This window comes from Mesitornis unicolor, unplaced genomic scaffold (assembly GCF_000695765.1).
Source record: "Mesitornis unicolor isolate BGI_N332 unplaced genomic scaffold, ASM69576v1 scaffold26593, whole genome shotgun sequence".
Lineage (NCBI taxonomy): Eukaryota > Metazoa > Chordata > Aves > Mesitornithiformes > Mesitornithidae > Mesitornis > Mesitornis unicolor.
This window is the reverse complement of record NW_010177072.1, coordinates 9,546-72,221: the sequence shown is the minus strand read 5'-3', so window position 1 is coordinate 72,221 and position 62,676 is coordinate 9,546. Positions and strand designations below refer to the sequence as shown.

Sequence of the window (62,676 nt, the reverse complement as noted above, 5' to 3'; positions counted from 1 at the left end):
CAGCGGGGCGTCGGTGGCCGACCCGAGTGCCTGATGTGCCCCGCAAGCCTACCTCTACCCTCACCGTAGCTCCCTGTCATTCGTTTCACCGTTTGCACTTGATGTAAAACCACTCAGATTAATTATAAACTTAGGTTCTCACATCTCTGGAGGCGAGATGGGACAGGACATAGTGGGACAGACACAGGACACACTGATGTTCCAGCAAGAAGCACTTAGAATTTTGGATGCTCACCCAGTCCTTTGCACTGGTGTCCAAATATACTGGGCCTTAGCCTTCATCCAGGTATGCCTCTTTCCTTCAGTTGCCACCTGATACAAGCAAAGAAGGTTTAAAGTCCACACAGTGCAAGAATTCGAGAGATGTACTTCAAGAAAGAAATGCTGTTGGGGAAAGACCCTTACTGCCCCCTGTGATTGGATGTCTGGAGTGCATTGTGAAGGGATGTTGTTATTTTCTTCTGTATTTAGATAACATTGATGTGTTTGTATCAGGGAATCAAGATAGCACTGGGATGCCGGTAGACCAATAAATTAGGCTGATTTTAAACTTTACAGTAAAATTTACTAGACTGATATTCATTAACTGAATTGTGCTAGGAGTTTGTTCTTCCCAACCATTACCACTCTGTATTACTTTTTACATGTTATCAACTGTTAGCACAGGTTCAGAGCAGTCAGTAACAGCTATACCTTATCTTAACTGAGATTACACACTACCTCAGAGCTGATGCCTCCTCATTTGTGCTGATAGCTCCAGTTCTCAGTAGTCTCCGGAGCCAGGTGCAGGAACTCTTGAGTGCAAGGAGCCAGAGGTGAAGCAGGTGTCTGCTTTCTGCCCTCTCCCACAACTCTGGGATCCTACCCTTTTATAAGGCTGTGCAATTTCTAGACAATTCCCAGGCCTCCACCTCCACCCTGGGACAGCGTTACTATACAAAGAAGGGCAGAAGTGTTGTTTTTGCAGGCCACTGCAGGTGACTTATTCAGTTGTTGGGCTGTTTTATTTTGCTTCACTGCTGCATCCTTTCTTAAAGCAAAAGCAGTCTGTTCCCGGTTCTCAAGGTTGTGTTTTGTCAAAGACCAGTCACTGACGCTGAGTTGTTTTTGCTGCTGTGGCCTCTGCTTTCCACTTGCACCTGTGTTTTCAAGGCCATCCAGTGCTTAAGCTGCATTTCATAACAAATGGTAGCAAATACTGAGCTCTGGTTCACACAGCAAGTTCTCATAACAAGTCGATAACAAGCCCAACAGGCTTTCTACAGCTAGCCCAAGGCCAGGACCTTTTTCTAGCACTAGTGCTTTTACTGGGCTGCTGGGCACAGAAATGCATATACAGTTATACTGTATTGGAGTGCTTATGCCTGGGTTCTGACCAAGCTGATGGTAAAATCGACTTAGTGGCTTCTGTCATCCCTGGAGCAACAGTGCTCTGCTTTAGCTACTGCAAGGTGGGAAGAAATAGCTCCACCTGGTGTAAAAACACATACCTGATTTTATTACTTACTATTTTAGTTACTTCAGCATTAAACTCTCCAGAGTATGGTGTAGTACAAAGACAGTTTAGGATCTTCTAAGAAAAAGCAAATGAAATAAGAGCACAGAGTACAGCGGAGCTGGTGAAGTCTCCATTATGAAAGAAATACAACAAACATTAACATAAGTCTCTCTCTCCATACACACACACATATACACACACACACACACACACACACACATTATGTTTTTACCCATTTTGAAAAAAACAGAAAGGACTAAGGGTTAGAAATAACTATTTATTATGAAAATATTTTACAAATATTTATGTCTGATTCCTGAAGCATCAAAATATATCATAAAGAATTTATTCTCTAGAAAACAAGGAAAAAAGTGCATTGTAGTATATGCATTTGCTTAAGTTTGTGTAATACATTTTTGTAGTATATATATATTAATAATCTTCAAAGATCTTGTTGAATATCATTCAGTGCATGTGTAAGTCGTCTTATTTTATTTTCCATGGCTTTTTTATAGTCTGCCATTTCCTGCAGAAGCTGCCGCATTTCTTCTTCAACATGGTAAACCTGAAAAAGCAGACAAGGATCAAATAGAATTCTGGCTTTTCCTTAATATACCTACACCCATGTAATATGCTTATGTTTAAATAAGCAGTGCACTACTTCTGCCACTGGATGCAGTAGCAGGATTTGGCTTTAAAGTAAGTATTAATTTGCTAAGAGATAGTAATGTATTGAAACCAAAGTATGTACTACACAGAAAAAGCATCAGTTGTCACACTAAGGAAGAATGCAATATATGACAGGAATAGTAACTGTTAATGCTGACATAAGTGAGTTAAATGGATTATCTGGCATAATCATCATTAATCTTGCCTGCATAGGTAAGGAGTGTTCAGCTATTGACTCATAACACCTACACAGCATGCATGTATTCGAGCATACACACTTTGCTTGAACAGAGAACCTCATGATGGTGCAGTTCTGGAGATTTTCTTGCTGTGCAAAGACCAAGTACTAAACCAGGGTTGTTTTCATCCAGAGATTAACCAGATAGTTACAACAGGTGACTTCAAGAACTGCTGTTGTAGCAGCTGTAGTGTAAAAATGCAAATAAAGTAAACATATACATTTATTATTACAATTACTTTTTCATTTGCTGCTTCGATTTGTTTTTCCTTTTCATTTGCCAGCTGCAACAACTCTTCCTGATGAGCTGCCGACATTGACTCAAGTTGTTTTCTAAAGGCATCATCCATTTCATGAAGCTTTTCCATAGCAATCCTAAAAAATGATTAAAAAATACACACTTGTACAAACAACTGAAATATTTTGATTTGCCTTATTTTGCCTTTGACAAGGTTTTAATAACATAGGCACGAAGACAATTATTTGAATATCTAGCATCAGAAGACGTTCTGTTTTCTCAAATACATATGCTAGTTTTATGCACCGTGTTTAAGGCATCTAGCATTCCTCTTAGCAGAAGCATTTAATCACCAGCAAAGAATAAGAAGATACGGGCTTGCTACTGTGTACATGGACAAGAACTCCATGTGTTTTCAAACATCCACTTATGCTCTTGCTTCCTGAGAAGTCAATGACTGAACTATGCAGTCCTGTAAACAGACTGTAAGCCTGTAAGATAGAACAGTGACTGCTTCACAGCAGTGAAGCATTTCCTTGGCTCCAAGTAAATTTTGCTTTAGAGGATAATTCTAAAATATGTAGCAACAGAACGCAAGGCAAATTATTCCACTATACAATTTACACCAGAACTGAATTATTTGAGACAAAATTTCAGTTTCACTACTGCTGATTTTCCAACCATTCCAAAACCTGGTGCTACTGACTGTTTGAGGTGGTTAGGTTTTTGTTTATTTGTTTGGTTTTTAAATCAAACTTTACCATCAAGGTGTTTTTTTCCTTTATTAATCAGATGACCTTCCTTAAAATAATAGCAAATGTGCAATTAATCAAAGTGTTTAATTTAAAAATGTAAAGCAAAAAAACCCTTAGTCATACTAGCTTATTCCTTCAGTGTGGTTATCACTGCTAGATATAGATGCAGTCTTATTAACTAGCTAATCTTTTCTTAAGAATAATTGTGAGGAAGGCAGGAAAAAATAAGAGAAAGGGGCCAAAGAATAAAGTAAAAATCATACTAACAATCTAAGCTCATCACAGGCAGCAGTCTGTGCTGCCAGCAGCATATGAAATAACTGAGCATCATTTAATCCCTGACCATTTTCTGGGTTATGAGTATTTGTTTCTGTATCATCTCCTGTTTACTATTAACTGCTCAAAAAATTTTGAGAGTACAAGAGGAATAATAAATTAAAAACCTGTTGCGATTTGTATGGGAAGAGAATGACAGGTAACTTAAAAACAGACTGAAATACTTATTATTATTAACGGTTACGCTAGGTTGTGATAAGTACTGAAGATGGGTCCTCAATTTCCTACACAGTGCACAAGAAGCTTCCATCATCCTGCACACCACTGTGGCCTCTATTGTAATCCCAAATGCCAGCCACAGTTGCTTGTCTTAACCTGTGATTTGCAACCAATTTGTGCCATGCCACGCATCCTGGTCATGAGCAAGAAGGCTGGCAGGCTCATGCTCAAATAAACCCTGCTACGGACTGAAGGACTCTGCCTCACGTGCACAAGCATCTTCACTGCGTGACTCCAGGAGTGTGTGTGCGATGACTGTGGAGTCCCTCTCATGTAATCATGACGTGGAGTTTCCACACAGGCAACCAAAAGCAATATGGTGAAATGGGTGTACTAGGGAGGAGTGAGTGTAGGCTCCAATTATTTTCAAACAAAATGGGAACACAGTTAAGAAGTTTAAAAGGACAACTGGTGTAACTGAATACTAGTTCCACAAAGTCAGCTACCTGTATAGCAAGAATTACTTGTACATACACAGGGCTTGCAGCAAATGGGCTCACCAAGTTCTTAGGCGCATTTTTTCACCATATAATGAAACATTTTTGTATACTTATTAACAGTGCAACTCTACAGTAACTGAGCAATCACAAAATAAGCTATTAAGGTTTTCACCTCTGAGTTTGAAGACTTCTATTTCTCTCTTCAATCAGCTTCTTCTCTTTGATATCATAGCTCTCCTTCATTCGTTTAACTTGCACCTCCAGCTGGCTTAACAGCTCCCCTTTACCTTGCCACTTCTTTTTCAGTGCACTGAAAATAAAATGGACATATTTACAATGAATGTAAATCCTACTTCTTTGGAGGGTGGAAAAAATTTTCCATGCTTCCTCTTTTCCACATTTTTGTTGTTTTTAACAGCAAGCAAGTGTTCTCTGAACATAAAATAATTTCATAGCAGTGTTGCATACTATTTTGATTCCAAAGAATTACCATCACTTGTATGTATCACCTGTGTGCATTCTTAATGTCATCAAGTTCTACTTCTTTTTCTTGTAGCAGTTGCTTTAATTCCTCTTTTCTTTCACTTTGCCGTTCTAATTTTTCCAGTAGGTCTTCAAATTCAGCAGCTTTTTCATCCAACTGTAATTGAATTTTTTTCTGAGCCTTCAGATTTTCTTCATGCTGTTTTCTGATTTGTTTATCTTTTTCTTGTAAGCCCTTTAGAAGAGAAATATTTTAGAATACAGAAACTCCATTTTAACTTTACTGTTACTCTTAAAGGGTATCTGTTTAGTCAATGCTGGAATAAAGCAGAGACAAGCATGTAAAAGTTTACTCTTCTAAACATATTTTATAAAAAATTCTTAGTAAAGTGATAGCCATTTAAATAATCCTTATCTGAAAGAAGTCAGAATTAAAATAAACCTGAGCAATCAAACATAAAAACATACATCTGAAACTGAAAATAAGTGAATAAAAAAGTTATTTAACTTATCTAATACTACAAGTTGTTCTACATACACAAATCACTGAGCTGACATTCTCTTATGAGGCTATATGGATTAATGAGCAATGCATCTAACGTTGACTGACACAACATGCTATAAAACTTTGATTAATAAGTTAACATCTTTAGAGACCTAAATGAGATTAATGGAATTAACAGAACAAAATATAGTAGCTCAGATGTTAAAATACTGATTTACAAGAACAAAAAAAATATTACATTATAAGATAAACCTGAAGCAAACTTTTTTTCTTTTAAACACACGGGGAGAATTATGCTATTCTAGTTCTTCCTCTCAAAATCATTACCAAGAATAACTTGAAGCGAGGCAAAGAGAAGAAAGTCTTTACATAGACATGTAAATGAGATATTCTAAGTAGCATCTCTGTATATCAAGTTAATAAAAGACCCTCTTCTGCTCTCAGTGAGATCAATTAACACCGACAGCCTGACTGTCCTTTCTGACTCGGTAAAACTAGGAGTGCAGAGCCAGCTTTCATTACAGCCTCTACAATAACTTTCACTGCAAATCTTAACTTTAGCCAAGCACACAAACTGTCAGACATGGCACTTACTTCTTTTAATCTCCTAATTGTTTCTGTCTGATCATCCACTATTTTGTTTTTAATTCTGATAGTATCACTGTCCTGTTCCTTTTGCTTTTTCAGCATCTCAATCTCATTCGTTAAAACTTCAATTTTTGCCTCCAGTTTCCCCCGATCTTGAGCAAGATGAGCTCCTAGATAAAACAGGAAATCCACACTACAGCACTCATTTTACAGATGACTTCAAGATGTCAGGATGGGAGTGGGGAGGGAGGAACTACCTTAAAAACCAAACATGACCATTTCACCCACTGGAAACACTGCAAGGCTTTAATCTGGTAGGTAGGTAACACATAAGAGGAAATGTAGAACTGAAGGTCTCTATTTTATCCTTTCCAAACTTCTCCAGCAAAAGTCAATGGTAATTCTTACAGACCCAGCCAATCTCAAAGAGCCCACAAGGTGGTGCTGACTCACATGAATCAGGAAAAAATGAAAAAAGTCCAAGCTTCTTTATAACCAATATTTAACTTTTTTTTTAAAACTATACCAACTGAAATTTTCACAGTAGATTTATCTGACAGACAGGTAGCATTACATAACACTGTTAAAAAGCCTTGTTTTCCTAGTTTCATATTTAAAAGTTCTTCATATAAGACATTATGGTATTTTGAATTTTTGGGACATACATAAACTGTATTTGCAACTAACTCCTCCAGCTGCTGTTACAGCTCCTATAGTGGCCTGCGTACTACAAAAGATCTGGTTTTGCACATCATCTTTACAACTGAGTATGATCAACAAGGCATCAAACGACCCTGTCATGATTACAACTCTATTGAAGTGTTTATTTGAAATGTATGACATTGATCAGCACCACTTTTTCATCAAAATAAAATAAAAAAACCAAACCAAACCAAACCAAAATATTTTACCCTGTTGTGCCAACTCCTGTCCCCATATTTTTCTTTCCATTTTTAACCCATCAATCACGGATTCCTGGGCTGTCAGCTGAGAAATAAGTTTTCCATTTTCCTTTTTCAGAAGTTCAACTTGAACAGCCTTCTGTTTGTCCTCCTCAGTCACAGTTTCAAGTTCTCCAGTTCGACACTGTATGAATGAATATTTTAAAAGAGACAGTAAGATTCTTTAAAACAGTATTGATGTGAAATTTTGAATACTTAAGCGGCTAGGAAAGTAATACTGACAAAAAGCAAGTTAAGTTAATTAAGGAATATTCTGCTTGCATACAGGGTTCTATCTGCATCTCTTCCCAGTAATGAAACACAAATATTCACTTCAACTAGGCCTACTTAAATCCCAGAAAACTGTAAAGCTGATTTCTAAATAGCTACCTTAAATTATCAATGCCATTATAAAAACCTGTTTAGAATTACAAATGTACAAGTCAAAAAAGAGAAATGGCAAGGCAAGTTATTAAAAACCAATTCAAAAGAAAACAGACAGAAGCTGGGATAAACTTCCCATGATGAAGATTTATCTTCAGTTATGCAGGCTACTTTTTGTTTTACAGATTACAGCTCTTTAATATCGCTATTTTAAAATTTTGGTTTTAGCACATCACTAACTGGCAGAAACCTATTCTGTGTAGCAACACAATGTTTGGACACCCCAACAGCAACATGTCGGGAGGAGATGAGAAACAGCTGTGCAGGGGCTGTACTGCACAGGAGTTTTAACATAAAGATGGACTGGATACATACACAGACTGGATCACACAACAGTTTAAAAGTTATGTTCCTAAGATTTTAAAGAATTATTTAAGGATGATGTAGTAATGTCATATGTTACCATATGGTGATCAGTAGGGTAAGATAAAGCAGCTATGCCCACAGTATTTAACATTAAAATTAGACAATTAATAGATAATGACTGATACTGCTAATTTTATGCAACTTAGAGATATTAAGCTGCTAATAACTAGACTTGATTAGTTGTGCAATTTCATTTTTACTTCACATACAGTGACCACTACAGAATCATATTCCATTACTTTGAATTTACAGAGGGTCAAGGTTTATGAATCTCTAAATCTCAGTTTACAGTGACTGCTGGATTACATCCAAACTCCTCACAGGGCAGCACACTCCTGAAGACATGAATTACTCCAGACTTTGCTGTATGGGGGGCAAGTGTTTGTGAGAACCAGAAATCCAAGATGCAAGAATAAAGGTTGATGGGGAGTTCTAGGTTTTAGTGCAAGAGGAAACATGCAACTTTAGCTAACCCACCTTGTATGAAATTCTTACTTTTACAGATAAAATACTACCAAAAAAATCATATATGTATTTGAAATGTTTTGAAACAAGTACCTTTAGGTTTGCTGTAGCCTCTTCATTTGATTTTGTTAATTCTGCAATCTTTGCTTTCTGTTCTTTCACTATACTTGTCAGGTCTTGGATCACACTTCCCATCTCTTTTTCCTTTTGTTCCAACTCAAAGAGGGCTTGTTTATGCTCAACTAGATCAGCAGCAACATTGTCAAAACCCTCTTTTACCTGAAGTTTTATAAGATAAGATGACTTGAAAAATGCTAACATTTGGAAAAACTGTGTATACATACACACAAATCACATTTGAATTTCAAATGAAAGAAGAAATGGAAGTTCATCAACAGTAAGCGAAATTAGTGAATATCTGAAACTGGTTTTCTACCAGTTCATTGGTGATACTTCAACTCAAAAAAACTGGTTCTGCTCAGCTACAAGTCTGTGGAACCTCCCCCCCTCAAAAAAAACCAACCAACCAAAACCAAAAATTCACAGGTGGATGGGAAGCAGTGCAGAAAAACGCATAGCTTGGGAAACAACAATGATACTAAAACAATACATTGTTTTCAAGATTAACATTAAAATTTGGAAAGAAGAACTTAAAATAAAGTCTATTTTTGTTCCTTGCTAGAGAAAGATTTGAAAGGTGAAAAAAAAGTCTTTTTTCCCCCTTCTTCTCCCATGTATCCAACTGATCTAAAATGAATAAAAACAAGTTTAAGGGAAGATGAAGCATTCAAAATTTTATTTCATTTAACTTACTTCTGTGGCTAGCGTTAACATTATTTGGGTTATCTAAGCAATTTAGAAAGCAAGTTTTGAATCTGAATTTCAAAATGCATATCTAAAATTAACTTTTGAAAAGTTAAACAATAGAGAATTTATTGTTAAATACATTTGTATATAAGTAACCATAACCTTATCAAAATACCACAAAAGTTATTATAATAACTGAATATATTCTAATAAAACATCAACAACTTTTAAAAGAAATGAATACCATCAGATAGAAGTTGCTCTAATTTCTTTTGATTGATTTTTACTTAGGAACAAAAATGCTTGGGTTTTTTTGAGTGCTGACTTGGCATTTAGTGTTTACGTTCTAATCACTGATATTTCGAATCTTACCACCAGTATTTTTAGAGGAATCCTTGGAGCAGAGACCTTAAGGATAACAACAACAAAAAAACCCCAAACCACACAAACCACCACCACCAAAAAAAAAAAACCAACACAAAAACCCAAAACCCAACAAAACCAAACACCCAACACTTTTAAGAGAACTATAGCTCCACCTGGTTTGATATGAAATGTTCTCTCTGTCTTACCTCTTTAAACCTTTTTGCTTCAATAGTTAAAGCTAAACGAAATTCATCTTCTAACTCATTGTACTTCTGGTTTAACATGCGAATTTTCTCCTGAAATTCTTTAACACGCTGTTCATGCCTCTGCTCCTCTTTAGCCACTTCTTTTGACAAAGCATCTCGAAATTCTGGTCCACTTAAAGCAACCCGGTTCTCAAGTTCTTTCCTGAAGTTACCAAACATATACTTAAGACAAGAACAGCAATATCTCACAATGCTGTTTCAATTAATTTCCTTAGTATTTCTTTAAAAGGATAATAAATTACTTAATAAATAGGATAAATTCCTTAGTTTCACAAACAGATTTCAGTCTTCTATAACAATGGCCCTGCAATGAGGGAAAGTGTGTTGACTGCTGTTCAAACACTCAAAGGAACAACTTTACTTTTTAACTCAAACTTTAAAAAAAATGATTCAATTGCTCATTTGCTGTTAGTCAGCATTTGTCTGCTTTGCTAAAGGTCTGGAAGACACACTGGAATTGGGAAAAGCACCGGCTAACTAGATAGCCTTTCTTGCAGTCATTCTCTTCACCCTCACCCAACAACTGTTGCTACTCACTCGGAAAAGCAGCAGCGACAGGGACCTAAAGGGCTCCAGGTTAAGCATCCCCATAGGGATGTCTGGTGGTATCCCCATAAGAAAGTGTTGAAGCAAAATTACCCTACACTATTCTGTTCATCTGCTTTAAACACAAACACAAAACATATCCAGTGTCCTTCACATTACATCTTTTGGGGCTTTATAAGGTAATAACTGAAAGTTCTCAAAACGCAGCTATCAGATTCTTCCCATCTAAACCTGCTGTTACCTTGGTGTTTGAATACATTTATGCTTGTAAAATTTAGCAAATGCAACCAGCTTATTATATTAATAACTTTCCTCCCATAATAGTATACCACAGAAACTGTTGTTTATTTTTTATTTTTATTTGATTGTATTAGGTTAAACAGTACTGAACTTATGCTCAAGTACTCTCAAAAAGAGGAAGTTTTGAGAGGAAAGAGGAGGAAAACAGTCAGACAAGCTACCCACCCACCCTAAAGCATGATACTCTAGAGGTTGACTTTTTTTTTTTTGAGCACTTTGTGTTATTATAACATATGCAGAACTTCAGACCAATTCAAATGTGTTTTTATTTTTATCTGTTTATTTGCTGCATTAAATATCAAGTATTTAAAATAAAAAGTTCAGCCATATAATAAGACAAGAACCTATCAAATGAAAGGCCAGAGCAATGCAGTTGCCTACACGGACTTATCAGTCCAGAATCTACAAGACATGAAGATATTCTTAAATGGGTGGGAAGACATCTACATTTTTAAAAGGACCATCTCTCCCATTAAAAAAACGAACTAAACAAAGCCCCAAAAAACCACACCCATACTTCACAGAAGACATTTAAAACAAAACATGTTTGCAACACTAGCATCTCTATTAACCTGTAAAAATAGAAGATCCCATACCTCTGCTCCTGCTCTCTTAATATAAGAAGTTCATGCAGTTGTTTTACCTTCTCCTTCTGTTGTCGAAAGGATATTCGAAGTAACTGTACCTCTCTTTCATTTGCTGATGCTTTAAGCTCTGCTTCTTGAACTTGTTTCATCTGTGTAGAATTCACAGAGAGAGGAACAAGATTTTCTTGAAACTGTAACCTGTTCTTCAGGTCTTATACTAGAATACCAAGGAATGGGTGCTTTATTGAAGTTTTACTTGCCTGTCTGGGCCATTATGTTTACAGCATGCTCCACAACTGTCACTATTTTTCACAAAATTTTATGGAATTTTGCTATGTTACCAAGTCCAAGAGAAAGGAAGCTTTGGTTTTTGGTGGGTTTTTTTTTTGTTTGTTTCGTTTTTATTTTTATTTTTAACATAATATATTTTGTCTTAGATTTCTGCAACTGTAACAAGATGTTTAAAATTACGCCCTAGCTTAACTTACACAAAAAACCGCAAAAACTTTCATGAAGAAATAAGGACATTGACTTAATTTATAAGGAACTTGAAAGCGTCTTGCAGAAGTAGAACAAGCGTATTGGCAGAATGATTTCCTCAATTACAAACTGTTGTACTGTAATACTTACATTAGTTTAAAGCAAAACATTTATACACATCCTTACAGTTTAAAATTACCGAACAGAGCTGCTTGCTAATGATTTTATGAAAAACAGAGAATCAATATATTAACACCAGGTGGCATACTTCACTTTTCCCATTTGATGCAAGCTTTTTATGAAAAATTCAATTTTATAATTTTAAGCTTTTTACACACAAAGCTATCTTTTCTTACTCAACAAGTAGGAAAAAATATGAAAAAAAAATTATAAAAAAGGTTGTAATCATCCAAGAAATGGTATTTCAGAATCAAGACACTTCAGAAGGCTGCAAGTTAGGACACGCAGAGGTTAGAAACAGCAGAGGTGATGTTAATGGAGATCTTCTTAATCCTCATCATTACTTGGAGCATTTATCTCAATCCTTTTGTGCTCAAGTGGTGAGCAGTAACAATTTAACTATCTTGTCAACCTCTCCTCCTCAGGAATTCAAAGGGTCTCCTAATTCTGTACTTACACAATTCTAATCTCTTTGCTTTCCAGAGTATCAAATCTGTGAATGGTAAATGGACTATTCAAGAGTACTCTAAGTGTCAGTTATCTAACAGAAGAGCTAGAATGCAAAAGGCAACACAGTTTACTTTCCAGCTCTCACAAAAAAACCAAACCAAAACAAAAACCCAACCTTGACAAAACAAAAAAGAAACAGAATTCCAATTCCATTCCTCTTAATGAGCAACATTTAGACACACCTCACTGTATTCCTGTTGTTTTGTGGATGGACTGAAGTAATTATCTCCTAAACATGCAAACTTAAAGACGGCCAGAAAATAAGGTACACATTTACATGCATAGTAACTTCTTTACATTGAATCCTTTAAAAAGTAATCTAGTAGCATCAACTGAAATCCTTAAACAGTGACTACCTAGAATAACCATAATTTACCACTGAAGCTGACTGCCAATGTATACTATGAAAATAATATATGAGAGTTGATAAAATAGGCCAAACGTATATTAAATTTAAACATTCTAAAAGAGAATTTAGTTTCTAGATCATCATGGCTATTCTTTGAAACATAATTACTAATGAGTGTTTGCTACAGGATCTTAAAGACAGAAACAAAGACCTTCCCTTAATTAAGTTTTGCAGTAAATAAAAATGATACTACTACTTTCAAGAGATAACTTATTTCCCCAAACTCAAAGGAAAAATAAAAACCTTATACACCAATAAGTTATTTCCTTTCTTACAGGAAAAGGGAAAAAAAGGAAACACTCTCCAACCTTCTAAATCACTAAATTTAGCACTTTTCAAAGTGACAAGCAGATACGTGATCTAAACTAAAGGTGACTTCTAGATCCATAATAGCTCCAGCTAAGGAAAAAAAATGGAAGTCACTCAAGTGCCTAAACAAGAGCCTAAAGTGTAGAGTGGCTAATCCATAACTTGAACAGCACTTGCAGTTTGGCTGTCAGCCACTCCCTGATTCTGCTTTCTTTCACGGTATCTGAGTGACAAAATGTCCTAGAGCACCATACTAGCACTTCAGAGATTTTTCAGGATGGATATATTAGGATTCAATTTCTGTAAATGGATGCATTCAGTGACACAGGAATGGGCTGATACAGGAATATAATCAAACTATAGGAATAAATACTGGAGGACAGAGCACATTTGGCCACTGAAAATTCATCAATTAATTCTTCAGTCAGAAATAGTGGCAGTATCTGGTCTAGCATCTTGATCTTTATGTATTTGTATATTTAAAGTGCCTCTGACAACAAAAGCATTGTTTTCCTCTCCAGTTGTAAAAACAAAATTAAAAAATCCCAAACAAACAAAAAGCCCCAAAACAATCAGAATCCTAAAAACAAGTTTCAGCAATTACTGTTTCTTTCTGGTTGCAATTAGAAACATCTAATTATTTAGATCAGGGAAACAAACAGAACCACCAGATTTCCATCCCACTAATAAGGTTTTTATTGAATTCAGCAAAAATTTAAAAAACTTGTCTTTGTTACTATCTTCAGAAAGTAACAACTCTCAGTGTTTAGTCCATAGGACTTATTCTTCTTTATCTTGTGACCACATCACATGACATATTTTTGTTTATCAAATACATTAATTGATAATTAAAATCAATATTTCTTATTAGCTACTATTATGTAGAAAAAATCAGCTTTTATTGTAGAAAACATAAGGCTTGGGAAAAAATCTAGTGTTTCCTAGTATCTAAGTCTAAAGTAACCATCCTGTTGATATCGCATTACTCACAAAAAATATTTACCTCTGTCCTTCGTTGCTGCAGTCTCTGTGCCTCCATCTTGGATAGCGTTTCTTCTAAAGCTTGCATGGTCTTCTGATGTTCTGCTTCTTTATTTCTTGCCTGATTTAACTCATTAGTAAGTCTTTCAGTTTCATCTTTCAATTGTTGGACCTCTGCTTGCAGTCTTGTTTTAACATCTCTTTCTTTCAGTATCAATTCCTTTAACCTGAGAATAAATGCAAGAAAGTTGTATTACAAACATTTTAGTATTTAGTTTGATGCCAAATACATTAAGAAAGACATTAGTAAGTGTTGTAGCACTGTATCTTTCCCTTATGTCAAGTTTTACTATTTACAGCACTGTCATGTAAAACTGTCTAAAAATATGTAAAATGTTACTAAGGTGATGTGTAGCATTACTATATGGAGCTTAATTTTAAAAGAAAGTAAGTCTTTAAAGGAAGTTACATTCCAGTATCATTTTACTTTATACAGAAGTTGAACATAGAGTATAAATTTGTAATTTGATAATTTTCTTCAGAAAACTTTGAAATATCATTAAATATTCTCATAGCCTTTGATATAAGATCTACCTCAAAAGACATTATCTCTTATCCAAGGTGATAACAAGTAAAAGTGAGAAGTGAACATAAAACAAAAAGAGGGGAAATAATCACAGTCAGTTGTGGATGGTAATTCAGGAAGCACTTGGCTTGTTTCTTCCTTACAAGAAAGAAAATAACTGCATTGTATTTATTGAAGACAAGAAAAACAGAGCAGACATCATCATAGTTGACAACAAACAACGCTTTGTTATAAGGGAGAACTTTGGAAGGAAAAAAAAATTACTGCTCAGAACTTAGAAGGCTGATGACAGCAGTCTGTACACAGATATGCTACACCTGATCTGCACAACACATTGGCAGGCCAGAGTTGGCCAATACGCAGAAATATCTTTGTTCAAGTGTGCTGCGCAGGAGAAAGAGACATACATATAGGTGGAAAGGGAGAGAGGGAATTGGAAGCTGAAAGTAGAATATGAGAGTTACTAAAGCTTGAGCTGGAAGTACAATTATGATACAGATTGCTCAGAAACTAATGGTTAGAAATGAAGGTAAGTGACATGCTGATACTGTTCTGACACAAGAACAGCAAGAAAGTTGCAGAGCTGTAGAAAGGAATTTCATTAGGTAAAACAGAGCAATTCTAGTACTACTTCTTGATTAATTATTTTCCAACTATGTTGTTTAAAGCTGTTCTCATTTCTTAAGCCTATAAATGGAGTTGTCTTTAATAAGAATACCACAAAAATAAAAAAAACCCCTCTTATACGACAGCATTCTGTTTATCTACCTGTCTGCAGTGTATACAGCCATACTCTGAATATTCTTTTCTTCTTTTGCATGTTTCTGTAGCTCTCTGACATGCTCAGTTAATTTCTTCTCTGCTTGCTCTGCTTTCCACCTCTTTTCTTTCTCCTGATCCAGTTCTTGAATCAGCGCCTTAACAAGAATGTGATAAGCATCAACTTACTAGGAAACGTTCAAATGTAGCCAAAAATGACAAACAATACTCATAACTGTAGAAAAAGATTATTTTGTTTTTCTGGAATTCATGGACGACAGAGGAAAGTAGAAGCAACCAGGGCAAAAAAAAAAACCCCATAGAAGTGGAATAAAATGAATTCCTTCCTGCTGTTCACTACAAGAACTCCACTATTTTTTGGTGCTGTTTACAGGCAATTTTTTTTGTAACCTCCAATTTTAAAGTTTTGCCAGGCAACATATACTTGGCTTCAGGTGAAGACATACATTTAACTTGAAACTATGCAAAACGTACTCGGTATGTTGACTCCTCTGTGCCATTTGAATGAATTTCTTCTACTTTTTCTATATTGCTCTGTCTTCCAGATAGTATTTCAGTTTTTTTTCCCACTACTTCCAAGTCTCGAGTATCCGATGATGAATTGAGATGAGAGTCTCTCTGCCTGGAGCGTGGACACTTTGAGGAACTCTTCTCTTCTCTATAATAACAGGACATCAAGGTATATTTAGGAATATGCAAAGTTTGAACAGTAACAGGGAATTCAGACACTTTTACAGGAAAGAATTCTACAGTTCTGTGTAGAAGCTGAATTGTAGAGTTCAAAACCACCCAGAAAATAATTTGCAAACAGATGATAAAACAGCTAAATTTAAGTCTTCAGCTGTCAAAAAATACGTAGCACTACTACAAACTATCTGAAAAACATCTTGTGATTACATAGATATGAAACAATTACAGAGAAGCAGAGCAGCTGTAGAGCTGCAGTCACTGACTAAATTAATATATTCCAATTTATATCATCTTCTATTAACCACTTCTAAAGCTTTAGTATATAAAACCAATTAGTATTACATCCTCAGTTTCACCACAAAATATGGACAGTTATATTCTTGACCACCATTCTGACACCATGAATCTTTTATTATTCATTTTTAAATTGACTCAATTCTTCTGTCTGTGAAGACTTCTTCTGTTTCCACAATTTAAAAGAAATATGAAAATATAAGCTGTTAGAATTCTCTAAGTGTTTATTTTGGAATGTTCTGTTCATTTTCCTTTTCACCTAAAGACAGAAAAAGCTTATATAGGGAAATGACTGAGTGAAGTGTGAACTTCAAAAAGTTTCAAATAATACATAAAGGACTAATATAGAAAAACAAGGATTCAGGAGGTTATATATAAATAGATTAAGAAAAAAGGGGCTTGTATATTAAACATTTGTGAGAGGGGCCAGCTGACATCTCATTTTCCTTGGGGCAGGTAGAACACTTCAAAAATTTAACACAATTGTTTTCCTAACCAACAGTTGTTACAAAGCCTCAGCAGCTAATAATTTTTTAAAGCATTATTAACAGAGCTAATTTACCCAACCTACCACTTTCTGCAAAATGTTTCAAGTCAAATTACGGTCACTCTGGCAATATTCAGCTTGCTTAATTTTGGCTTTATATGATAAACGTTGGGATACCTGTCAGTAACTTTGCTCTTAAGATGATCTGCATGACACTTAGTAGATAAGGCAGTTTTACGGTAAGTAGGGATCTTGCTTCTTTTCACCACCTTTCTGTTGTTCTCTTTCCCACTCTCATTTTCGCTCTCCGAAGTTGGATCTGTGTCTCTCTTAGCTTTGAGAACATTTGGAGAAGCTTCCCTTCTTGAGGTATTAGATACCTAAGAAAAGATAGATGTTTTATCAATACATTTTCCAATTGACTAATTTCTAACACTTATTCAAGTATAACTTAAAAAGTTACCAGTTACAAAATAATTTTCACAGAGAAGTAAATAATTGCTTTCAAACTATCCCTTCCCTCCTTGCTAAAATGTTCTGTTGTTTTAAAGATAAAATAAACCCAACAGAACAGTCTGCCTGAGAACGTGTAGTTGTATCTTTCCCAAATACCTGAAGTTTGTTTAAAATCCTTAGGCATAGAAGCTTGATGCAAAATGTAAGATAATTACAGCACTTAAAAAAAGCCCTGCAGAAATGTAAGGTACCCCACAAACTGTCACAAGAACATACCCAACAAACATCAGACCAATTTGATCACTTAAAATTAATTTTCACCAACTCTATAATTCAGATATTTTACTACATATTTTACTCAGGGCCAGCTACCTATACTGATGGCTTCAGGGTAAAAATCCAGAAAACAATTTTCTACCTAATGTAACATGATCAAATAGTCTATGGGACTAGGAAAACTATGGTTTTTATTCAGTATGAAAGTTTTCGTAATTCAAAATGCAATCTTCAGTTTTAAAGGCTTGACTTTATTTTATTCCTACTTTCTTAAAATTATTAAATATATATTAACAAGAAGACTGCACATACGTACCAGCAGAAATGCTTCAGTCTGTCCCAGCAAACCGTTGCATTATCATCAGTGCATCTCATTTTACAAACAAAACTTTCTGTGCAATCACAGGAAAAGAAATAAAAATTACCTTTTGCAGTATCTGTGAAATTTGATCTTCTATTTTTTTAATTCTTATCTCACTGTATATTTTATCAAGTTCAGTCTTCTCTGGTTCTGAAGATGAGACAAGCTCTGTTGAGGAGCTGATGGCACTTTGTACTGGTATCCTTGTACGCTGACGAAAATAAGCTAATGCCTGGTCAATGTGCGGTGTCACCACTGGTAAAGTAACATAGTTCTATTAAAAAGAAGACAACCCTTGTAATGTTAACGAGTTGCATGAAATGCAAAAATAAAACGTATCAATTTTAAAATCAGTACACATATGGTACCTGATCTCCGGACGAGGAGCACCCAGACGAAACACAACAGCCCAGAATATCTTCTAAACATTGCAAATCTGAGTAATTTTCTTCTCCTGGGTTCACTAGTTCACCAGAAACACTTCTTCCATCTAGAGTTGTTAGCTGAGGCAACATCTGAAGAACAGTTTCTCTATAACCTTGAGGAAAAGACCACATTTAAATTGATGTTGATTCCCAAAAGAGATGTCTAGTGTGTTTTAGGTACACTGTCATCTTAGATTATTCACTGCATTTTTATTTGATTAAAAAAGGTAGCGAGTTATCTAAAAGTGTCTCACCTTTCCCCACCCATAAGGCTTTCAACAGACAACATTACAAAACAAATGAACTTGGAACCTGCCTGCTGAGTCCTGGTGTAAAAAGGGATTTGCTCACCACCATCAGCACACTGCAGTTGCACAACCTTTTCATATTGGCCTACTGCACCAGAACAATTTTATCGTGCAAGAATACACAAACATAATGGAAAGGCAAGCTCTGAAAGGGCACAGATAACTTATTTCATTCTCTGAAAAAGGATTAAGGTGTTACAAACTGTAAGGCATTACATTTCTTTAAATCACTAGAATTTGGGCTCCTAAATATTGCAGTTACTTTTGAAAGTGACGCCAAAGAGGTACATTTGAAGAGGTATATAAACCCTTACAGAAGAAAGCTAGTGGAAGTTATCCAGATAGCTTTACTAGCCCTGTTCCTGCTTCCATGGTGCCTGAATGCATTTGTAAAACTTGTTAATGGGTGCTTTTGAAAATGTTACTTATGGCCTTATTCAGCTTTCCTCAATTATCTCTGAGGTTTCTTTCTAAGAACTGTACACATATTACACCTGCTCGTGACATCATTATTTTATATTACTTTAATTCCTACTGTTCTACTCTTTGTAGTTGGCAGTGAAATTTTCAGACTTTTAAGTATTTTAGGAAGCATTAAAAAGTTAGGGACTGACATTTAAGTACTTCCAAAATTGTCTTTGAGCTGTCTCAAAAGTCTAAATCCTTCACTTCTACACTTCTGTAGATTTTCCCCTCTTATACAAAACCAAAGAAAACAAACAAAACCTACGGCCAAACAGAATGCTACAGTTTAATTTGTTTGAACACAGGGTGTAACATTTAAATGGCACAAAAACATACCCCCAAACCAGCAGCTCTAGGCAATGCAACTGAAAGTGATGTACCCACACACATTCCTCCAACTTGTCTACATGCTCCCTAGTGAAACCCCTGCCTATTATTTTGGTGGAAATGCTAATTACTTATAGTCTATATCTTACAGTCTGTCACTGCTTACTGAAGCTGTGGGAAAAGGAGGAAAGGCCAGCAGTGCTTATTATTTATCTTCCTCTTCTGGTCTCTATCAGTAGAGGACCATCTACTCCCATGCCTGCCCTCTTTCTATATAGCACATCTTTATGTAGCCTTCAAATTCTCCACCCTCCAACCTTATAATATTAATACTTCCTTCCTCCCATTTCTGCAATGCTTTCTCTTCCCATCACTGTTTGTCCATCTCCTGTCTTAACCTAAAATAATATGTTGAAAATTGAGCCTTATCAAAGCATACAAGAAGTTACAACTTTAAGCATATGCCTGGGGTGGCAGAGGGGGAGATTTCTCTATGGAAAATAAATTCATTTTGACAGAATTTAGATTTCTGCAGGCTGACCAGTTTATGAATGAACCTGCAAGCTTCAACTTAAGGGAAATCACTGGCCTAAAGATCACAAAGTATCCACCTAATGTGAGATCCATACCTGCTGCATGACAAACTGGATTGGCCTTTCCATCTTTTTCCAGCGTCAGATTTGTCAAACAGAGCAGCCCCTTTGTGCACTGAAGTAAGTGACCAATGTTGTTTACACAGTTGCTGTGAAGGTCAATATGGCTAAGCTTATGATTGGTTCCATGAAGGCACTGAAATCCTGAAAATTTGAGAAAAAATATAAAGTAATGATTTCTGCTATGATTCTAGGCTACAGAGTTTAGAACAAATGGCATATTTAAAAAGAAATATTCAGTAAATAATGCATCATAGCTGGAAAGGATGTAACAACATTTGCTTCATATCCTTGTTTATGTATATTAATTATCTGTGGTACACTACCACACAGTGCATCACTTAAACTTGTTATGAGAGCTAATTTCAAAGAAACAGATTAGTTTCTGTTATGAAGCATATAAACATTTTAAACATATAAAAAAACACTAAAAATTAAACATATTAAAAGCTCTTCTTTATAACTCAGTTCAGTAACAAAATTGTTATCAATGTTCTTTTTAATTTTCAATGACAAACTCCCTTCATTCTGTAGCTTGAAATGTTACAAGAAACAATTGACCATTTCAACAAATATACATAGACATATACATAGAAGAGAACTTCCATATCATATTCAAAGTTCCATCTTTCAAGACCATTGCATTTTTCACTCTGGAAGTAAGTTTGAAGTCTTTACTGTGAACTTGTGTTTACTTGTGAATAAGCTCAGCCTGGCCAAATACAGAAGAATAAATTCCAGTTCAGAACAACCCATTATGTTAGAAACTTGAAAGCTGAGAGTAGCAGTAGTTGCCACCTTTAGGAGCATCACTCAGTCAACTGGCTGAACTACTAGAAACTTCTAAAAATACATTTGGTCAAGTTTTTCAAAATTTAAGTGAAGCAAAGGCTTTCTACAGCAGTGCATGTGACAAAGTCACTTACCAGAGAGATCGTGTATGCGATTATATGACAAATCCAGTATAGTTAAATTAAAGAGTTTTTCCAGTCCTGAACAAAATTAGCAAAGAGAAACAGTTAAGATTTTCAGAAGAATGCTCTGCTTTCATCAAATCAAAATGTAAAAATTTTTTATTTTTTAAATTTAAAATTTAAAAATCATCCCTACAAGTTATAATAAACTAAAATCATAAACTAAAAATCAGTTTTTTGTTCTAAATTAAAGTATTCTTCTATGAGAAAGCTTACAGCTTATGTGCTCTTTTAAAAATTTACATATTATTATGTAAACACATAATAATACATAATAATAACAAATTTACATAATATAAACAGCTTGTATTAACTTCGCATAACCTTAATTACATGCAACCTTTCCAGAAGCAAGCTTTAACACAACTCTTAGAAAAGCTTTGTAAATTGCAAAAGGGACAGAAATAAACACTGCTGACCCTCCACTTTCGTTATCAGGTTGCAGGACAAGCTGAGGGTGCGCAGATTAACCAGGGAGCTCAGCCCCTCCATCCGGCGGATTTGGTTGGACGACAGATCCAAATGCTGCAGGTTTCGGAGGCGGCCAAGCCCTTCGATTCTGGCGATGCGGTTGCAGTGTAGGTTGAGCGTGTGGAGGTCCGGGCTCAGGGACACCTCCAGCAAGCTGCGAGGGACAGGCACCGCCATCAGCCGGGCAGCCCTACCCAGCGACCCCTGCCCCGGCCGCGGCCTCCCCGCACCCAGGAACCCAGTTCCCCGCGCCAGCCACGGTGGGGTACCAGCCTCGCCTGCCCCTTCGGTACGACTCCCTACCTCTGAACGCCCTTATCCATGACGCTAAGCTCGCCGGGAGTGGAGCGGTCCCCCGCCATGGTGCTATACCACTGCTGCTTCACTTCAAACTTCCCTCGCGTCCCAACGGCGGCGCTCCGTGCTTTACGGCTGAGACGCAAACCCCTCACGACAACCCCGCCGGAAAGTGACGCTTCTCCTCTACCCACCTCCGTATTTCTTTCTCCCTGCCGATGGGAGTATGCACTCTGGTGTAGGGGAGGTGTCTGTCTCTGTGGCGTTGGGTCTCTTCTGCCATTCCTGTTTCCCCCCTCTTTCCCCCTCGCCGCCCTTCTGCTCCTACCGCTCCTACCCCTCCGCTCCCTCCCTCCCAGCCGCCTGGGAGCGGCCAGCGAGGGGTTCCGGGTTTATAACCTGGGCAGCTTTGAATTATCCTCAGGGAAGTGTTCTGTGCCTTCGAGTTTTTTTTTTGGGCTGGCCCCGTGGTCAGCGTTTACTCCAGTCGTGGGTGGAAGCTCGCCACTGGCTCAGGCAGACCTGGCCTGAGCAGGGGCCACAGGTTCACTCTGTAGAAGAGGCATTTTTTATTGCACTGCAGCCCTGGCAGCACTTTGAGCAGCAGGTTTGGCACTTGCCCATGGGCCAGACTTCTTACTTGAGCTAGGCACTGTACATAATTTATGATATCAGTGCTATTGTAGTAGCCGTGTACAGTACCGTATTGACATTTCTTCATGAATGTTTTTTTCTTCAGGTCACTATAACATAGCTATATAAGTTTACGGTATGACCCTGAGCATTTGATACAGGAAATGCAGGCCTATCCCCATGGGGTGAGTAGTGGGTTAGATTCACCTAATAGTCTAAAAGTAGAAGTGAAATAATTTCCAGTGAAGACTTCATGCAGCCCTTGCTGGGTTTGGATGAGTTGTCAACCCACCTGTTGCTATTTACTACAGGGGAAGCCTAACAGAATCTAGTCACCTAGTTATTAAATGTCTACATTTACACAGAGGAGTTCTATCACTGGTCAGGCTTACCAGCCACTGATTATTTATATCTGTTACTGCAAAAAAGCCAACATACTTTATGCATTACAGCCCAACAAAGAATGTATACAGCAGCTCATGTAAACACTCATTGATATTGTAACAAAGATAAATACTCAGATAAACTCTATAACTAGTATGAATAGCTGTATAGCAATTCCATGAAAAGCTGGAAAATAAGTTCACTCTCTAAGACTCCTCTGAGTTTTAGAAAGCAGGTATTCTTTATTACACGTGGGGAGTCCCCAGAATTATTCCTTTGGAGGACTCTGATTTCCCACTACAAAGTGATTGTTTATATGCTACCTATTCATACATATTCACAAGATATCTGAGAATTCAGTAATACGAAGCGGGGATTCCTCAAAAAATCTTTAGCATACAACGCCTCCTATCTGGACATGTGCCCTACGACCCTCTGGTGGTCTTCGGATGGTCATGGGGAGGAAGGCTCATAGTCTTCTGGATGAAGGCTTATTGTCTTCGTCGCTGTAAACTTTTCACCTTTCTCTCAGAAGCAGATGTATTTTGTCACTTATTCTGCTAATTGGACATTATCAGCACTATTTCTTTAAACATCTTTGGCTACACAAACACAGGATACCTATATTTCATCCCTGGACATTCCTAGATAGGGTTAGTAGGACAGACAAAGGGGATTCTGTTCAATTGGAGGATACCATTTATCTTCACAGAATGTGCTCTGGCCTTCTGCTTATCTGTGGGTTTGCTGAGTCTGCAACTGAATTTCACAAAGGTCCTAACAAGCAACAAATGCAACCCTTTCTCAATAGGATGAAAGTACAAACACTGTAGCTTGTCACAAAACAGTGCCTTTCCCCATGTACTTTTTTTTGCCATAAGCTGACTACTATGTGGTGTCTCTTGATTGGTAGTAAAAGCAGAGTGATATATCTGCCAGAAAAACAAATAGATCCTTAAGTGTTTTAGTTAAAGGCAGCTGGAAAGTACCAGGAAAAAGGATATTGCCAAGGAAGTAGATTGTCATATGCCTCTATGTGCAGAATCATTTTCTAAATGAAGGTTTGTGAATACATCATGGAGTCCAGTGTGGCAGATGGTAAACTCACCTCTATCTAATAGGATGTATGGAAATCTTTGAGCTCCTTTCAGAAGGCAAGACAAAAAAACTACTTTAAAATGTCATATTCCCCACAAAAGGTGAGCTAAAGAAGAGGAGAAAAAAAGAGAGGATTATAAATGAAAATTTTCAGTCATATTAAATACAATCTGTCTCTTGACATATGCCAAGAAAGATTAACTATGACTGCTTTTTTTTTTCTAGAATCTCTCTTTGGGTTTTGCTTTGTTCCTCTGTTTCTTTATCCTTTCTGAATATCATCATCAGCAAGCTTCTTTATAGACAACACAGAATAATATTTATTGAAACTTTGCAAGACAAATTTTTGCTATATCTTCTCCCATTAAAGGATTTGGGATGATGAAGAGAGAAGTCAATACCATGCTTGAAATACTAGTTAATTGAAAAGGAACTAAACAAATATTTTAAAATCTGACATTGTTCAGGCAAATGGGCTTCTTTCTAGTCCATCTAGTCAGTGTGTGGATCATAGGAAAGACCTTGTGAGTATATGCAGGAAATTCTTACCAGATTGAATTTGAGACTCCTTATGCAAGTACATTGAAATTCAGTTAATTACAATTAGGAGATAATACACATCCATTTAAGGCAGCAAAAATACTCCTCCATTACTTTTCTGTGTTGTTTTTTTCTCCTACATCTAGAGAACCTACAGTGATTGAAGATACCAGCCACAATACGCATTCAATAGTTGATAATGAAAAACTTGACACTGAAAGCTAAAAGAATTTTTAAGTTCAGAAAATTAAGAGGGATAATTCTAACTGTGAGGAGAACTAGAAATGATCAGCTGAAGTTTCAGCTTTCAACTGTAGCTATTACATAGCACTCTCTTGACCTCATTTTACTGTCAAAGGGAACTCAGTAGTTGGCACTCAAAAGGAATGTTGTTGTTCCCTGTTGACTATGAAAATTGCAGTGCTTTGGCATTTTATTTGGAAGATTATATAACCTTTCAGTCTACTCCATGTACCGGGGGAATCTCAGGCTTGTCTTACAAATGTGTTAGGTTATTTTAATAATTTATCTTTGCCCTATATTCAGTGTTTTTAGTCTCTGGATAATGACATCAAAGTGAATGTGACCAGGTATTGAGTACATAGCTGGGTGTGAGGCAGGAGACACTGACATATGAGACCCTGAGATAATCACATAGACTGTAGCAATTTATCCTTTTGGCCAGAGGGAGAGGTTGGACTTGTTAGAGAAAATGTGGGAAGTGAATATTTATGACATGCTTCAGAAGTCTCTGCTTCAGAAGTCTCTGCCATTGCATATTGACAAAGGAAGCAGCTTGGCTGAAAACTACCTGGTGGTGTGTAATCAGCTGTGTTTTACTGATTTCTCCCCTGGTAATGCTTATGTTTCCAGAAGGTCATTTTTTGTTGGATTTGTAGGAATGTTGTCATTATCTCTGCTCTCGGTTACCTCCTCCTACTCTGGCAACAACATACCAAAATGAAAAATATACTTTGCATAAATCTCCAAAGCATTTCACTGAAAGTCTAGAAACATTTATCTGAGGTAGGCAGAAAGCACATGCAAGACAGTAATAATCTCAATGGGGTTTTCTGAAATCAGGCAGCTTTGTGAGAAGCAAAATATCCTTATAAATATTCTTGGGATATTTTGAAAAAGCCTCTGTTGTACTAGAAATTAGCATACCTTAGGATGAAGAGAAAAAAAAAACATCAGTTGCATATGTCCTTTAAGCTGCCATTTAATGTAGTATTGAGTTGTTTTAAAAATAGTAATCCAAATCCAGCTGTACATGGCAGAACACCCAAAATAAAGAGGTGGAAGCTTGCTGGATGTCAAAAAATGTATATGCATTCACAGAGAAGGAGACTCAGAAAAGACACTGAAATAAAACAGGAAATTATGTATTTTAGTCATTTAAAACATTTGCCCCACTTAATTTCCAATTCATGAATAATGGTGAATAAATACTTTGAATTATTATGAATTATTAATAATACATGGTAAAAGCATACTTGAACTTAAAAACCTATTGCAATTTATAAAGTGAATAAATGCAATTTGAAATGCATGCAAAATTTAATAAAAAGAGTTGTATTTCCTGTATGACTAAAATTTTTGTAGTCTATAGGACTTGATGTTTTTTGAAGGTGAGAGTATGCAGTGAGTGCTGCAGGGATTTGCACAGGATGAGAGAATTGCTTTATGGTTGAAAGCTCTCCTGGAGTAGATTCCGTCACTGACTGTACTATGTAGTTTCTGCGTGATGATGGATACCCACTGAACCAAATAATTGGAAAAATTAAAAAATAAGTCTGTGCACGTGCTTATTTTAACTATAGTCTAGTCTTTTACATGATGGTATATTACATAATCCTAATTTTTATGACTAATTTATTTTGTAGTTGAGTGAAAATCCAACTGTTCAGAACCAATCTGAACCATTGTGTCTTTCAATTTGGGTCCTGTGAGAGCCACGAGCTCTGTTCACTGCACTGCTGAGCTTTGACCTTCCAGAAAAAATGTTTCCACAGCTTAATAGAGAAAAAGCAAGAACTTTGCAGCTACTAGTTTGGGTGCTTAACAATCCTTAAGGTATATGGTGAGCTTCTTTTTCAGTTAGTTTCCTGCTTTCTGCCCATTTTTCTCTACAGTCTTAAAAAGAACAAATACATTTTTCTTGGAGCAAATGTCTATGGCAATGGTATGTCCACATTTGATTGAAGAGACGCTTCTTTTCTGTGTTTTGAACAGAAAACATACCAAGGATTATTAAATATGTAGGAAAATAAGTGGCTGTACCTGAAGTGGTGATGGGTACTTTCACTCTTCATCTTTTTGTTCCCCATACAGAAGATGGAAATAATGATACAGCCCCTTTCCCTCACAGCAGTGTCCAAAGGTTAATACCTGCCTAGGAAGTGCTTGGATGCTACTATAACGGTGAGCATTTGAGAAAAGCTGGGGATAAACTGCTAATTTTCCTTCTAGGGCAGTGTTTAATGAGAGAAATATAAACAAGCTCCGCTATACCCAGTGGTTGATAGGAATTTGACAAAACATACTGATGTTCACTGGTGATCACTGTAATTTTTGTGTATTGATGGTGGAAAAATAGTGCCAGACTATTAAACTAATGCCTGTGCCACTGTCAATAACATAAAGAGGACTGATAACCCTTCCCCTTTCCCTAGGTGTGATGCAGAGGTCTCATTTAGCCACCTCTTCCAGTTGTCTCTGAAGACATACATAAAACATTTGAATCCTGTTGATGAAAATCAGCTGAGAAATGAGCATTTACTGCACATTATTTGTTATGCCAGTTTTTTTTATATGCTCCCAGACCTTAATAATTTCTGAAGTACATATTAAACCAACATGTACATGATTTGCCAGTGTTTCTAGAAGTATCTGGTTAATCATCTTCACACAGAATACATCAAAACCCAAAGTATGCTCTCTTTTCTGAATGATTAAGCCAGGCTTCCCATAACATTTCACTAGGAAGTAGGGCTGCTGCTGTCTGCTAACAACAAAGTGAGAAGGAAATACATGTAATCTTGCCTCTGAAGTCATATCATCTGCTGTGAAAAACAAACAAAACAAACCAGAAAAAAATGGGAAAAGGAAAGAACAACGATCCCAAAGACGTGAAAAAGAAGGAAAAGGCCAAGATACAACTCAAAAGAAATATAGGTTATTTTGATGGGGTAAGTTTTATCATAGGAACAATTGTTGGCGCAGGGATCTTTGTGTCTCCCACGGGGGTGTTAAAGCATTCCTCACTCAATGTTGGCATCGCACTAGTGATCTGGACAGCATCTGGTCTGGTTTCTCTGATGGGTTCCCTCTGCTATGCAGAGCTGGGAACTGCTCTGCCCTTCTCTGGAGGAGAATACAGCCACATTAAAAGAGGCCTTGGAACCCTGCCTGCCTTCATGTTCATCTGGACGTCAACATTTACCAAGCCAGCATCAAATGCTGCTCGAGCCTTGCTGTTTGCTGAATATGCCACCCAACCCTTCTATGGCATTTGCCCTGTCCCAGAAGTGCTGAAGAAATGCTTGGCCTTGGCTGTTCTCTGGTCCCTGGGTATTCTGAATGGCCGCAGCGTCAAGATGGCTGCCTGGGTGCAGACAGTTTTCACCGTGCTGAAGATGATGGCCCTGTCTGTGATTGCCATCGGTGGCATCATTCTTCTCATTGGCAGGAAGAAGGAGAGCCTGGCCAGGCTTGAGGATGCGTTCAGCTCAGAGATCCCTAACGCTTCACAGGTTGCCGAAGCCTTCTTCCAAGGACTGTATGCATATGGTGGTTGGTGGTCCCTCAATTATATGGCAGGTATCTCCTTTTCTTTAGATTTTGTTCTGTAGTTGCTACTCTTACATTCCTCAGTTTAGCAGAACTTGTCTCTCCTTCAAGACCATAGGGTCTCTCATGTTTTGCATGAGTCCTGTGTTTGCTGGGGCTGGTAGAAGAGGCGTTGTTTCTCTCTAGGGAGGCTTCTTGTTTCTTGTGCACTCTCCAGAATCAGACTGACATTTCTAAAGGAGTACAAGGGAAATCAAAATACTTCATTTAAAATCTCATGCATGAACAGATTTTTTCATACCTTAAGGAGTTGCATTTTGTTTTTCTCAGTGTCAGTGCATTTTCAGAAAAAGATTAAGATATCTGTGCCAAACTATGTGCACAATAAGGACTAAATCAAAGAAGAGAACTGTTTAATTTGTATTTAAATATCTGTAGCTTCTCTGAGGTTATGCAGCTGGTTTGTACATGGACAACTTCATTTTGAATTGTGGTAAAATATACTAATTTTATGGGATCTATAGGATGGTCAGTAGTCACTTCCTTGGGAAAATAGTTTTGCACAGAAGGTGAAGAATAATCTATGGAAAGTGGTGTAAATCCTTTCATATAACTTGTGTTTAATTTTAAATATTCAAAATATTTTTAAACATTCATTTACTTATCCTGTTTTGCATCTGATGACACATGTGGCAGTAATAAATAGAATAGATTTTCATGAAAGCTGCAAAGATACTGTTCATGATGTTAGTTATGCATGTCACAAGTTAAATAAATAGCGTTTTATGGTATCATCATATTTATAGAATTAAGTTGTAAGCAAGTGGATGTTGCTCATGTATCTTTAACCTTATTTATCCATTGACCTCTATCACATGTAAAACATTAAATAAACTGCATGTGTGAAATGCATAACACAAAGTTCAGTGGTGAGAACAGTGTGAAAATTGGGTTAATGTTTAAAAAAATGACTGTTATTATTACAATCCAGCTATTCCAGCATTACCAATGTGCTGCAATAAAAAGGTGATATAAATCAGCCAAGTATAATTTTGAAATCTTAGAATTTTCTTAAAAGCAAGCATTTAGCTTTGTAAAACAAAGAAAATACAAAATTAGTGGTAAAATATAAATTTATTTTTTAACCAGTTATAAGTAGTAATAAATACCATATAGTGGGCAGTACAGCTGCTCAGACAGGTGCAACCTATGCAGTAGTCCTCTTCCGAACTGAATTTTCTATTCTTCAACAATAACTGCATTCCTGTGAGCTTCAGCTAAAGCATCAGGTGCCAGCTGGATGGCAGGACTGTAATAAGCTACAAAACAAATGGAAAGACAAATTTAAATTGGCAATTTTGGTGATTGTCCCCTTCTGGGCTCAGAATTACCAAGTGTTATTCTTACATTTGAAATAAAACCCAAATTCTTTGATAGTCCATATCTGAATCTCACTGCTGTGCTCATTCAGTCCCTCTGGCTCTGTGCGCTACAGCTGGCACTGGGGCAGGCTCAGAGCTGATATTATGGGCAGGAGACAGAAATTACATTTGAGGGAGGAAAAGGATTTTTGTCTCCTAAAAACAGCTTAAGTAAGCTGCACATCTGAGTTTTCATTTCTTCCCCTTTGTGTTACTGGTTGGTAATACTCAGGAAGTCTTCGGTAAATGCTAAGAGAAGTGGGAAAGGGAGAAGGGAGCACAAGGGAAGGAATGAAGGAGTGAAAAAGATTTTAAAAACCCTTTTTAAGATGAGGATGAATTATTAAGGTTCTGGAAACCAGCTCCATCTTTTACTGCAACTATCACATGGTCAGGAATATGTGCCAGTGCCTTAGTTGTTCAGCTGCAAAGCTTGGAGTCTTTTATTTGGTAAGAATAGTTTTAAGCTAAGATGCCAGGCTTTACACTAAACAGTTTCCCTTCGCCAGCTTTGCCCTGGAAAATATGATCAACAGCAGAATCCATCCGGGAATGCCCCCCTTTTAAAGCCACTGCATTACTGTTTTTCTGTCAATACCTTCAGTTTCTTCCCCTAGTGTAAGGACAAAGAGAAAGACTTTGTGCAGGAATAGGAAAATACGCTCAGAAAGTTTCAGATCAGGACTCATGAGGTGATGTAAGAATAAATAAACTGACTTTAGAGCCTGATGTTCAATCTTGTGATTTACAAGTATGGCTACTTGAAAAGATCTTACCAAATTAATTTTCTAATGTAAGTCAAATATTTGTTAAATCGTAAAAAAATTATCATTGAATCATAGAATGGTTTGGATTGGAAGGGACCTTAAAGATCATCCAGTTTAACCCCCCTGCCATGAGCAGGGACACCTCCCAGCAGACCAGGTTGCTGAACGCCCTGTCAAACCTGGCCTTGCACACTTCCAGGGAGGGGCATCCACAACTTCTCTGGGCAACCTGTTCAGTGTCTCACCACCCTCACAGTAAGAATTTCTTCCTTTGTCTAACCTATCAGTCCTTTTGTAATTTTTTTTAATCAGTCTATCAGACCTGTCTGTCCAAGATAGTTAAAAAATAGCTAAATGAGGAAAAAAGAGATTTGAAGAAATGAAAAATATTTTGTTTAGACTTCTTTGATAATAACCTATTAGAGAACAACTGCAGGACCTCTCAAGCAGCATAGCTTAGGAGCCATGATTAGGGGTTGGGCAGGAGTTTGATGTCAGTCTTGTTAAGCTCTGTGCAGATTCACTACCAAAACATACTTGCAGAAGCTGCATTACTTGCTTTATTAGTCTTTTTTAAATTGTATTTTGCAGAAGAGATGAAAAACCCTAGTAGAAATATCCCCTTAACTGTGATGACTGCTGTTCCGGCTGTAATTGTATTTTACTTACTGGTGAACATCTCATATCTGACTGTCCTCACACCTAAGGAAATTGTCTCTTCAGGTATGGATTTGATTTTTTTTTTAATTGAAAAGGTGTAGTCCATTAGCATACCTATCTGATATCAATTTGCTGGGTTACCTCTGCTCATCTTGCTTCACAGTCAGGAAGTCTGTGTTTCATTCTAAGTTTTAGCAGAGAATGCTTGTTTAATTTTACTGAATGATGGAAGTTGAACTGAATGCAGACGGATGTTACTAGGCATTGAAAATGTTGGCTTATACCTGCACTATCTTAAAAAAACATCAAAAGTGTATTAAAACCTGGAAAATCAGGTGAAGATCAGGTCCCTGTTGAGTATAGAGAAGGCCTTTGTTTTCCTGTAGTTTTAATCTTCTCTCCTCCTTCCTTCCCCGCCTCATGGTGTCTCAGGCTGAAGCTATTACTATTTAGGAGGTGGACAAGTCTACCATGATAAATAATACAGAAAAAAACTCTGCACACAAAAATGTAGCCATTCTGTGTGTGTGTGGAGGTTATTCATTACAAATATTGAGAGTCCTTAAAATATATATATATGCAACAGGCCAGTTTATGTAAAGCCTCCCACGCCTCTCTCAGATCCTGCACCAATAGGCTGTCCTTGAAAAGGTCCAAGAGGAGCTGTATTACCCCTTGGTTGTCCAAGCAGCACCTTATAAATACCACTGTGATGAAGCTGCGCTGTTGGGCCTTGCCTCCTGTAAATGACAGAAAATATACCTCATTTGGGTGGATCAATTATTATTTTTTTTTTACTCTGTGAGAACAGCTCAATAACATAAATGAAGAGTGGTGTAGCTGTCATTAAGCAGCCTCCTGTTACAGCTCAGCCATTATCAGGCTATCTGCTGGGAGAGATGCATACACTGGCAGATGCATCCTACAATGAAAAAGGTGTAGAATACCAGAGTATCCCTGAACAGCAGCTGGCATGAGCAGCTCCAAACATACCAGAGTGTCTGTATTATCTACATCAGTTGAGATAGCCTTAAAATTATAGCTCTTCTTTCAAACATTGCTGTGCATTGCTGCAGTTCTTGTTTGTTCAGTACATATTTTTGGAGGTTGTTTTCCCCTACTCTAATAACTTCCTATGCTGTGCAGTTCACTGCAAGACCTATATTCCTTGTGGCACTTGGTTATAGACCCTCTAAATACTCGTCCTTGCTACAATACGGACTATAGCTGATTTCCAAGAAATACTGAGTAACTCTTGTTCAGAAATAATTTTTCACATTTCCCAGTTCCACCTAAAGCAAAACCTCATTAATAACGCTCTTGCTGACCTGTCTTTACCCGTGCACACACTCATGTTAGCAGTTTCCTTGTAACAGTAGATCATGTCACCACTGTGGTCACACTGGGGACTAATGCCTTCATTTTCTTTCCCCGCTTGGCCTTGCCCGTGCGTGTATGTTTGTGATTCATGGAGGTGAGATGCAGCTTGCTCCCGCTGGGCAGTCCATTACCATGGTATTGGTCCCAGCAGGTTTACCCGGCTTGCTCTGGCAAGCAGCACTCCTTCTTGCTGTCACCTCCCCAGCAAATTTTTAGCTCCTGAATTAAATACTCTTAGGATTAGATTAGTCATGTTTGACTACTGTAAAAAAAAACCAACAGAAACAAAAATCAACAAACAACAGGCATTTCTGGTAAAGAAAACATATTTCATGTATTTTAAGTTTCATTTCTGTTGAGTCTGTTAGTAATTCAAAATATGGTACTTATATTACATTAATACTTTGCTTTCTTGCAGTTGCTGTGGCAGTCACTTGGGCTAATCGAGTGATCCCCTCTGTTGCCTGGATCATTCCTCTCTCAGTTGCTGTCTCGATATTTGGTGCCCTCAACAGCAGCATGTTCACACTAGGTCGATTAAGCTATGCTGGAAGTCAGTCAGGACATTTACCTGTTTTAATATCCATGCTTAATGTCCACTCCTGTACTCCAGCACCAGCCATGATTTTTTCAACCACCATTGCATCCATTTTTATAATTCCCTCTGACCTTATTATGTTAACAAATTACTTTGGATTTTCTGCCTGGCTTATGGTTGGATTGACTTGTACAAGCCTGATTGTACTTCGATACCGAGAACCTCATCTACATCGACCATACAAAGTAAATAGAAATAAATTATAATATATTTTTGTATACTTTTTTTTCAGTCATGGGTAGCATGCAAAAGTTATGGAACAATTGTAGGTCAAAAGTGGATAGTCACTACAAAATTACAAATAATAATCACAGTCTTTAGAGCCATATTCAAAAACTTTGCTTTGCTGTAAAAGGAAAAGAAACAAACAGATGGTCTCTGACCCAGGGAGATGGCATGTGAAAACAAGAGATGGATGCATGTACAGAATGGGGAGTATGTGCAAACAACACAAAACCATTCTAGCGCGGAGTAGTAACCAGAACAGTGTGGGATCCAGGGTGACAGTTCACCTTGATTAAACCTTTATCTACTCTGATCTTTCCTAACACAGTCACAGACATTAAGGATAGGTTTAATTTCATCTCAGTCTATCTGTCAGGAACAAGGGTTAAAGTGTATGCTCATTGTCATGTCTCCTTCTAGGCACCCAGCCCCAAGTTTCTTTTAGGAGTCTGTAGTATCATGTGTGGATGAATGGTTTTCAGGGCCTGCCTAACTCTCCCCATTGACAATCGAAGGAGACTGAACATTTTAGAAAAGATGTCTATCTTGTAGGGAATTTGAGGTCAGATGAATCTCATGCTGTGTGAGATTGCAGCAATGTGAGAAATAGTACTCGAATGTAAGAACACAGTATTACTCTTATGAATGATGCATAAAATCACAGTTGCTCAGGTTATTTCCTAAAACAGTTTTTTTCTTTCTCTTGCAGGTGTTTCTGCCAGTTCCATTTATAATGGTGGCAACATCGTTCTTCTTAGTTTTAGCTCCCATAGTCTGGTCTCCAAACTTGCAATATGTTTATGCTTTCCTGTTTATGCTGGGAAGTCTTATTGTTTATTTACCTTTTATACATTTTAAATTGCATTTTGCATTTCTTGATAAAATTACTTGCCACTTACAGCTCCTGTTGGAGGTCTCTCCTGCTGATGGATCTGCTGAAAGCAAGTGTGAATAATGGCAAATGTTTAATCCCAGTACAACTGACAGCCAACAGAGGATTTTGTTTAACTGAGACTGTGGAAGGTACAAGTTAGATGTTAGGTGTGATATAGACGCATGCATATGTGTATATGTATACACATACGTAGGTGTATATACATATATTGCATGCTTTATACATATATGTATATATAGGTATAAACATTAGCATAATGAATTAATATGTATATATATTTGTGCGTCTGTGGGTATACATACATATATGTAGATGTATATGTATGCTTATTTAACAGGTGCAAAGAATCTCCTAAACATTTAAAATCTGTAAAATGCTCTCTCTTGCTTCTGAAGACACAGTTAAAATTGCATATATTCTTGTAATAATAGAAATAAGACTAAATTACAGCACAAATAATTATCAATATAATTACATAATAAACAGCATCATAATATAAATATAGTTTTGGTCTCCAAATGAAATTGTATTATCTTTAGCTCGTAGTACCTTGTTTATTAGAACTTCTGGTTTTAAAGGCTTTATACTTCTGTTCATCTGCTACATCTTTTGTCTGAATTTATTTTTAATAAAAACATTTGAACAATGTAATAAAATTGACTGAGACATTTTTAATCCTGAGAAAACTGTACTTGGTACATCTTAGCTAGTTTAGAACAACACATACAATTTCATGGTGAAATCTTAGGAAACGTCAAATAAGGCAATAAGAATTATTTATCTGCTTCACCACTGCAATAAAAATAAAGATATGTGGATTACGTTACTAAATTGTGTACGTCTTAGCATTAATATTAACTTATTTCTTGGTTTCTTTTTAGTGTTGTTGAGAAATGAGAGATTTTTAGGCCCGCTGCCCTTCATTTTTATTTTGTTTATGACAGCAAGATAAATTATTTATTTTGATAACAGAGCTGTATTAAGTTCACTGAATATTTAACCTTAAAAACAAAGAACCAGTACAGAAGAAGCATCACATTCTTAGGTGATTAATCTGTTAATGTATGCTGTTATTTTTATAATTACAATAAAATTACATGTGTAAAGTGTTTTTTTCAAATCTGTCCATTATGCTTAGCAATACAACCAGTAGATGGCTCCAGACTAACATCACGCTTACACCCTGATATTCTGGGTTGCTGGATGTTGTACTTGTGAGAGAAATAGTTTTACAGATCACTCTACTTACAGAAGAATGAGGAAATTCTTGCTAGAAGATTCAATTCTCTGACATATCAAAAATGTAGAGGCCAGAATGATAGATAAAGAGTTTATACATCGCTACCCAAAATATAGCATACTCATCAATAATGCTGGGGACCAATTGACTTTGCACTGGAACAAGCCCCCAAATGAAAACAAGTACCTGACAAAAGTGGCTTTTCTCACAGCTGGTGATGTATACAGAATGAAAATCTGAAGTAAAAATTAGGCCTTTTAAAATGCTGTAGGAAGAAAAGTCCTTGCAAGTGAGAAGTGAAGTGAATACAGCTGAGCTGGAGACGATCCTGCTGAAAGCAAGGTAGGAACCAATGTTTAGTTTCACTCAATAGGGCTATTAGAAAAACAGTTATCTCGCTATGCAAATTTAAAAAATCATAAGACTCAACAGAATTTTATAGAAGTAATACTTTAAGAACTGAATTCTAGTGAGTATTAAAAAGATAGAAAGATTTTACTGTGACCAAAGAACCAACCAGGCATTTGTAAATGTAGGTGTGGTGTCTGGCAGTGCCACAGATTTTCATCTGATCTTGATCATGTCGCTTATTTAAAGTCATGTTTTTATATGTAAATAAAAATGCAAATAATAAGAAAAAAAAGTGGATAGGACAACAATCTTGTATTGAAGACCATGCTGTTAGAAGAAGCAGACATCAAGGGGATGTTGGTCAATTGCAGGTGTAATTTCTATGTAATTTCTTGTCAGTAGATCTCCTTGAGCTTGTTTATATGCTTCAATTCCATAGGGAGTTGGGTACCTAGTGAAACATATGTCAGGGAATGTTTGGGTAATTGGAGCATGTATCCGTTAGTGATACAAAATTTGAATTTAGAGGTTTAGCAATTTCCACAAATTAGGGAACTCAAAAGTCCCAATGAATGTTAAAATAAATTGCATCTATGTATCTTTTTGTGATATGAAGTGGACAGTTTTTCTTTTAACAAAAATCTAGCAAATTGCACATAGACAGTCACACACATACCCTGCAGTTTCAATGGTTATTGCCAAAGGATCAGCAAAGACGAGAACAGTTCAAGCAGGTCAGAATTAAAACTGCCCAAGCAAGCTTAACCTGCCCGCTCTGTGAAGGCACCTTACAATGGTCCTTCATTGTGAGATCAATTATTCTTTCAATATACACTTACCTTATTTACTGGATAAAGTATACTGTGCCCAGATAATTTGCTATTATTTTCTTCCCATTTCAGTCTGTGTCCTTGCACTTTATTTATCATTTTCCCCTCAGATGCTGTTCTTGATAGCCATTATTAATTTCTTACTGACTTTTCTATGAGGTTCCTCATGACAGCATCTGAGCACTTCACAAAAAAACCCACTAATTTGTCTATACTCTCATGAGCTGAACCAGTGGTGTCATCTTTGCTTTGTGGAAATTGAATTAAGCTGATGTGTAGGTTGGACGACAAATGCATTTTGCGATATTCCCTGAGATCCTTCAATTCAGATCAAACGCCTTGGTGGAGAACCACTGATGTAGGTTCAGGTCCAACTCTTGAGGCTTCTTTATCTTAGGAAGCAGGGCAAAGAGCTGGGCAATTGGTGAACATAGACCTTGTATAGATATTCAGCCACTATATACAGATTTCAGTTCTTCCACGTCTTTTACAAAGAAGGTATGGCCAAAATTGTTCAATAACTTTGGATGCCTAAGCTGAGGTACCTTGGACTTGATTTTTTTGTAGTAAAGTTCAGAGCGCCTACAGTCTGCTGGAATTAAGGTCCAAGAATAGTAAAAAAGGAAAGAAGGACAAGTTATCACAGTCAGTTTGGTTTAGATGAATAACTGATCTCCTGTAACTCAACTTCTGGCTAGCTGTAGGTAACTGCAATTCCTTTAAGATGTACAGTTATGAAATGTTAAATTACAACTATGCGAGTTTAAAATTCCACCAAATTAAGCCATGATGATTTAAGGTGGCGTATAGAAAACAAGAACAACAGAATTAATGAGAATTTTAAAATATGTTGGTTTAAATTATTCCAATCTGACCTTGGAATTTTATGGGGAAAAAGTAGTTTGAATTCCTCTGGGCAATATTAAAATTCCTTAATCCAGCAACCCTTCTACAAGTGCTACCTTATTCACTACATCAAATTCCTACAGCAAGTGAGGGATGTCTGCCTCACTTTTAATGTCTTCTTCAACACAAACTGTTGACTTATTCCCAGATCTGAGTGAGACAGGGGTCCTCTGAAAAAGAACACCCTCATTAAATGACTTGGTGTTTGGAAAGGGACTCACACAGCTGAGCTAAATTAACATTATAAAAGCAATCTCAGATATGGTATTGCATATCTTCTGAATAGGAGTTGCTTGATGTTTTCTCAATGCAGCCTTTCTTTTGCCTGAGTGTTTTAGAATGCTAAATCACAAAGAAGCAAATACAGTATTCAATTCATATAGATTTCTTATTGTTGCTGGATCATTCCACATTTCCAAGCACTAAGCATAAAGGAACAGAATTCAAATTTATAACTCGTATTAGCTGCTCTGACCAAGAGCAATTCAATATTTTAACATTATAGCTTGTTTTCAGTGACACTAGTTGGTCTCAGTTGCTTTCCTACTTGAACATATCTCACCAAATGCTATATAGAAGTGTGGCTGTTTTAGTACTAGGCTATATCAGACATTTATTTAAATCTTTATTTTTTTTACCTTTGACTTCGTAATTCTTTTAACCTTATGCATACCCGCATGTTTCAGAAGTTCAGCTTTACAACAAATAAACTTAAAATGTGGATTTTTTTCAATACTGTACTGGCCCGGTTTGGCATGTAACATTCCTAGCTGCTTTTTAGGTTCCTAACACGTTATTTGTATGAGTGTTTGTATCACTTTATTTTTTGCCACTATCTCCAGTGTAAAAAACCCTAATGTTAATCAGTCTTATTTTAAAAATTACTTGTAGTTATACATCATGCTAACTGCCTGTGTGCTGATGGCTTTGCAAAAAAAATTCACTCTAGAGCAAACCCAGCAATTGTACAGAAGAAATGAAAAAAACCCAGCAATTACTTCTCTACTTCCCTTTTCATAGTTATCATTGACTATGATTCCAATAAAAGGATAAGCAACTAATAAACACTTGTACATTTTTGTTGATGCTTTGATGTGGTGATTTTTGGTTGAAATCTCTGGCTTATGCAGGAGAGGGTGAGAGAGGAGCTGCCTTTAGCTGTTAGTTGTGGAGGTGCTCAGACCTTCTCATTTCTAATCTTGGGTTTGATATGTGCACTGTGGTCATTGCTAAGGTTCCCCACATGTCAGTTTGCACATCTGCTAAAACAGAATCAGTTTTGTTTTAACAACTTACAGGTCACAGAGTATTTGCTTGTCACCTTCTCTTCTGGATTGCAGGCAGAAATTATTCTTGTAATTGCCTTCTATGGCTTACTCCAAGTGATTGGGGACCCTGAGCATTCCCAGTTCTTACTGGCTTGATTTGTAAGAGCTGTATGTGCTTCAGGAACTTTGAAGCTGTTTCTGTTCTGCTTTGAATCAGGGAAATAAACATTTTTAAATTAGCTGGTTTGGATAACCTGCATATGCCAGGTTTAAAGGCACCGTTGAGGAGCTTGACTACTAATGTTGATTTTCAATAACTCCTGCAACACAGGGCAAGTTTAGGGAGAGCAAAAGAAAGTTAACATGCCAATATTTAAAAAGAATAAAAGATATGACTCAAGTAATTATTGTCAGTGTGACATAAATCCTTGGAAAAATAATGGAACAGCTAATATGAAACTGAATTAATAGAATTAAAAGAGAGTAGCATTATTAATGCCAGTTCATTTCTGTTTATGGAAAATAATCCTATCAAACCAGCTTCACATAATATTTTCTGTAATTTTGGTTGATTAAAGGATAATTGTGTTCATGTATAATACTCAAACTTCTTTACTTGAAATGAGATGATAAGTCTTATGAAATCTCTGGAGGATGACAAAATCAACATGACATACATTAAGTGCTTTAGAAAATGGCAAATGAGATCTCATTTTAACCTGTGAAAAGGAGTCTCCAAAGAAGCCCCACAGAGATCTGACCTTGATTCTGCCCTCTTTCATGTGCCCGTCAGTGGTCTGTAAAAATGGAGCTATTGCTGAAAAAGTTTATACATGAGTAAAATGGAAAATGGCAGAAAAAAGAGAAGATGACAGAGCGTGGAGCCAAAGTTCTGTGATCAGCTGGGCAGAAGCAAACCATGTGGTCTCCAAAGGTTGTGGTCATGTACAGCCAAAACCACTGCTCCTGTTCTGGTGGCAGCACACTATTAGATCAGTTTTGTTGCCAGGGACCATAAGAAGTGGTCCACAGTCACTGTGAAAGGTCAACTGGACTGTGCTTCAGTGAGATCCTGCTTCTGTGTTGAACTGGCATCTTCTCTGAAGAGCTGGTTCCAGTTCTCTCTCCACAGTGGGAGAAGTGGCTGTGATTTCTCCCTGAGTCCTTTCCAACAGCAGACAGATAACAACACAAACACAGCTATCAGTGATAGCTGGAACTTGGATGGAAGCTTAGCCAAATGGAAAGTGTTTGACTTGTTGCAGAGCTAAATATTACTAATGGAATTTTTAATTTAGCAGCTAAAGATACAGCAAGATCCTGGGCCTGAATGTTGTAGCAGTTCAGACCAAATTTGCAGCACATATCTACATTATTTTGCTAGCTCAATGTGTCCTTTCAGACCTATTTAGAAATAAAAATATATTCAGGAAACGTGACAATAACTTTTATTTCTCCCATTTCTTCTTAATCTCATTTTGCAACAAACAAGTTTCAGCTTTTGAAATACTTTCCAGCTGAAATTTCTGTCCAAGTCATTGCTGTCAATGTTTAAAAGTTTCTCTTATGCAGCACATTTTGACAGGCCTTTTTTTTTTCCACAACTGTCCTATCATTTCACTTTGTGGTCTTGAACTCATTCTGAGCCAAAAAGGTTATGACATCATTTTGAATTTACTTTCAAAAGCTGCTGAGGATAAACACAACGTCTGCCAAAACATGTCACTTGAGTTTGATCGTATGTATATCAGTCTTCATAAAAATTGCCTTTCTGATCTACAGTTTATCCTTGTTGCAAACAGTGGTTGGACTAGTTTGGCAGAACTTCTGTAGCAAGCACATGGGAAATACTCAAAAAGTCACCCAAACCTGATAACCTGCAGGACACTGAATTGTGGTCTTCACCTTTGTCTCCAGCATCAGTGGTTTTCATGTTTGCTGTCAGAAGTGGCATCTTTTCTGTGTGTTCTTTGCCATGCAAGTTTACTCCTGTTATCCTACACTTGCTGGTTGATTAAGTTTTTGTTTCCACTAATACTCAGGCCTGAATAATTGTTCTGACTGCTAAAAGTATTTCCCTTCTATATTTGTCTCCTTTGACTTCCTGGTTTGGTTTTAGCTCACTTTTTGTTTGCTCTTATTGAATTTCTGTTCACCGTATACATTTTATTGGACTGACCAAGTCATTACAGAACTTTCTCTGTTCACAGTGGGAAACATACACTATAATTAGAGGCTTTTTTTTTCAGTTTATTTAATGAGATTGATTATGTGATCCTTTCTTAAGTCTCTTAAGTGAGCTTGGTTACCATCCTCTGAGGACACTAAAACTGGGCTTAGTATCCAAGAACCAGTCACACAAATGATGTAACATAGAGTTCTTGTAGGGTGAAATGGGAATTTTTACTTGGACTTCATAAATTATTTTCCAAGTCTGGCCACAGTGTCACTCTGAGGACTTACTCTCAGCTAGTTGTTTGCCAAGGCTTCTAACACCTGGTTAAAAACAATGATTCCTGGGAGAGACTCTCACATCCTGATAGCTTGACTTGTATCTCTTTTTTCGAATGGGTGATACAGAAATTTGTATTTCAGTGTCTGTGTCTGAATTATTCAGCATGCCTTGTAGCAGCAGCTTGCCATTTCATTACCTATGATTTTCTTCAGCTTTGTCAGACCCAAAGTATGTCAGGGGTAGCTTTGTGCTTTTTCTCCAGGTGAGATAAAATATTTTAAGAAGCCTAAGGCCAAAAGGTGATACATGAGGGATGCCACTATGTATGCAACTGCTTGAGGATGTATTTGTTCACAATTATGTTTTTTTATTTACTGTCTTCTAATCCATTTAGCATGTGGTGTTGTAGTTTTGTGTAATTCCCATTTTTGGAATTTAAATGTAAAGTAACACCAAGCCAAATACCTTGAAAAATTATAACCTTACTGCATTGTCATTATTGCATTTAACTTGGAGGAATCCCATACACATAGTTCATAATCACTTTTCCAATGCAATAGAAAAGTACATTGCCTTTGTGGTACCTGACCATACTTGCACTAATTTTACTTTATATATTTCAGAGAAAAACTCTGCTTCTTCTTGATTCTCTTAGTATCATCTAGCTATTTCAATATGGTCTCTTTTTAGCCTTCTTCCTGTAATTGAGGTAATGCCTATGTTTTAGTTGGAGGAAACACTTGATATCCTCTGGAGGTGAAACCCACTGACACATTCCCTGATTAGTATTAACTTCAGCCCAACTAATTGTAGTCTTACGGTCTTCTAAAAAATGACACAATGGGAAGAATCAATATTTAGGGCATCACCACTATAAGCATAATTAATCTTTGGAATTTTATATATTATCAATATCAACATTAACCCCCTAGAGACAGGGCTTTTCCTTAAGGGAAAAAAAATAAAACCTAAAGATCAACTTTTAAATTGGTCTCTTAGTCTCACAAATCCTCGTTTCCTAAAATGCTTGACAACTTGTGGTTCTTACTCAACTATTCTAAATCAGACATGTAATTTGAGGCGTAAATTAAGGGGTCATTTTGGTTTTGGTCTTTGTTTCAGAACTTTCATGCATGAAAATACTGAGCAGATAGTTCATTAAGTTATACAAAGTGATTCCTATGCTCAAGTAAGTGGCAGAGCCACTATCAAGCTGGTATTAGGTTCATAAACTTAACTGGGACCTAATTGAAGTGCATCCAGTCTTTGATCATGTTGCAGCCTTTCTTCTGAAAAATCTTGATTAGGTGTGTTTTCAGAAAGGTATATTGAGGTCTCAGCATCATGTGGAGATATCTGACAAAGTTTTAAATTATCTGCTGCCATGATTTCTGCATGGTCAATGCTGCAGCTTAGCTACCTTCGACTGAGAGCCATATAAACAAACACCTTCAGGTAGGAGGTGTCAGCAGCCACCTTCAAAGACAAGGGTATGTCTCAGATCACAGTTCCCTTTGTGTCTGGTCTAGTGGAGGCATCTCCCTTCACCCATGGTTAACATAGAAGTCTTCAATTAAATGCTGAAGGTCTTTCATCCGAGAAATCCATCTATAGCAAGATGAGGATGGAAAAGAAAGTCAGAGCCTTTAAGTGGCACTGGAGACAGAAAAGCCTCTCTCCCTCTCTGATCCCTTACTTGACTGGTTTGAAAGCTCACTGGTTTATATATTGGTGTTCAGCCTTTAGCTGTGCTTTCCAAGTGCTCTAGACAGTAATCTAGAAAAACATGTATATATCCTTAAAACCACTCAATTTACTTAATACAGGTGTAAAGGACGAATTTACTATATCTGCAATCTCCCCATACCTTTCTAACCACTTCAGCCAAAGGCTGGGTGGGTATCGGTACTTGCATCTTCCTTGTCTGGGATGTTGTGTGAGGGCCAGGCAGCCTTCATCTGTGGTGGTGTGGCAGTGAAGCCCTCTGAGAATAGGATTCCTGGGACCAGTGGAGGTGTCAGGAACCAGCAGCCCCAGATAAATCACCACAGCTGCATTGTCTGACCTCATCCTCTGTGCATTTATCACAAGAAGCGTAATTTCCCTGGTTGTGATCCAACACCAGTTGAGGTGGTCAAACATGTTGACAAATGCATGGTTAATGCCCTTGGAGGCAGAAGGCTTTTCTGCTCCAGATCAAGCTGGAATAAGGTGAATTTAGAGTAAGCTAGTAGTACAAGAGAGAGATTAGTGATCTGGCAGGGAAATGGGCAGAAATAAACCTGCTGGTAACCGTGTGAAGCAACTGATCAGCAAGCAACTGGCTGTGAGCTGGTCTGAAGTGCATAAAAGGCAAGAAACTGGGTGACGGGTAGGATAGCAACATTTCTCTTTCTCTGCTGAGTTTCAGTACAGCTTAAGAAATCTTCCTCAAATAAAAAGTACAGATTTGAGTTTGCAAATCCAACTTTAAATTAAAGTAGGACTATATCTGAGGCTTTCTGGAGTGAAATCCCAGTGAAACCAATGGTTAGACTCCCATTAACACAGCAGGGTTTTATTTCCTTATTGGCTTGAATCATATACAGGAAGTGAGGGACTTGTTTGAACTTTCATTCCACATAAATATTAATACATTTAAGAACACCCTGTCTACATTTTAACTCCTTGAAAATCTTCTGAGGGTGTTTTTCTTAAGTTTCTAAAACATTCTCATTAAATTTATTAAAATGCGTCTCTTAGAACATTTTCACATATTAAAAAGGAGAATTTTCCCCTTCATACTATAGTAATCCAAATGACATTGTTTAAAATTAATCTATTGCAGTAGTCTCTTTTGACACCAGAATTTGTCTTTTGAAATTTTTCCTTGGTGTATTTTTTGAGACTATTCAGCTTTTTTCCTCTTGCTTCACTTACATGTAACACCTTTTCAGTCCCTTTATGCGCTGAAGACCCACAGTAACTGTTGTAGTATTAGTACTCCACCACTATTCCTGCACATCCTTGTGCAATCAGTAGCTGCAGTAATCTGCTCTTCTGGATAAATAAAGGGAGTTTTCAAACATTCTGCATGTGTTCCCAAAACAAGGGGGCTGCATGACAGTGTTGGATTCTCAGAAGGACACACTGAAAGCCTGTGACACAAACACACTGATCAACACAACTAGAAAGCAGGAATTAGCCCTTATTTCTTTCTTTGGTATCTCTTACTGTTTCAGCAGTCTGAGTTGAAGTTGGAGCAGCAGATTTAACTGAGCTTTCCTTTCTCCTAGAATTTGGTGTCCCTTTGATCTCTTCAGCATCCGTTGCAGGTGCATCACATTGCTTCATTGCCAGAAACCAGCAGATCTGCTGCTGAGGGAGCTGCCACTGCTGCTGACATACAGGGAGCCTCTGGTGAAGAAGCTGACTTTGTTAGTTTTGCATCACCCACTCTCTGTCTTTCAGGTTATTTTGGAGGAGAGGCTGGAGCAGAAAGCTTCAGTGTGGCTCTGATGGCCCCTACGCACTCCTAGGTCAGTCCCAAGGCTGTTGCCCTGTGAGTGCCTGGCACTGGAGCTCTCCCTTAATGGTGCCTCTACCTCCAGCCTGCACCCACTTTTCTGTTACGCGATTTGGGTTCCAGAAACACTTGTAGCTTTTTTCTACCAAGGCTTTCCTAGCCTTTGTCCCCATCTCCATCATCAGTGTCACCTTTGAAAATGAGATGCTGTCCTGTAAAAGGGGCCAGGCTTGATTTGTGTTGCTGGTAGCTCATGCCTCCTACAAGAATGTTTTTTAAGGAGTGGAGGAGGTGAAGAAAGGACCCCTCCAAGGACTCTGGGGGAGAACTCCACATTTCTGGCTTATTGGCTTGACAAGAAACAAAGCAGGGAGTCACTCTTTTTCAAATGTGTGTAGAGAGAGAGATGTTTCCCCCTCCTTAATAAAATCATTGGCTCCCAAGGCATGCCAGCATGGGCTTCCACATCATTACACCACTATGTTAGAGTAAAGCTTAAACTAGTGAAAATTGCATTGAGGGCCATTTCAGCCCCTATTAACTGAGAAAAGGTAGAATTTATTATCTAGATGCAACATTTTGCAATAGCTTTCCTTCATTTTACAGAAGTCTGAAAGCATAACATGACAGTAAAGTTTGCCAGTGCCACTTAGTGAGTACTCACTGAAAGAAGTCCATGAGTCCAAAATCACAACAGAATAGCATCATATGTTTTCGTTTTCATTTTAATTTGTCGTGGTCAAAGACAAAATCTGCACCTCTTTTGCATTTCCTATGTATATCTGGCAAGTGAACTCTCTGGTAAAATGCTAATTTAATAAAATGTTGCAGTGTTTAATGAATCAATTTAATAAATGAATTCAGAATTTTCTACTGCTTCTGTTCACACCATGAACATGGTATGTTTAGTATGATAATTTTTTTGCTTTTCCTGAAGAGCAAGTTAAAGAGCAATATTTGTAAAAACTTTGAAAATTAGTGTGGAAAAAGAAAAGTAGAAAGGAGCAGAAAAAATTCAAATGGTTGGAAAGCAAAACGTATTTACTGTATTATGGACAAAGAGAGTTATATTCCTAGGAGTGAATTACTACTCAATGCAAACAGGCACATGGCCTATATTGTGGTTATTTTTCTTGAATAATATTTACCTGTCCTGGTCAATACAGTAATCTGTATTTTCTCCTTAATATAATCAATTTTTTTACCTATAAAACATTTTTAGTTGCATATTTGTCAAGCTGCACACATTAAATGTGTCTTGCAAATTTCAAGGTAGTTATCTTCAAACATACACCTTGCACTATTTTCTGTAAAATTTCCTTTCTTCATACCAGTTTAAAGAAGTTGTTTTTCATTACTACAAACCAGAACAAGGATTTTTTGTGTTCGCACTTGAAGTTATGCTAGAAATGCATGTCTAGTCACTTACTCACTGCAATGGACATTACAATAAAAGCAACAAGGAAAAGACAGAAGTAAATTTTATGATGTGAATAAGACAAAATAAAACTGATTGTGAAATCTGATTACTGGAAATAAACCTGATATATTACTTTCTCTTCTCTTTAGTACTGAGAGAAAACAGCTATTTTTTAAATAATGAGTCCATGAACCTTATTAAATCCAATAGAAACTCTTGGGAAAGAGCTGACAGAAAAATATTCTAATATTTAAAACATTTGAGATCTGCTTAGTCCTGTTTCATCTCTCTCTGAAGGTTTCAAAGTCTTCAGCATCTGCCGTGCTTGTAGCACACTGAATCAGCTGATGAAGGGAATCGAGATCCCTTGATCTGCCTGACTGGTTGCCTAAATCACTCTGTGCATTGCACTGATCAATCCCAGTGGTTAAGTGCTAAAGACACACTTTCTTTTAACAGATCCCTCTTCTTTTTGAAGAACCAAAGACACAAATGTTTTTACATGAATATTTTTAAAAGATGTAAAATCATAGGGATGAATAATTGTCAATTCAGACAGATTTTTACTGCAGCTATGTGAGCTCTATGAAATGGTATAGTATTTCACTGGGATTTTTCACTGCTGCTTCTACCATCTCCTAAAGCTCAGGGATTTGTCTTTTTTTAAAGCCAGGATGAACACCTGCAGACATCTAATTAAGCTGAATACTCATTCAGATAGCTTTGCTACTCCACTAACTCAAGAAACAGATCAGCAAATATTGTACCTGGTGTAAAAACTGTAAATTCATTCAGTCACAGACTCACTGCAATGTTGGTTGGGAGAACCTCTGGCAGTCATCAAGTCCAAGCTGCTGCTCAAAGTGGGACCATCACCACAGAATTATTGAGGCTGAAAAAGACCTCTGAGATCATCAAGTCCAACAATAGACCAAGTCAGCTGTGTCAAAGTCTAGGAACAAATCTTGAAAGCTTCCAAGGATGAACATTTCATAGCCTTTATGGGAAACCTGCACTACGTTCCCAGTGAAAAATTTTTTCCTAATGTCCAACTTCAGTCTCTCTTGCTGCAATGTGTGGCGCCTTGTTATATCATTTGCCACTACTGAGGAGCTGTTGGCTTTGTCACCTTTGGAACTACCCTTTGAGTAACTGTTGGTTGCTCTTGCAGTGTCTCGTCTTTGCCCAGCTCCTGCAGCTGCTGTTCATAGTCCTCTCTGCCCCTTGGCAGCTTTCTCCTGCCTTGCCCCTTTCTCAGCACTCTTAAACTAAGGATCCTCAAACTGGACCCCGATGCTGAGGAGCACAGCAACTTTCCTTGATCTTCTGGCCACGGTCTTCATAAAGGAGTGCAGTCTGCCTTATGTACAATAAGAAGAATAAAGTGGTGCTCACTGGAAAAAAAATTAGCCTTATTTTAAAATGTTGGGAACTGGTGGGATATGAGCAGGCTGAAGAAAGTGACCCTGGGGCTAAAGCAGGTCCTTTTGATCAAAATCTCAGCTCTGATCCCAGTAGCAGTAACAGAATGGAGGAGATACCATGCCAGAGGAATGATCAGAAAAGGAACAGAGAACAAAACAGAGCACATCGTCATCTATTTTTGTAAGTTAAAACCAGTATGTGCAGTTTCAGCCCTATTTCAGATGGACGTACTAAATAAAAGCAGAAAAGATACAAGGGTTGCAAGGGTAAATGAAGTCTGACTTCTTACTAGCCACAGATACTAAGTAGTTTAGAATTAATCAGCCTAGAAAAGAGACAACCGAGTGAAAATATTTTTTCCTGTATTTTTCAACAGAGTAACTAGTAGATACGATGTTATCTGTTGGCAGCAAAAGCAAAAATGAAGGTGTTGAATTTCTTACCACTGGCTGTTGTGAATGCTGGAATTTTAACCATTATTTGAAAAATACCCTGGACAAATCAGCAAAGGAAAATCTAGTGTGGATTATTACAAGTTGCATCTCTAGCTTCGTAAGTGCTAGTGATACAGATTGCTAGAGGCTGAGACAGTACCCTGGGAAAATGCTTGCTCTTCTGTATTCTTATTAAGCATTTGCCACTGACCAGTGTTGGAGGATGCTAGGAGCTAGAATATTCTTTGGTGATCCTGTGCAGCTGTTTGATATGTATGTTTTGTGTTCTTATGAAAATCATATTTACCATATTAATTTTATTTTCCTCCTGAATTTAAATTAAATAAAAAAGAACATGATGCTTAGATTTCTGAATTCTTTACAGAAAGATCACTTCTGTTAACACCAGTCCACCTTATAAGTCCAGTGGTGTGAATGGAAAAATGTGACCTGACTTCATTATAGAGTCCAGTGGAGATATGCTAAGTGAGAAACAGGCAATTTGGAAAAGGAATTCACTACACTGTCAAATATTTGTCATATCTTAATCCCCCTGAAACCTCTCCTGTAAGGAAGTAAAATAATAATAATAAAAAAAGCTCTCTAGCCTTTTTGCTATGAGTATTGTTGTTCCCAGTCAGCAAAAATTTCCCCTTCCATGTACAGACTTTTAGCTTATGAGCTCTATTAACTTAGAGATAAGGCTCCAAAATAGCTAGTGACAACTTTCCTGGGGCTGGAAAAGATTTCTTGGGGACACTATGTTTGTGATACTGAAAATGACAGTGTTCTTCCTAAGGTCAGTACATGCTTGAATTTTTACATCAGCTATAGTCCCCTTCAATATTATGAAAGTGATTTCTTTTGTGCTATCAATACAATGATGAGACAGGTTTTCCTTTGCTTTTCAGTGAAAACTACTAAATAAAAGTAGCAGAGCCAATTTCAAAAGGCAACTTGAAGACATTATGCAAACACTGCTTTCAATCAACTTAAGCATATGAAGCCATACTCTTACAGCGTACTAAACAAAAGCTAAATCAGGATTTACAGAGTCCCACAGCTTTTTACTCTCTGTGCCTAGGATCAAAAAACCATTGAAGTTCTTGAGGAACTTTCTATTTGACATCAAAGGGCTTTGTATCCAAACTAATCGTGGGATGAGATTAATCCCTGTAGCAGTTGTGAAATGCACTTTAAGCCCATTTTGCAGCTTCTATCATGTGTGGGAGTGTTTATAGCTCTTGCTCTTCCATGGGCATACTTTTCTTGCAGATTGTTTAGCCTTGTTGCTAATGCAAGCATCTTAATTTTATGTTTTTGACCTCCAAGATAGGCGGGAACTACCATGAGTTTGTGCCTTCCTGGACTGGCCAGACCCATCTAAATGCAGCAGTTAGCGTGCCTGGCACCACCTATGCTGAGCATTGTGGCTGAGTTTTCCAGACCTCGGGCTGTCAAGCCATGGGATGAAATCCAGCCCACAATGGCTCTGGTGCTGGCACAGAGCATCAAGACATGGCTGCTGATGCTGCTGTGCAGGGGTGTCTGTCCAGAGAGAGCCAGGTGGGACCTCTCGTGGTCATGTGTCCATCTCTTAGACCATCCAGGGTTGTTCATGTGGATGGGTCAGTCATCGTCCTACAGATTTTCCTCATTCTACAGCTTTTCCTCACTCATCAGCCTGTGTCCAGATCCCACCCTCCCCGCTGAGTATGACAGCATATGTGCTTGCTCAGTGCTGTTAACATGCCACACAGACTTTGGAACAGCAGCTAGAATTTAAAGAAATAAATAAATAGCAACCTATCCATAACTACTTCAAGAATAAACACGTTTTGCTTTAAAAATGCAATTCCAGGCTCTTATAATTAACATTTAAAAACAAAAAGAAAGAAACAAGTGAAGAGCAAAAAAGATATTATTAAGCTTTGTATATCAGCTGTGCAAAGCGGAACCTGTCATATAAAAGGACTGCAGTGTATTAATATTACTATATTTCTATTAGTTCTTAAATATTGTTCATGCCCACACATTCAGTATCACTTTTTAAAACTCCCCTAAAATAGTTTGGATTGGAAAGAAAATAGCAAATATATTCCATCTTTTTATACCTCTCTGGAAAAGGCTATAAATCACCTTCTCTTTGGGGACAAATATGTAATCTTCTATATAATCTCTGACCTTAATATGAAGACAGAACAACAAAAACAATTTCTCTCATTATAAAACTGTGAATACATAACTAGTTTAAGAGAACCTGGTGGCTCTTGACAGGAGTATAGGAAGAAAGGCAGAATTCTCAGTGAGACAATGAATTTCTATTACTAGGCACGAGAGGAAAATGCTTTGAGTATTTTCAGAGATAAATTAGTAGGATGTGGAGCTGGTATATTTGGAGTCTTGTGCATTTCCTACCAATTACTGACTTCCTAAGAAGTAAACCTATTTCTGTACTATACAGTTGGCAAAGCCGTGGTCAGGTTTTACAGTGCAAATCCATACCTCATTTCTGTCTAGAATGCCTCCTTCAGAGAAGTAGTGGAAGAGGTGATAGTTTTCAAACCTGGACATACCTTAAAGGGGCTGAGGAATGATATGGTCATACTGAGTGAGTTCAAAGTAAGCACAAAGACTCTTCAATAAGCAATATCCACTGCGCCCCTCTGAAACATGCATTAGTAAACTACGTTGCACGGTGCCAGTGATGACAGAGGAGGAAATAATAACTATATACTTGGTAACACCTTTTTTATGCAAATGAAAACTTTTAGTTTTGGGTTTATTTTCTAGTCTAGTTCCGTATTACTGTGGTCCATGTTCAAAATGCAAAGCCACAGTAATTCAAGCTAGATACTGTATAAATCTGATTTTTTTTTTTTGCCTGAGAATTCCTGTTCCTCCTTTGCTTTCTCTATTGGTAGTAAATTCCCAAGGTCTGAGGCTTGCATATGGTACTCTTTGGTGTTCTTTATTTAACACAAACATTTCCCAAATAAAAAAGTTTTGCCACTCTATGATGCACTGTGACACCACTTCAGAAACAACTTCACATAGAGATTCATTAAGTTTGATAATAATTCACTTGTGTTCCTGCAATTTAAGCAGGATTCATTTAAATTTACAGTAAATTTAAACAAGAGGAAAAGCTGCCCAATGTGAGCCACTAAAGTCCACAGTGCTCAAAGCTATTTCAATTTAAAAGTAGGCTTTTTCCCCAGAGCCAGCTCATGGTTATGTAGCAGGCTTTAAAATTTCCTCAGCAGTCACCATCTACTCTGTTTGCAATTATAAAGACTTTCTACTCTCAAATTGTCTATTTCATACCTAAGTGGTTCTAATCTTTTTTGCAAGAACAACTGTAATTGCAATGCTTTTCTTGGATTAATCTACAGTATCATTATACAGAGCAAAAGACTGGATTCAGCGAACATAAGTGTTAAAAAAGATTGTGGGCTTCAGGTGGAATTAATGTGAAAATATGAACATTATAGAAGCAGCAGATGACTTGATTTTCTTTTCATGAGTTTGGGCAGACTCTCATTTCACTTGTGATGCTAAAGTTTTTCCCAGTAGAATGACATCCGGGAAAGATAAATGCATTAGGTTTGGTAGAATTATAATAGGAAGAGTAAAATTTGCTAAATTCAGCCTCAAAATCTGGAAATAAATCAGAGATAATTACATCAGCTGTTTTGCATGTCAAGAAATCAAAGCTATTGTGTTTATAACAACACATCAACCAAAACCCAATAATTTGCTTATGTATACTTACATATTCTTTAACTCTAAACCTATTCAAGTAAGGGCTAAATCCTTTCCACATTAAAGATGAAAGATGATAAAGCTGTGGTCATACTTTAAAAACCCAACACATGTTTGCATTTCATAGCTAAATTTAGTTTTGCATCATGTATCTAACTTCGTTTTTCTAGGTAACTCCATATCAGATGGTAATATCTCTTAAAACTAACTTAAATGCTTTAAAGCTGTTAATGCAATTGTAGATACAGCTGAAGAAAAGGTTTACATATTTATTAGACATATTCCATGTGGAAAATCAGCGAATTGATAAAAGCATATGACAAGAAGGCCAATAATGACAAGGGAAAAAAAGTATCTTTAATTTGTAAATTTTTCTTTACTCTGGTAGCCTGTCTTTTAAGAGGTGTCAATGTTAAATTGATGTGAAACACATAGTATAGGTGAACATCACTCAGATCCTCCAGAGGAAGCTCCTGGCTGCTATCTTAGACAAACCCCCATTTTTGGTCTTTATATCAAGTCTTATGCTACAGTGCAAAAAAATCCCGCATCTTCTATGAAAATACTTGCTGGTGTGTTGTAGGTGTCAGACTGCCATGCCTAGAAAGCTCTTGACTTGTTCCTGTCTCAGTTGGCACCCCAAGAGACTCAGTGCTTGACTCAGAGACAAAAACTGATCCTTGGTTTGCACAATTCTGTAGGTTGCCTTTAGTGTTTAAAGACATTGTGATAGTGTTTTCAGCTTTTCTTGAAGGCTCACATCATCCAGATCAATGCTGAGTTGCACACAACAGCCAGAAATAACTTCAATCAGCAACATGATTAAGTATTAAAAATTGAATATAATCTTCTAACATGTCAACTTCTTTAATCAGAGAAATTTTGTTTGGGTGGTTGGCAAGACTGACAGTGTTCTTTTGTCTGGTACTCACTTTATCAATATGTAGCAAATCTACTTAAAGCTTTCTCTCATTTGATATAAATTCAGAATACCTCAGTTCCCATCCCCTACTGCTGTGTTATCGCTGTGCTCTTAAATCGATGGTATAATCCATCAGACCAGTGGAGGTATTTCACTAGAAAATAATGTGACTAAGCATAAGTAAACATAGAGTTTGTAAAAGCAGTTGGGGATCTTTCATGATGAAAGTGCGATGCTGTAAGTAATATATTTGCTGGTCTGGATAAACATTACCTTTTGATTTGACCAGGTCAAAGGTACAGCTAAGTTAACTAAAGCTTGTACATAACAGAATACATCTCTGGAGATTACCCAAACTGTTATGAGGCCAGATACTTTAATTTGAAATTTTTTATCACTTTAAATTAAAAATGGAGGAGGATATTTAAAATCCCTATCTGGATACACACATAGAAACTCATTTTCATCCTACTATTCAGTTTGTTCAGTATTTCTTCTGACGAATGTGGCCTTTTCAGTATTCTTTTTGGAAAAAAATTAAAAAGATTGGAAGTTCATATTTTATTGCTTTAGCTTGAATTCCCATGTTTGAAAAGATTGATAACATAAGGCAAACAGCCAGTGCTGCACTGCAATATAGAATGGCCTTTTCTTTTGCCAAAATGCTGATTAAATGAATTCTGACCTATATTGTTTTTTACACCAATGCCCTTTCACATACACAAAAAAAATGGAAATAGAGATAATTAACCTCAGTGAAGTGTGACTTAAATGAGGAACCAGGTTTTTATAGGTTCCAAAGTGAAATACTCTTTTCTTCTTAAAATCCCTGTGGCTATTTCTGTGCGTTGTGCTGTAAACCCAAAAGTTCAGGCTAGAGGTTAGAGAGATACTTCTTTCATAGACAAGGCAAGTGTCTGTAAATATTTCACTGAGTAGCTCCAGATTTATGTTTAAAACCCAAGTTCTTCAAGTCACTTCCAACCCAAACTATTCTAAGATTCTATGGTTCTAAGCTGATGAGGTTAACCTTTTTTGCATCATTAGTCTCTAAGTGTGCTGACTACAGAATTGCTTAGAGTCACTATAACCAATTACTTACAGATCTGGGAGAGGCTGAAGTTTGACCCCAAGACCCAAATTACAAATTGTCCTTTTTGATTGTATTAAGAAAAAAAAAATCTACATTTGAACTCCACAAAATCTGTTTTGGGGCAATTTGAAGATGAATCTTGTGGAATGGGCCCAATATCCAATATTTGTGCTTGGCCTCTGAAAGCACCAGCTGTGAACAATCAAATCTGAATAATAAACATATAGTTTCTCTATTGTCTTGTTGGGGAAGAAACAGTTTAGTGTAGTTGCTTTTGCAGCTGGCCTTTTGTAAGTGTATTTTTAATGAGATGGTTGTGGGGATTGAATTAGTCAATCAGTGTGTAGAGCTGGCTTTTGCAGGAAAAGGATGTCCACTGAAAAGTATATTCCTGTAAAACAATATTTGACAGTTTTCAGTCTGTTTGAAAAGGTAGAAAATATATCCTAAAACTAACTGGGAGACAAGCTGATGATTTTGGATATATCGAAGTCACAGAAGGGATTAGGACCATTCATATGATGACCACTATCACAATTGGGACCATGTTGAAGTATGCAATTCAAAAAACGATGAACATTTGTAGGTAGATACAAGTGTGTGTCTAACATCTAGGGAAAAAAATTTAATCCGGGGAGAAATCTTTCTTCCAACGTAGTTGAGACACTAAGTGTAAAGAGTCAACTAATTTCTAATGCATAAGACAGAGGTACCTCTCTGTATACTGCAAATAGAAAATTTAAATACTTTCAGAAGGTTCTAGGTGAAGTTAATAAAGTTTATAAAGAGGATGTCTGTCTTTTTTTTTGCAGCAATCCTTTTCCACTTGAAACAACAGACTGGAAAGTTTTCTTGTATTACATGGAGATCCCAGAAAGACTTCAACAAAGCAAAATAACTGAGCTACCAAGGGTTGAAGAGAAGTATATTCAAGCAGATACAAATCAGTGCTCTTGTTCTCTTCTGTTTTTGTTGTTCTCCCTTTACAATCAGGACAACTTGAAGAGCTTTTTTCTGGATCTCTATAGAACACATTTTACAGAAAATAAATTCAGATTGTGATGATTTGAAATCTCTGCTAAGTATAATGATTTGTAAATATTGCTTTTCTATTTATTAATTACAACTGCATCCTGTTTCTCAGTAGGTCTTTAAAAGAATATTTCATAACACGTGTTATCCCAGTATGAAGAAGTTTGTAGGGTGCCTACAGTTTCTTGTAGTTGAAGGATTGTTTCATTTGAAGCCACCAGTTCCTTACGTTTAATGGTCCTTGTGATTGTCCTCCTGACAATTTTATTGAAGCTGAGCAAGATTTAATTATGGTAGGTTGTCTGTCTGTATCTATTGGTTCCCTCTTGCATACCAGTCTGCATAGGTGTGATGGTTATGCACATGTAACAGAAGTGCCTCATACACATCATGTGGAGTAATGTGTATTCCTTTGTAGAAATACATCTTTGCTCTGGAGCATGGACTTAAAAACCAGATAGGCCAAAGTGCTTTTAGCTCTGGTCAGTATGCCATCATAACTCCCACTGCTCTGTACATCATCGCTCTATTGCTAAGGGTGACTTTTCTGAGGTTTACATATTTGAACACTACTGCAATATCAAAACTAAGTAAAATAATTCTACTCCTTTTGCCCTCTTACAGTTTTGTTTTGTTTAGAAAGGAGCTGATGGTACTACTTCTGCAAATCTGAGGACTTTTAAACAATGTTCAGAAGAAGATACATATATTCAACAATGAAAGTCTCTTGATTCTCTTTTACTGACTTCTCTGGGCAAAGTCTGAGTTCTGCTGGATATCTCTGAATATACAAATATAATCTGGTATCATAATATGGATTCAACTCTCCTGAGGAAAGTAGCCCTCTGCTCCACTTTTTATTAAAAGTGAACTCTGAGCTCACCATACAGGATCTACCTTGAATAGATTTGGGAGAGAGAATCTGGTCTGTATCCAACAGCGTTTCATGGTCAACTTATTAAGACATGTTATTTGATCAATACTGCAGATGCTGATGCTAAAAGCAGAGGGTTCTTACTGTTGCCTATGAGTTTTGTTTGGCTTGTCTTTAATCCAACATCTGAATTTTAACCAGTTCCTATACACTATGACATGTATTGCATAGCTTCATCTTTCAAATCAGTTTTATTATGCAGTAAAGATTGAAAATCAAACAACTTCTCTAAACATAGTCGTATTATCAACCAGTAGAAATTGCATTAAACAGCTTTTTGTCAAATACTAAATATTAGCATGTTTCACACATTTAAGTAGTCACAGCTGTGTTCATCAAATCTTACTTGGATAACAGGATTGACAACCTGGACAATTATCTTGAATAATTCATATGAAGTATGAACTCATACAATGTGTGAATTATTGGTGAAATTAGAGAAATGCTTATGTTGCTGTAATAAAACTGCTCCTCAAGAATCAATGTCTGCCACTGTATTTTCCATTCATGTAGCCAGAAATTCTTTCATGTCTCATTCCAATGTAAGGACAGAAACAGCTTAGGACAATGAACAAGCTTGTTAGACACTTTCTAGACTAAGCTGAACTGTGGAACAGGGCAAAAATTAGCAGAAACTGAACAATGAAGCCAGGACAGGTGAGGCACCCAGCTCAGAGATGAATAAGGTTTTACAAGTTGTGAGGTTTTCTCCCTTTTAAAACACCTAAATTAAAAGAAAACTGTAGATAAAGAAGAAAAAAAAATTAAGAAAATACAGATGGAGCTGCAGAAGTCTGTGGAAAGGGATAAAACCTGTATCATAAACAGGAGAAGTAATTTCTTGAAATTATATGGACAAAAATGTAGGTCCAGAAATGTGTGGCTGCATTGGGAGAAGATGTTATGTTGGCAGGTAAATAGATATTTTAGGGTTCTTAAGAGGGCACCATTGCATGGATGATGTAATGGTATATCAGCATCATTAACTTTTTGAGCCAAACTTGAAAGGTCATTAAACTTGCAAGATTAGTTACACAAGATTTACTGTCTATGAAGCAGAAAAACAGTTGAGACAGAAACAAAACATAGGAATCAAAACACACTTTTATCAGATCCCCCCTCTTTCCCCTAAGTCTAGACCAATGTGTTCCTAAACAAATGCAATTTGTGTTAGCTATTTAATTTTAAGTTAGGCAAAGAACCATGTTCTCAAAATCCATTCAGCTCCCAACTGCAGAATTTCTCTCCTTGCTATCCAGTTGAAATACCAATTAAACACTTAACCTTGTTAATCTTTAATCAAGAAAATGAATGCTACTTTCAAACTCTTAGTCAAGTCTCATGCTGTAGCATAAGAACAATAATTCCTCTTGTTTATGAGAATTTTAATGTTGCATCCAGCTGCTCTACTAATGTAACAGCTATGCAATACTGGCTGGTTATTTGCATTCTTTTTTATATAATTTATGTGGTAGTAGAGATGACTGAAATCTTGCCTAAAGTATACAAATAATTTAATTTTGTCACCTGTTTGAGATGAGCACCTAGTATTTTCCATCTTTCTCATCCACTACCACTTTACTGGAATTTAGTTTGCTTTGTCTGTGTCAAGCTTCCCTTGCTAGTGGATGCTTGTGGGATTTTTGTTAGTTTATTGGGTTTCATCTGTTTTCATTCTGTGAACAGTGAATGACTAAAATAAAATAAACTGCTACCAAGATTCCTCAGGTCATGTGTACGTAGTATATGCAATTGTCTATGAGTGGTATTCATTTCACCTAACTTTTACATGTTAAATATCACTAGGCCAGTATGAGGTATGTTAGTGGACCCTTTCCGTAATGGTGGTGAGTGGTGAGCACCTCCAGAAAGCAAGAGACTAAGACCTGTGGGATTAATCAAGGTCTCTCTTGGAGATGGACTAGGACTGGGTTTAAACCAGACACCTACCTTGCAGATGGCTGTTTATGTTTCACTGTAAGTGTTTGATGAGGAGAAGGAGGCACATGGTGACAATCATTTAGGGGTTGTCTCTTGAGAAGTGACCAAAACTATGTCTTAGTTATGTGACTCTAAGCAGTAAGATTCCAGTAAGTTGTACTTGTACTAGTGTCACACAACCTTCAAGCCTCTTCTCAGTCTCACTATTCATGCTCTGTCACAGAAAGTTTTAGCTCTGGGGCCATGACTTAAAGGACCTGGGAATGGTTTCCATCAACACATTAGTAGCACAGTAGTGGCTATGGGCAAAATGCACTGAAAAATAGATTTTCTCTAGTAAAAATATTTTATAGGAAGAAAAATCCTCTTACACTATGGTCTACACTAAAAGGCAAATCCAGGCACGTATCCAGGCATTCAGTTTTCTTCTACAAATAAATATCACAGCTGTCAAATATAATTTTGCACTGAAAAATTGGTCTTCAAGATGTGTGGTGCATTCTTAGTGATCAAGTTTTTGCTGCCATGGTATTCTTAGTATGTAAATAGGGAAGGATCTGAAGTGAGGAGTAATACCTTTAATAAAGATCATAAAATGACAAGCAAGCTTTTTGCTATAGAAGCCATCTTTGAGGTATATTTTTTGCCTTTGTCATTTAGAAAGAGGGTGGCTTTCTTGCAAAGGCACAAAATTGTATCTTTCTGCTGAAAGATGAATGAGACATTTTCATTGAGACTTGAATTTAATTTGGTAGAATCAAAAAGTATGTTCTTCTCTAAAATTTGCTTTTGAGAGATGATTGTTTCTTTGTCATTATTCTTTCTGGATTTCTCTGTGGAGGAACAAACAGGAAGCAGTTGGCAGAAAATCATGTCATTAACAGCCTTATTAAGCTTGGGTTGTGAGTTTTTTTAAGGGTTCTGCTTTTAAATTATTTTTTATTTTAGCACTTTATACTAGAGTTCCTCACTCACAGGATCCTGTGTTTCACAACACCCTCTTGCCCTTTTAAATTCAAAATGCATTATTCTCAACTGATGCTCATAGCTACAAAGATTGTCTGCCAAAAAAATTTACCAGTTAAATAATTACCTCTTGTTTTGCATTATCAAAATAGCTGTGTAGAATAACTTCCAGTAATTCATGAAATATTCACTGAAGTGCATCCATGACATGAATTAACAAATATGCAATGAAAATACGCCTTGGTATGTTGTCTGTCAGTTTTCTTCTGATACCACAAGTGCTCTGGAGTCTGGCAAGATATTTTGCATTTCAAGTTAATTTGCTTCATCTGAGTTATATTTACCATCTCCAACTCCTGAAATGCCAGCACTATTCTCAATGCCCATATGTTATTAATGAACACAGAGGAAAATTTGTATTTATTATCTCTGACTAATGCTATTTACAGCTTTCAAAGATCCTCTATATCCTGTCATTTTGGTGGATGCTGGGGCTTTTTTACATTACCAAGCTTGGCTCCCATCTAGCCAGGCATTCACAACTGAAAAGTATGCCACATCACTTGATAAAGAAGAGATAATGAAGTGTAATCAGCTTTTGCAATAAATGGCAAACCTCCCAATGACTGACAGGGTTTGTATTTAGTACTGTGGTACTTTAACATGAGCTCAGTTTGCAAAAGCATCATGCAGCTTTCATTTCTAATCCTGCTCTGCGTGCAGTGTTCTTGCAGGCCAAGTTCAGCCCTCTGGGTATCACTGCTCTCAGCATTAGTTGCCCTCTTTAGGATTTTAACTTCAGTTTTTTCTCGGTGTAAAACTTTATATCGACTCTTCTGCACTTTTGTATGTCTCCTTTTCTGTTGAAACTTGATCTTTGCCATTCAAGGGCTCCTTTTGCCAAGAATTGACTTGTTCTTTCAAAAGTATTAAAGCAGTTGCTCTTTTTTTTTTCCTGGATCTCAGCAACTTTGGCACAAATCCAGGGTGAAGATACCCTTTTTCATACATCGTTCTTTTGTGTTTCCTAACAGATGAGAAAACAGATAGAAGTGAGGGGGGGAAAAAGGGGTTTTACATTCCTCTGTGAATGTCACAGGAATTTAAAAGCCAAGCAAAAGACAACAAGCTGAAAGTTTCATTACTTGCAGTGGCCCTGGTTAGACAGGATGGCTAAGGTGCCCTGCATCTCTGTTGACATTCAGTTTGAAGTATTATCTTTCCCTCGTCTCCAGAGGCTGTTTGAGCACTTGGGTGGAATTGCAGAGACACTTCTCCTTTTTTTCCCCTCACTCTGCACGGAGGCAGAAACAACATACTCTGTCCACCTCACCGCTTCCTCAGAGAAAAGTTCTTGAGGAAGAAATGCAGATCCTCTGCTTAAACCATTATCTTCTACCAACCCACTTATCATGAAAACATTTTTGAAAATATGTTGATTTTGACCAGAGGCCAGATGCTGACAGCTATCCCTCACAGTAACTTCTTGCTCCATGATTATCTGTTGACTGCACTGGTAACCCTTGTGGGATATGCTGCTACTCAGTTAAAACATCCACATCATGTAGTAATCAAAGTTATTATCCTGAGGGACCTTTGGAAATTTTAGGAGTAGTAGCCAATGATTTTTACATAATTGTAAAAATAGTGGTGGAAGGAAGGATCTGTTTCTTCTTCTGAATCAAGCAGGTCATTTCATTGCCCATTTCCTTCCTGGCATTCTTTGGCTACATCCCAGCTGGCAGATGATAAGGGAATTTGAAGGGCCCATATTGAAGTGCACATACTGGCCCAATCCTGACTTAATATCAAGGCCATGCCCTGGGTGAGCAACAGGCCTCATGCTGTTCCATGCCAAAGACCAGAAGCCTCAGTCCCAAAGGCACACAGAATATAAACTCTAGCTGGTGCTTTATGCCTTTCACAAACTGGCTAGGCATCTGAATGAATGTACTGGCCTATTTTAGGATACATGATAAGAGTCCCTAGGGGTAGCAGACAAGACTTGTAAATTACCTAATTACCAGAACTCTATTGGCACTCAAATTTTGATAAGGGCATTCAGTTCTAATGTTGGGTACATTTACTACTTTATTCCCTTGGATGTAGGAGTATTCTTCATTTCGATAAATGGCCTTTCATCTGTGAAGAATGCAAACAGTATGTAATTTACTCTGGCTGAAGTAGTTTTATCAACTTTTGGTTTCATTTAAAAACCTTCAGATCACTTCTTGAGTCTCTTGGCAGTAAACAGCCAATATGACTTTAAGGAAAAAGGATGAACTTGCTTTCTCTTAACTCCCTATGTATTCTTACTGGGGTTTACTCTCTCATTTTTAAAAGCATTGATAATGTGATATTATTAGCTAGACATATGATAAACTAAATTATAAAGACTAGAATCTATTTTATCATTAATCATAATATAGATATTCAATATTTAGCAAAAGTTGCACACTATTAGTAAAACATCATAGGTTTGTAAATGCCAGTAAATAATGAGGCAACGTTGACTTCAAGGTGTCTAGGATTTTACCCCAAGTATGCCTCATGTCTGTTTTATTTTATTGCTCATGTAAACATTGATTAAACATTATCTGTGAATAAACCAGGCTAGAACTGAGGCCTGAGGCATTATGTTATTAACTTTCAACAAAATAAAACTTCTCCAGAAAGCTTTAGCTACTGCTGAGTGAAAGAGGAATAGAGAAATATCAGTGCTTATTTTTAAAGAACACATTTTAGAGTAAAATATTTGTCTCACTAGCTTGTATTTCATAAGTTTGTTTTATTATGTTCTGTTTTTAATAGCACAAGTGTTTGTTTGAACAACAGTTTCAAAAGTCCTCATTAAAATACTTCTGACAAATACTGCTTTCTCCAGCACTAGATTATAGAGAAGAGAATGACAATTAAACAAAGTCACTTAACAGCTAACAGGCACTTTTGAGACTAATTACTAGAATGAAGTTCTGTTAAAAAACAAAGGCTTGTAAGCACTGAAAAGCAAACTTCACTATGGTTTTAATCAAGAAAACCAGTTAGTCCTTTTAGATATTATTCTTTTAGAGTCTCCATCCAACAAGACTGTTTAATTATTATGGCTACAACTGAATGTTTCAGTATCTGCAATATAAAATACTGAAACAAGACTTTTGTCAGTTTAATGCAGCTGTTTTTATGTTATTGCTGTCACTCATAAATTGTCATGAAGACCTAAGGTTTTATTGAGACTATTACTTAATGTTAGATGGAAAGCCTCAGTTTCAGGAGAAAAGGAATCTTCCTTCTCCCCCTCTTCTCATGTCTCCCCTCCTTCTCCCCTCCTCTTCTTGCCTTTGTTCATTTTTCTTTCCCTTTTTTTAAGGCCTGCCTCTAGCAGTCAAAGTTATAGAGCAGCACTCAAATTTTGTGACCAGAGTATACAGCACTAGATCAAATTCTGGTCTAGTGGGAGGTGTCCCTGCCCATGGCAGGGAGGTTAGATTGGATGATCTCTAAGGTCACTTCTAACCCAAACCATTCTATGATTTTATGATTCAAAAATCCCTGAACGACCCCAACCAGAAAACAAATGAAGTGTCCACATGCATTTATTTTTCATGAGTTTTAAGAAGGAGCCCTGCTGATGAGTCTTCTTTCATCCCACACCACCTTCCCTGTCTTCACATGTCCATTCAAATGTAGACTGTTTTATCTTTAACTGCTCAAAATAGTCTCTCCCTTGTCCCTCTGCTCTTGTGTCTTACTGCATATTGTGCCATCCCGTGTCACATGCAGAGATAACCAGGACCTTCCTTGCTCAGTGCCTACCCAAAGCCTGTGAATTAAGGCTTATCAAAGGCATCCCATCTTCTACTCCATGCTGCATTTTTCACCCAAGGAGAAGATTACAGAGCAGACAAGTGAAAGGTGAGAGACACATTGTCTAGTCTTCTGCTGAGAGCCGCTCTCATGTCATGGGGATTAGTGTGATAAGGAGAAGCTTTATAAAGAACAGAAGTTAGCTTTCTAATTTTT

The 62,676-nt window shown here is 37.0% G+C and overlaps 2 protein-coding genes across 2 annotated transcripts; one reads left to right on the top strand and one right to left on the bottom strand.

The window, feature by feature from the left end:
* Positions 1-1,940: 1,940 nt before the first annotated feature.
* LRRCC1 (leucine rich repeat and coiled-coil centrosomal protein 1) lies at positions 1,941-21,841 on the bottom strand. The gene is made up of 19 exons (XM_010181955.1): positions 21,783-21,841; positions 21,428-21,633; positions 20,961-21,026; positions 20,011-20,178; positions 18,225-18,394; positions 17,921-18,130; positions 16,941-17,143; positions 15,767-15,950; positions 15,281-15,429; positions 13,949-14,153; positions 11,067-11,206; positions 9,565-9,766; positions 8,279-8,464; positions 6,881-7,055; positions 5,976-6,139; positions 4,903-5,111; positions 4,566-4,703; positions 2,645-2,780; positions 1,941-2,063 (listed from the first exon to the last, which is right to left on the bottom strand). Exons 1-19 carry the CDS (start codon positions 21,839-21,841, stop codon positions 1,941-1,943), a joined length of 3,093 nt encoding a protein of 1,030 aa, XP_010180257.1.
* Positions 21,842-27,529: 5,688 nt separating this feature from the next.
* SLC7A13 (solute carrier family 7 (anionic amino acid transporter), member 13) lies at positions 27,530-34,413 on the top strand. Its single transcript, XM_010181954.1, has 4 exons — positions 27,530-28,253; positions 31,003-31,134; positions 32,870-33,234; positions 33,984-34,413. Exons 1-4 carry the CDS (start codon positions 27,530-27,532, stop codon positions 34,227-34,229), a joined length of 1,467 nt encoding a protein of 488 aa, XP_010180256.1. The 3' UTR covers positions 34,230-34,413.
* Positions 34,414-62,676: the final 28,263 nt, after the last annotated feature.

What these genes read in the sequence shown, in the direction of transcription:
- LRRCC1 (XM_010181955.1), bottom strand. Translation starts at nt 21,841, where the DNA reads ATGGCGGGGGACCGCTCCACTCCCGGCGAGCTTAGCGTCATGGATAAG. An exon ending in GCTGTATACACTGCAGACAG is followed by an intron (nt 14,154 to 15,280) that starts GTAGATAAACAG and finishes ATTTATTCTCAG; the next exon opens with GTTAAAGGAATTGATACTGA. An exon ending in TTAAGAGAGCAGGAGCAGAG is followed by an intron (nt 9,767 to 11,066) that starts GTATGGGATCTT and finishes TGGTAACTTCAG; the next exon opens with GAAAGAACTTGAGAACCGGG.
- SLC7A13 (XM_010181954.1), top strand. Translation starts at nt 27,530, where the DNA reads ATGGGAAAAGGAAAGAACAACGATCCCAAAGACGTGAAAAAGAAGGAA. An exon ending in GTCCCTCAATTATATGGCAG is followed by an intron (nt 28,254 to 31,002) that starts GTATCTCCTTTT and finishes TGTATTTTGCAG; the next exon opens with AAGAGATGAAAAACCCTAGT. An exon ending in ATCTACATCGACCATACAAA is followed by an intron (nt 33,235 to 33,983) that starts GTAAATAGAAAT and finishes TTTCTCTTGCAG; the next exon opens with GTGTTTCTGCCAGTTCCATT.